This window comes from Triticum urartu, chromosome 4A, assembly GCF_056163025.1.
Source record: "Triticum urartu cultivar PI428250 chromosome 4A, HENAU_Tu73, whole genome shotgun sequence".
Classification (NCBI taxonomy): Eukaryota; Viridiplantae; Streptophyta; class Magnoliopsida; order Poales; family Poaceae; genus Triticum; species Triticum urartu.
This window is the reverse complement of record NC_141876.1, coordinates 279,952,402-280,024,490: the sequence shown is the minus strand read 5'-3', so window position 1 is coordinate 280,024,490 and position 72,089 is coordinate 279,952,402. Positions and strand designations below refer to the sequence as shown.

The 72,089-nt window shown below is 45.8% G+C and overlaps 2 protein-coding genes and 1 long non-coding RNA gene across 3 annotated transcripts; 2 read left to right on the top strand and 1 right to left on the bottom strand.

The window, feature by feature from the left end:
- Nucleotides 1–50,922: 50,922 nt before the first annotated feature.
- LOC147975599 (uncharacterized) lies at nt 50,923–51,926 on the top strand. Its single transcript, XM_087519661.1, has 3 exons — nt 50,923–50,994; nt 51,112–51,602; nt 51,746–51,926. Exons 1-3 carry the CDS (start codon nt 50,935–50,937, stop codon nt 51,753–51,755), a joined length of 561 nt encoding a protein of 186 aa, XP_087375787.1. The 5' UTR covers nt 50,923–50,934; the 3' UTR covers nt 51,756–51,926.
- A 2,338-nt stretch (nt 51,927–54,264) lies between these two features.
- Nucleotides 54,265–57,799, top strand: LOC147975598 (uncharacterized). Its single transcript, XR_015602058.1, has 5 exons — nt 54,265–55,418; nt 55,816–56,124; nt 56,280–56,538; nt 56,934–57,198; nt 57,320–57,799. It is a non-coding gene; the product is annotated as an uncharacterized LOC147975598 (long non-coding RNA).
- A 1,781-nt stretch (nt 57,800–59,580) lies between these two features.
- LOC147975597 (protein FAR1-RELATED SEQUENCE 5-like) lies at nt 59,581–60,584 on the bottom strand. The gene is made up of 3 exons (XM_087520502.1): nt 60,353–60,584; nt 59,902–60,095; nt 59,581–59,808 (listed from the first exon to the last, which is right to left on the bottom strand). Exons 1-3 carry the CDS (start codon nt 60,582–60,584, stop codon nt 59,581–59,583), a joined length of 654 nt encoding a protein of 217 aa, XP_087376628.1.
- Between the last annotated feature and the right edge of the window lie 11,505 nt (nt 60,585–72,089).

Sequence of the window (72,089 nt, the reverse complement as noted above, 5' to 3'; positions counted from 1 at the left end):
AGCGGTTTAAGAGCAGTTTTGAAAACCGTTTTTTCTTCACACAAAAAACGTGAATAGTATTTTCGATCGCATTTCTAAACCGTTTATCGGAATGAGGTATATAATATGGTGTTGGAAAGCTGCTGCAAAACCGCTCCTTCCACATATTGAGAGTTTCCTCTAATTCCATATGGTTAAAGAGTAATTTGAAAAAAAGTAAAATTCCATAAACCGAACAGCTGAGTTCGTACTTTCGATGTCATTTCTAAACGGCTAATCCAATTGAGGCATATAATACGGCGTTGGAAAGCTTATGAAATTGCGTTAATTGTTCATTTTGAAAGTTTTTTCTAATTTTGAAGGGTTTAAGAGTAATTTAGAAACGGTACAAGTCCTACCGAGTTCGTATTTTCAAGCTCATTTTTAACCATGCGTCCGAATGCAGCAAATGATATGGCGTTGGAAAGCTTGAACAAATGCGAAACTTTTTGGTATGTATTGTTTCTCCCGATTCTTTACGGTTTTAAGTCAGTTTCGGAAATGGCGAAAAACGTATTTTCACCGTATTTTCTACAAACTTTATAGGAAAGGCGCAAATAATATACCGTTGAAAAGCTATAAAAAATGCGAAACTTTTTCATGTTGATGGTTTTCTCTAATTCCTAGCCGTTTTCAAGTAATTGCGAAAATGGCGAGATCATTCTTTCTGCCTTTATCGCGAAATAGATTATTCGAAAATGCACCGTGTGAAGAACCTGGACTTCTCGGTGCGTGTACCTGAACTTCACTCTCTTTTTCACGTGATTTTCTTGCCCATAGCTCTCCATCCACCAACCGGAACACTCATCGGAATTGAGCAAAGAATATACCGGTGGAAAGCTGATGTAAACACGCAACTTTCCCGTGTTGATCGTTTTTTCATACTCGTGACGATTTTAAAAGTTTTTTCATCTGAAATTCATTCACATAGTAGTCGAACTTCCTGCTGTTTTCACGTTGAACTTCTGTGATATATTTTCATTTGAAATTTTCCCATTCATTTCGTCCGTGTTACACAAATGATATACCTTTTGTGCAAACCTCTCTCACAATAATTTTTTCAACTTTATCCGATGGACGACTTGAACTTATAACAACAAAACTTTTAGACTTTGCTTTTTTATTCTTTTTTAATACAAAATGCACACCGTGTAGTACGTGAACTTCTCGCAGTTATCAATCTGAACTTCTCTCGGTTACGTGAAAATATCTGAGATTTTTTTATGAATTTTTAATATGATTTTCTTAATCCCTTTTTATGAAATTTTGAAGTGATCTATTTTTAAAAGTTGAACTTCTTTTTTTTTATTATTTGAACTTCTTGTTTTCATTCTTTAATAACGAGGAAATTCTGAGTTTTCTATAATCATTGGACTTCTCGATCTTTTTAATATGGACTTCCTGGTTTTATTTCTTAATCTTTTTTATGAAATTTTGAAGCGCCCTACTTTTAAATGTTGAACTTCTTGTTTTTTATTTTTGAACTTCTTGTTTCCATTCTTTAAGAATGAGGAAAATCTGTGTTTTCTATAATCATCGAACTTCTCCATCTTTTTTAGTTATATCCTTTCATTTTAATTTGAATTTCTTCATTTTATTCTTTAGTAACAAGAAAAAAATATGAGTGTCTTCAAAACTTCAAACTTCTCTGTTATTTTAATTTGAACTTTTTAGTTTTATGCGTAGAAAAAATATGGTTTCTAAATAAGCATCAAACAATTTTCTTAAAATTGAACTTCACGCTTTTATTTTTCCTAAAAACAGAAAGACTTTGAGTTTTTCGTGTACATCGAACTACTCCATTATTTAATTTGAACTTCTTGATTTTATATAGAAAGGAAAACTTAAGTAATTTTTGAAATATCAAACCGCTCTATTTTCGTATTTTGGACTTCTTGCAAGTAAATGAATAATGAACTTCTTGCGCAAGCAATTTTGATTTGAGCTTGAAGGAGCACGTGAACTTCTTGCAGCAAACATTTTAGCATTTTAGTTTTGTTTTCTTCTATTCACATCTGCAATGCAACCGGGGTTGTTTTTTCACATCAAACTTCTACCATGTGTTTTTGTTCATAATTCATCAGTTGTTCGTTTGATTTACACAAATCATGTAGCTTCTGAAACTTGTGGAAAAGAAACAACTTTATTATTTTAATAACGAGGAAAATCTATGTTTTGTAATCATTGAACTTCTTCGTTATTTTTTTTTTGAACTTCTTGATTTTTTGGGTTTTGAACATGTACATACACGGTGAACCTTTCTCACTACAATTTTTTATCTTTTCCTGGCGGAGCACCTGAACTTCTAGCAACAAAAAATTTAGACTTTGTCATTTTTTCTCTTTTTTCTCATATGATACACACACTATGTAGTAGCAGAACTTCCGGTTGTTTTCATGTTGGACTGCACTTTTTTTAATTTGACCTTCTTGATTTTGTAATAAATATTGATCTTCTCCCTTGTTTAAATTTGAACCTCTAGTTTTTCAAAGGGAAAATGCATTTAAGTTTTTTAACTGCTCTATTTTACTTCGAACTTCTTTGGGCTATTCTTTTAGTAACAGGGAAAATCTCAGTTATGTAATATACATTGAAGGGGCTCAATTATTTAAATTTGAACACTGGTTTTATAAACATACTCGAAAAACCTCATTTTTATAAACTTTGTTGAACTAATTGTTGAAAATTTTGACCTCTGTTTTTTATAAACATTAAGTTGCGCTGTTCTTTTATTTTAACCTTCTTGGTTTTGTAATAAATATTGAACTTCTCCGTTATTTAAATTTGAAACTCTAGCTTTTTTCGAAACAGGGAAAATCCACTTTAAAAAATTAAACTTTTCCCTCAATTCTATCTCTAAATTTCAAAACGTTTTGTACCGCATACTTCTCATGATTGTGTTAAATTCCCTTTTTGTTTCTGTTAACCCCATTTTTTTATTCTTGGACTCCCCTATTTTTAGTGGTTGAACTTCATCCTTTTTTGTAATTTATTGTTTTTCCATTAAAAACATATTGAATGCCGTAGTATTCTTTCATGTACCCTCATGTTTTCTATGATATAAATGAAAATTTTAAAAATATAAATTAAATGGGCTTGGTTCTATACATGCATAAGTACAAAGAAATGAACATTAAATCAGGAGAATACCTGATAAAATGTCTCTGTATTTTTTTTCTTGTTTAGTATAAATGTAATATTCTCCTTTTGGGTCATAAACACGAACAGCTGTGGTGCACACAAGTTGGCTACGAAATCTGAAACATTTTTGAGTTCGTGTGTGACAACACGCATGTGCACTCATACATGCATGCACCCTGCACATCAGCACATACTACTAGCACATCGCACACACTCACCACTCACGGGACATACTACTAGCACAACGCACACACTGACCACTCACGCGACACACCAACGGAATGCACGCACCCGACGGCAGCAAGCTACAACATTGCGGATTCGTCGTCGTCTGCGGTCGGATGCCATGGCCATGCCCGACACTCCGGGCAATCTACTCCGCCAGGTCCTGGCCCGGACGCCTCCATTTTTCCTCGTATTTATCCTCGTGTGCAGCGCGTGTGCACACACACACAGAGAAGAATTATAGGGGAGCCACACACTGATGCTGCTGGACACCTGCTATTTCTTTTTCCTTCATTTAACATACACACTGAGCCACATAGTCTGCCAGGATGCACTTCCCTGTCTTTCATACTGCTCGCATGGGATGGAGGGTTCGTAATTCTTGTTTCCCCTGCACATCACTCTTCATGTGGTTCACAAAGTAGTCTTCCTGGTAGATGTCACCGAACTGACTGGTAGAAAAAGGAGGGACACAACAAATACATAAGACAAAATTTGTCACCCTCACCTTCTACTAGGGACTTCTGCTCGCGATGGCCTCGACCTCCCTGGCGCTACGGGGCTGGACTGAGATGGTGTTGGGTCATCATCGAGGAATTGGGACTTGGACGACGCCTGCACCCCAATCCGGACTGCAACGGGCCACATGGAGTACCGAGGATCTGGATTTTTGCAACTCCCTGGCGCTCTGCTGTGGCTGCATGAACACTGCTGCCATCCAGCGGTGCCCCTGTTGTTGCTCCTAGAAATCCGTCTCTAGCATTCCGTCTCTAGCATTCTAGTTAACATCTGAACTCATGTGTCATGACAACGGTGGGGAGATGGATCCGGGCGAAGGGGAGCTGCATCTCATCTAGGGCCACACCCATGGCATGTGCGAGGTCGTGGCAATCCCAGGGATGCTTGTCGCGACGGCGGATGGGGCGGCGGCGTGTGGGGGCTGCCACGAAAGGAAAAGTAATGATGTTAGTAAAGAAAGATAGGATAAATTAAAGCATGTCATTTAGGAAAATAAATGAAAGTTTGCTCTGCATAGTTGCTCTGACAAAATCAATTTATTCATTTTCTAGTACCTACTTTTTGTAATGCAGGTCGAGTTTTCAGTAAAGCTGCGCAATCATCCCAGAAACAAAGCAGTACCTCAATTCTCTGTAGCTCAAATTCCACAAATCACTAGTCCCCTGTATTTCCAGTGCAAGTGAATATGTTGAACTGAGCCATCAAAAACTCTTTTTTTAACCTGAAAGTGGCGAGGGAAATAAGATAAACGGTTGTATATGAAGTGTAGACATAACTGGACTACTACTGGCTAGTAATTGAGCATATGCCCATGAAGAATTAACAGCTGATCAAACAGCCACATGATCTGGTTTCACTCCTCTGAATTCAAGTGCGCAGTAGTTCAAGATGAACATAGACTGAAGCATAATACATCAGTTCTAACTAACAAGAAGTAATTCACCTACTCATTCTATAGTGGTATCCATGAGTGGATGTTTTAACTGCTCTGCTGGCGATGATGTGACCGTTCTATTGGCGATGATGTGACTGTTCGCAGGACTGGATACGCATAATTCTTTTTTAAGAACATATGAAATGAATTATCGAATCAAAATAAAAAAGGGACTCTCTTTTTTATGCAGATGCAGACCCAATTATTTATTTAACATACTATAAAGAACAGAGAAGCATTTATACTAACATTACTGACTTGCAAACAATATTGTAGAAACAAACATCACAGCTACCTGTCGATAGTCCAAGTACACACCTGATGATGAAATCGATTCCAAGCTCCAAATGATGTAGCAGCCTATGTCAAAGCTAGCAGATAAGAATAGCTTCACCCAACAAAAGGGCACAACACAGAGCAACCCTAGTAGTGCAGCGGATTTAGAACGTTCAGATTTACATGGTCTTCATCTAGCAGCAGATTTACATGGAGGAGCAGCAGCAATTCAGACGTTCAAGCAAGAGACGATGGGAAGGTCGATCAGACACGCCAGAGAAGGTCACGTGCGATGGATGCTTAGGCAGGGGTTGCAGAGGCGACAACGGGAGTCCTCCACGGAGGAGCGCGAGCGGCTGGAGGAAGAGGAAGCCGCCACTGGCTGCGTGGGTAAAGACCCGAGGTGGTGCAGGCTCTTGGCGTCGCCAGAGTTGAGGAGCGGCACCGGCGGTGGGATACGGGGCGTCGGCATGCTCCAGCGGAGGGAGAAGCGAGGAGGTGGTCGGGTGAGGCACGGCTTGCTATTCCTGGTGTCGGCGCCCCTATTCTGCTCCTCCCAGCACAGGTGCCTCTGCCCTGTGTTCATCCGTCCCAGGGGGAGCTCGGGCAAGACCGGATCAATGCATAGAGGGGGACATCCAGGTGGTGGTGGGCGGCGGCGAGAGGTCCTAGTGGTCGGCGACGGCAGCGCGGGATACTGGTGGTGGGCGGCGCCGCGGCGCCGCACGTCGCTGGGGCTTTTGGGTGCGGGACAGGGAGGGGTGGTGGCTCGCTGGGGGTGGCGTTAGGCGGGATGCAGGCGGCGGTGCAGATGTGGGCAGGCCGGCGCCGGCGGGGCTTTGGTTGGTGCCGCCGCGCGGGGAGTGGGTTGAGGCTAGTGTGGTCGGGGCTGGATGGATTAGATCGGGGTGAGTTCAGGAAGACCTCCACGCGCCTTATAGAGCGTGCCGTGATCCAAATAACTATTCTAATCCTAGTATTAGAATAGTGTTGTCCTATATATATATATGTTGCTGTTCTAAGAATTATCATGATGCCCTCATGTCCATATTTTATTTTATCGACACCTCTATCTCTAAACATGTGGACATATTTTTCGATACCGGCTTCCGCTTGAGGACAAGCGAGGTCTAGGCTTGGGGGAGTTGGTATGTCCATTTTGCAGCATGCTTTTATATCGACATTTATTGCATGTGGGCTATTATTACACATTATGTCACAATACTTATGCCTATTCTCTCTTATTTTACATGGTTTACATGAAAAGGGAGGATGCCGGTAGCTGGAATTCTTGGCTGGAAAAGGAGCAAATATTAGAGACCTATTCCGCACAACTCCAAAAGTCTTGAAACTCCACAGAAGTCAGTTTCAGAATATATATATATATAATATTGGGCGAAGGAAGCACCAGAGGGGGCCACCCACCATCCACGAGGGTGGGGGCGCGCCCCCTGCCTCGTGGGCCCCCTGGTAGGCCTCCGGTGCCCATCTTTGGATATATGAAGTCTTTTGCCCTGGAAAAAATCATAAGCAAGCTCTCGAGACGAAACTCCGCCGCCACGAGGCGGAACCTTGACGAAACCAATCTAGGGCTCCGGCGGAGCTGTTCTGCCGGGGAAACATCCCTCCAGGAGGGGGAAATCATCACCATCGTCATCACCATCGATCCTCTCATCGGGAGGGGGTCAATCTCCATCAACATCTTCACCAGCACCATCTCATCTCAAACCCTAGTTCATCTCTTGTATCCAATCTTTGTCTCAAAATCTCAGATTGGTGCCTATAGGTTGCTAGTAGTGTTGATTACTCCTTGTAGTTGATGCTAGTTCATTTATTTGGTGGAAGATCATATGTTCAGATCCTTTATGCATATTAATACCCCTCTGATTATGAACACGAATATGATTTGTGAGTAGTTACATTTGTTCCCGAGGACATGGGAGAAGTCTTGCTATAAGTAGTCATGTGAATTTGGTATTCGTTTGATATTTTGATGAGATGTATGTTGTCTTTCCTCTAGTGGTGTCATGTGAACATTGACTACATGACACTTCACCATTGTTTGGGCCTAGGGGAAGGCATTGGGAAGTAATAGGTAGATGATGGGTTGCTAGAGTGACAGAAGCTTAAACCCTAGTTTATGCGTTGCTTCATAAGGGTCTGATTTGGATCCATATGTTTCATGCTATGGTTAGGTTTACCTTAATACTTCTTTTGTAGTTGCTGATGCTTGCAAGAGGGGTGAATCATAAGTGGGATGCTTATCCAAGGAAGGGCAGTACCCAAGCACCGGTCCACCCACATATCAAATTATCAAAGTACCGAACACGAATCATATGAGCGTGATGAAAACTAGCTTGACGAGAATTCCCATGTGTCCTCGGGAGCGTTTTCCTTTATATAAGAGTTTGTCCAGGCTTGTCCTTTACTACAAAAAGGATTGGGCCATCTTGCTGCACCTTATTTACTTTTATTACTTGTTACCCGTTACAAATTACCTTATCACAAAACTATCTGTTACCGCTAATTTCAGTGCTTGCAGAGAATACCTTACTGAAAACTTCTTATCATTTCCTTCTGCTCCTCGTTGGGTTCGACACTCTTACTAATCGAAAGGACTAGATAGATCCCCTATACTTGTGGGTCATCATGACCACCTAGTGAAAATGATACCAAAAGATAGAGCTCGCCGAGATGAAGAAGTAGGCTTTGGATTCACCTCAATCAGAGTTGTGGTTGAAAAGTTGTAGCCAGACGAAGTTTAGGGACCAATCTGTAAAAATAACTTCTACAGAAAGGCCCCTGGCTGGAAAATCAGAAAGCGCATTCCTCAGATTACGTCTTCAGAACAAGGAAAACACATGTTTGGCTAAAGCAGAGGCAGAATACGCTTACTCCACCGGAAAACATACTTTCAGAAGTACGCTTTCACTTATCCACGTCAGCGGGCCCATGGGGTCAACGCGGAGACACTTACAGGTGGGGCCCACCTTATCCTTCTCTCTCTCCTCTTGGCTCCTTCTTCCTCCTATCGACTGGGCACGATCGAGCAGAGGAGGACGCGCACCCCAGCGACTGCCCCGGGCGACTCCAGCTACCTCCAGCGAAGTTCTGGCTACCGAAGTGCTCAGGGGACCGAGGCGCTTCTGCCGGTGGAGTGCATGGACGCCGGAACGATGGGAGGGCTGACTTCATGGGACAGGGCGGGCGGCGGCTACGGGTGCAGGTGAGCTCTTAGCCAGAGACCACAGGAAAGGGGTGGGAGTGCGTGGAGGCTGCGCTAGACCTCATGGGATCCATTGGTGGTGGAAAGAGGTGGAGAAGAGCTCGGAGTGGCGCCAATTTAGGCCGAGGTGATCAGCGGCCATTGGAGGCGGGGGGAACTCCTCGGGCTCAGGGAAGTGGCTAGGGAGGGGCTGGGAGCTAGAGGAGGTCGATGGGATGCTCGGGAGGGGCTCGGGTGGCCATTAAATAGGCGGGAACGATGATGTCGAGCTGACCGTCACCACAGATGTGTGTGCGGTCGAGCTCGGTCGACGGAAGGCGACGAGGAGCAATAGGGAAGGGCTCATGGGGCAAAGAAGGACAAGGGGCACGAGGGAGAAGCAGCCAGAGGTGGAAGGCGATGGTCGGCTACAGTCTGCCGTGGGCACACGGCGACGAGCGCCTGCGAGCGGGCTGCCGGAAGGGGAGACAGGTCCAGGGAGAAAAGGACAGTGAGAGTGAGTTGGGAGACGCGCCCGTGGTTGTTGAGACACCGAGCAGGAGAGGGGCCCGAAGCAAACGATAGCAAGAGCGCGTCCACTGCATGCCAGGGCGATGGTCACCGCGTGAACGCGAGGAGCACCCGTGCTCGAGTTTGCCAAACCGTGTCTGGTGGATAGGGCGTGCTACAGAGAAAGCCGTGAAGCAAAGAAACCGGCACACGGATACAGGATGAGTCAACGCCTGGCAAGAAAACGAACGAACATCAAGGTGTTTGATGCCATCTGCAGAAGATTGGTCGGGAGGATTTGACTGGGGTTTATCACTTACTAAGGTCATTAATATGGCAGGGCTTTAGCTCATACAGAGGGGTTTACCAAGCACTTGTTGTAGAAAGTGCCCTACTGACCATATTTGGAAATGAGCAAGTGGAACTCACATACTAGCTTGGATTGAGCTGAAATTTGGAATAGATGGGTTATATAAGAATATGAAGTCACTATAAAAGTTCCATACCAAATGGATACACCAAAATGGTACTTCCTTCACAATGCTTCAATCTAGACATAAACTTATAAAAATTGCAGAGAGCAAATGGCTAGATGAATTGAGCCCAAATTTTGTGGAAATAGGTTATATGGGAAGGAGAAGGTCCTGAAAAATTTTCTAGCAATAATGGAGCAAGATAAAATATAGTTGCTTCACAAACTGAACATTTGGACAAAAACAAAGAATTATAGGTGAGCTCACATGGATGTATTGCATGATCTCAATTCTTGAGGAGATCTTTGATTTGATGATATGAGGGACCATGCAAAATTTCAACTCATTTGGGTTATCCGAGATAGTACTTCCTTCATAATGAATTCCCTTAGACAGGAACTTTGAAAAATCACTGAGGAATTTAATTTGCTGGAGAGATAAGCCTGTGGCTCTTTCCATTGTGCAAGCAAGATTGGTTGGATTAGCTCACTTTTCCGTGGTTTATATATTCACTTATGCAGCGTTCTTGATTGCCTCAACATCAGGCAAGTTTGGTTAATTTAGTTTATTTTTTTGTACTGTATCAGCACCTAGTTCATTACTCTTGATAGAGAGGGAGGATCTGCCTTTACTAGGCAAATGGAGTTGAATTTTGGCATGAGGCAATGATATTGACATGAAAATATGTACAAAAAGGTTGGGGTCAAATGATCAAAGATAAATAGCACTTGCTTCACAAAGTGCCATCTAGGGCAGAATATGAAAGGAATTAATTGAGCTTGATCTTGGATCATGTCAATGAAGGAACTTGACATATTTGAGCAAGATAGGACCCAGAAAATTTATGAGAATTATTTGGGAATTTTAGGACTGACGGAAATATAGGTTGCTTCAGAACCTAGGGCAAAAAGGATTATTCCTTTAATAGAAAAAGGAATATTCCCAAGGAAAAGAATATTGAGGTTGGTCCAAGATGGAAATGGCATGGCTTGGGGAAGGATACGAGGATGAGAAGCCACTCTGGAAAGGAAGAAGAGGTCAACTTCTCCAGTTCTCAGACCACATAGCCACGGAAAAAGAAATCTCAAGCAAAAATCTCAGAAAATCAAATGAAAAAGAAAAGGCCAAAAATAAGGACATGACAAACCTTCCCCCCTTAAAGAAATCTCGTCCTCGAGATTTGGTTGCTCAGGGAACAAGTATGAATATACTGACTTAAGGAAACCATTTCCAATTCGGGTATCCTTTTTCCATTATTGATTGTTCCCACTTAATTTCATATGGCGAGACTGCCCGGCTCTGGGGTGGTTTGCTTCACTGTATCCACATTCTGACAGATCTTACCTTACGTGTTCAGGCTTATACTACCTCCAATTCTTTTCATATTTGTTGACTTAGCTAAGTGTGATAGGTTGTCATGACTGAGATATTTGTCTGTCTCACAAGCCCAAGAGTGATTTCCGATGGGTGTGTCATGCAGCACTGACAACCTTTCATGAAGTTGTGAACATTTTTTTCCTGGTGGACACCCAATCTTTTACTCCTTGCATTGGGTTTCTCAGCTCAATGTTGATCCTCCGGGTTCAAAATAGTGATGTGAATCATAGTTGTTCCCCTGACAGATTCTTACTTCTCGCGGGAGTTTTCTGAATCATCTCGCTGACTTCACTATCTCGAGTGTCAGATCCGTACCAAATGTTATATTGTCGCCTGTTGTGACCAACATAAAGGGGCACGACCTTATATGATAGTATACGCAGACTTGACTGACGGTGTCTCTGACAGAAGAATTTTGTTCATGATAGGTTACCCTTTGATGATCCTCAGAAGTGAGGAGACATGCCTCAAAACTGTTATTCACCATTCTTATTATTCATTTTGTCCGTATGCCCATGGGATAGTAGGCTGTGTGATGCTTTACCAACCTCACTGAGGTAAACTGTTGAATTGGCCTTTGGTCTGACTTGACAGACTCAGATATTGCTTCTTCGTGTGACCATAGATATTGTCGGGTGCAATACTTCGGTGATCATAACTTATCCTTGGTCATGTATCATGTGATAGGAACTATACAGGTTCACACGTACTTGTATATAAGTCATTTTTGTCGTCAAGCATACAAGCTGGTGACAAGGGTTAATGATATCGCCTTGTCGGGTATGAGGAAACTGGCCTCACTGAGTTTTGTCAAAAATTGCTATCCCATGTTGCTTTTCTCCAAAACTTATCGGTTCTTGCACACCAATTGAGGTGTATAACTGGCTTTCTTTCTCATGCATGACTCGTGGGATTGTCGGATTCTTGACTTCATCATTGTACCAGTGGCTTTCAAGAACCTTGCAGCATGCTCTCTCTCTCTCTCTCTCTCTCTGTATACACGAGAATTTAATTCCCCAGGTGGACTTGTGTTCTGACTGATTCTTGCTTCTGACCAACTGTTGCGGATCTGATTCTTGGGATGCACTACCATATGCTGTCAATTCACAGTGTAATATTTTGCACAATGTCGTACAAAGGAAGATTGGATGGCTTATGCTAGAAACCGTTGAGAGTATCTTGCTGAGGAAGACTGGGTATCGTGCTTCAGAAGCTTCCCCCCTTAAAGATTTGCTGGGGAAGGACTCGGAACCTTATGCTGGAAGCTTTTGCGGTTGCTTACTGAAGAAGACAGAGTATCTTGTATGGGAAGTCATCCATGTACCGTACCAAGGAAGATAGAGGAATCTTGTATTGGAAGCTTCTCTGGTAGCTTGCAAGGAAATACTGGGTTGCATTACACTAGAAGCTTCTCATTGTGATATGCGGGCCGATTACCACATATACATATCATCTTGATATTTCTGCTATTGATTACTTGTATGAAACAGGGTTTGCTGGACTATCATCCTTTCTGAGTATTCAACACATGGCACATTCTTGCTTGCTTCCAGGTATATTGTGTTTCAAAATCATTCTCAACAAAGAATAAACCTTGCATCTAAACCATACCTTTGACCGATGATATACGTTCGATCTTGCACATAATTTTTTTGCTGATTTGATAATTTCTGCTATGAAGAGTGCACACTGAGGTAGACTTGATTATCCGTACTGTTGTGACGAGTGCACACTAATGCAAACTTGATTATCAACATCAAGATCATATATTTTCCCATTTCACTGCTGTCGGCTGAGAATTCCGTTCTGCTTAGCTGAGTTTCCAAATATTTGAACTCCTTGCTGATTCTTTGGGTCCAGTGCCGATTGATGAGCAACATTAATAAGGGGCAAATATGGCAACACCGAAGTCCCAAAGAAAGAAGCAAAAGAAAAGATGAAAACAAAAGCACACAAATCATACAAATAATATTAATAATCAGGAAACATCGCATATTACTGCTACACACAACAATAATATGCATGCACACCTAAGCACACAAATCTCATGGAAACTCTGGTACTACGATCCAATATGCTGTGGCGGTGTGCACGAAAGTGAATTCATGTGTGGAAGGAGTTGGCGTAACCAAGGCTACACCAAGCGCTGGCTGAACACCGGTTACATCTGGATGAATATGGGGGCGAGGACAGACATGGTGATCATGTAGCGAGACACAAAGGTCATGACCACATCATCATCAAGTGTATGTAAGGGAACCGTACACGTCCAAAGAATGGGATGACAGGGTAGGATAGAGGTGGAAAGCTGGGCTTGCTAGTATTGCCCTTTTCTGATGACAAGGATCAGTAAGGGTTGCCAAAGGGACAAGGTGGATGGCACGATTTGGGATAGAGACAAGTCTATCACCGAAACGATAAGGGTTGATGATGGAAGAATATCGACGCGATATCCGAGCATAACACCTGCAAATGGTGTCTGGAACACTCGGTACCAGGGCATCACTCTACTAGGACAGAGGTGACACCAAACACCAAAGAGTGGGTATGCAAAGATGAAGGGTGCAGGTAGTGGATCTAAACCGATACCACATACACACGCAAGATTACTATCAGCGACCAGATAATAATCTATATGCATGCTTTGCGACAAACAAATGCATTAATCAAGTGCAACAAACCAACTAGGCTCTATACTACCGCATTCTAAAGCTCGTGCGGGCTAGGGCATCTTATAGCCAGACCTGCTCTGATACCAAGACTGTGGCACCCCGGCTCAGAGAAACTGGAACGCCCCATATTCTAGCCCAGAAATCGAGCAGAAGTCTTCTGGAATACGACACTACTTAGCATAGAACAAATCACCTCTTTATTACAATCTAAATGGGTACAAGGGATTACATCGGCACGGCAACACTACGCCTGCCACGGTTGCTCTATGCAAGTAGCAGAACAACACGAAGCAGCGGAATAATTCTAGCAGCAGAAAATGACAACAGCGATGAACTCCACTCTACAAGGACTCTATCTGGAACACTCATCCTAGCTCGCAAACAAGGAATCCACGACCAACAAGCAATCAAATCCGGCATGACCTGCAAACTAGCATGACACGCTAGGTTAGTACATTGAATGTACTTGCAAGCTCACAGCAAACAAGAGCAATCAAGACATACAATAGCATGGTAATTACAGGTTAACAAGGATTAACATGATGCTATCAGATCAATCATAGCATGAACAAGATGAACATGATACACCCAGAACAATATGAGCATGGCACGAACATATGAACATGATGATACTAGCATGCAACATGATGACGCTATCATGCACCAACTTACTCTGCTTGGGTTACCTCGTAACCATCACATGCATAAGCTTACCATCATGGACATCACACGATCATCTCAGGATCCAATCAAGCTTGGTATTACAATACCATAGTAATCATTACATGACCACAAGGAGCTTGACCTTTACCCATGATTCTCGCATAACACCCCAAATATCCAACAACTCGATATCACCGATACCACAGTGATCATCTCATGATCACATAAAGATCAACCAACTCTGGTATCAATGATACCTCTATGATCCTCTCTTGAACACAACCAACCTCTTTCTCATCATCTGAGAAGGTAAGCCCATGCATAACCTTCCCTTGTTGGAGGCACCGGCGAGAGGCATGACGGGCGCCAGCGGGCACAGTGTCCTCGTTTCCTCTTGGGTGCTAAAGAGGCAAGCATAGGCGAGGAGACCCGAGGCATCGGGCAAAGGTTTCCATACCAGTGCAACAAGACCAAGACCAGCCGGACAGCAAGACGGATGTCACCGTGGAGCCCAAGACGGTGTCAGCACCAGAGCCTTTGGCAGGCGAAGACCACCTTTAGTTAGGATAACTTGTACTAGTTGTCTCCCTTCAAATTTGGCCGTTGTGGGATCCCTTCCCGCTCAATATTTGGGAAGAGGACCCGGGTCTATATATATAGGACTAGCCACCACCGTAGGGAGGCATCTCATCTTGGACCGGATTCATTCCACCAAAGCCACCACACTCACTAAGCACAAGAGCACCTCTCCTCAAGAGGCTGTTCTTCCCTTGTAACTGTTCATCCTCAGCCCAAGAGGCAATCCACCACACCACACTGGAGTAGGGTATTACACCACATCGGTGGCCCGAACCAGTATAAACTCTTGCGTCTTTTGTTCTTTGGGTTCGTCGAGCTAGGCCGTGAGATCATGATGTGTGCGAGCTAGAGAGGGGGAGAGAACTTCGTGCGCACCCTAGTGTTCGAACCTCAATGATTTTGCCGGAACCCGAAATCCGACAGATAGATTTAACACACACTCTGCTGAGGTTAGTACACTATACCCACACCACGGAACCCATGGCCTCGCCCACCCATTCGTGTGGGCCAATGGTGTTCTGACAAAACTGCTCTACTACCAAGACACTCTCCCAGCCACTCCGACAAACTCCCCTTTGGGCTAAGTCATGGATGGCCTTGATATCAACCAATGACATCCAACAACCACCGTCGTGGCAAAAAACAAATGGTTCCAAACGGGGACAAAAGCGCGCAAACAACTCGGGCACACAAGGCTTATGCCTTCCTACCCGGCCAAGTTAGCGCCCGCGCATAACCTTCCCTCGTTGGAGGCACCGGCGAGAGGCATGACAATAGAACCAGTTAGGACCCCCCATAAGGCAAGTGTGGCTGCACTGGTCAGCTCGATTTGGTGGCACCATGACTCAGCCAACAGTTGTTCAAGTTTGATTATTATCTGGTTAAACTTGAATGCAATAAGCTGAGCCATAATAAAATAACATGATGCAACTATAATGCATGAGCATGATATCAACATGAGCATGGGGTGCAACATACTCATCAAGCATATCAACAATAATAAATCATATCTCCAAATGAGCATGGCACACTGACGAGCATGAATACCACAAGTATAACACTACTCGTAGCATAATATGACCACTAGCATCTGCAATAAATAGCATGCAAGAACATATAAAAAATACTACCAAGTAAGTATATGACCAGCTAGATGCAAAGGAACATGCATATCAACGGTACTCGGTAACAGATATTAAGCATGCAACAGATGAGCATCACTACCACCATCATGTAATACTACTACCAAGCAAGGCATACGAAAGTAATACTAGCAAGAATACATGATAACCAGGTGCATCTGAACATGTCATGAAGATGAACATGAAACAACGAGCATAACTGAACAACGACAATAGTAGCAAGCAAGCAGGCAGATAACGGGCAAACTTTTATTAAATATTCAAGTAGAAACTATGGCTACTGCATGCAATTAGGCAAGTGGTTGTCGTGGCTTGCCTGGGGAGGAAAATACATCGGGGAGAAGTGCGGTGAAGCCACGGAAAGATTTGCCGGAAGTACTTGTCTCTCGAAGGGGGGTGATTAGGGGCAAGGGAAAAATGGTCATTTTCAAAGTGGAACCACCTAGTGAAAATGATACCAAAAGATAGAGCTCGCCGAGACAAAGAAGTAGGCTTTCGATTCACCTCAATCGGAGTTGTGTTTGAAAAGTTATAGCCAGACGAAGTTCAGGGACCACTCTGTAAAAATAACTTCTACAAACAGACCCCTGGATGGAAAATCAGAAGCGCATTCCTCACATTACGTCTTTAGAGCAGGGAAAACGCATTTTTGGCTAAAGCAGAGGCGGAATACACTTACTCGACGGGGAAACTTACTTTCAGAAGTACGCTTTCACTTATCCATGTTAGCGGGCCCGTGGGGTCAACATAGAGACACTTATAGGCGGGGCCCACCTTATCCTTCTCTCTCCTCTTGGCTCCTTCTTCCTCCTCTCGACCGAGCACGATCGAATAGTGGAGGCCACACACCCCGGGCGACTCCGGCCACCTTCGGCGGAGTTCTGGCTACCGGAGTGCTCGGGGGACCGAGGCGTAGTAGCCGGTGTAGTGCACGGATGCCGGGAACGACGGGGGGGGGCAACTTCTTGGGGTAGGGCGGACGGTGGATACGGGCGCTGATGAGCTCTTGGCCAGAGACCACGGGAAAGGGGTGGGAGTGCGTGGAGGTTGCGCTGGACCTCGTGGGATCCATTGGTGGTGGAAAGAGGTGGAGAAGAGCTCGGAGAGGCGCTAATTTAGGCCGAGGTGATCGGCGGCCATTGGAGGCGGGGGAACTCTTCGGGCTCAGGGAAGTGGCTAGGGAGGGGGCTGGGAGCTAGAGGAGGTCGATGGGATGCTCAGGAGGGGCTCGGGTGGCCTTTATATAGGCGGGGACAAGGAGGCCGAGCTAACCATTGCCGCAGACACGTGTGCGGTCGAGCTCGGTCGATGGAAGGTGACTGGGAGCAACAGGGAAGGGCTCACAGGGATACAGGATGAGTCCGCGGCTAGCAAGAAAATGAACGAACAACATGGTGTTTGATACCATCTGCAGAAGATTGGTCGGGAGGATTTGACTGGGGTTTATCACTTACAAAGGTCATTAATATTGCAGGGTTTCAACACATACATAGGGGTTTAACTAGCACTTGCTGTAGAAAGTGCCCTACTGACCAGATTTGGAAATGATGAAGTGGCACTCACATACTAGGTTGGATTGAGCTGAAATTTGGAATAGATGGGTTATATAAGAATATGAAGTGAGTGTAAAAGTTTCATACCAAATGGATACACCAAAATGGTACTTGCTTCACAATGCTTCAATCTGGACAGAAACTTAGAAAATTTACAGAGAGCAAATGGCTAGATGAATTGAGCCCAAATTTTGTGGAGATAGGTTATATGGGAAGGAGAAGGTCCTGTAAATTTTTTAGCAATGATGGAGAAAAATAAAATATACTTGCTTCACAAATTGAAATTTTGGACAGAAACAAAGAATTGAAGGCGAGCTCACATGGATGCATAACATGAGCTTAATTCTTGAGGAGAGCTTTGATATGATGATATGAGGGACCATGCAAAATTTCAACTCATTTGGGTTATCCTAGATAGTACTTCCTTCACAATGAATTCCCTCAAACAGGAACTTTGAAAAATCATTGAGGAAGATTTACTAGGCAAATGGAGTTGAATTTTGGCATGAGGAAACGATATGGACATGAAAAGGTGTCGAAAAGGTTGGGAGTCAAATGAGAAAAGATAAATAACTCTTGCTTCACAAAGTGCCATCTAGGGCAGAATAGGAAAGGAATTAATTGAGCATGATCTTGGATCATGTCAATGAAGGATCTTGACATATTTGAGCAAGATAGGACCCAAACAAATTTTGAGAATTATTTGGGAATTTTAGGAGTTATGGAAATTTAGGTTTCTTCACAACCTAGGGCAAAAAGGATTATTCCTTTAATAGAAAAAGGAATATTCCCAAGGAATATAATATTGAGGTTGGTCCAAGATGGAAATGGAAAGGCTTTGGGAAGGATATGAGGATGACAAGCCACTCTAGAAAGGAAGAAGAGGTCATCTTCTCCAGTTCCCAGACCACATAGCCATGGAAAACGAAATCTCATGCAAAAAATCTCAGAAAATCAAATGAAAAAGAAAGGGCCAAAAATCAGGATGTGACAACGGCGGTTACCCGTTGAGGGTTCGGCTCTCTTCCTCGACCCGCCTATAAAAGGAGGGGCGGGGGAGGAGTGGAGGCATTAACCTTCACATCCCTTCTCCTCCATCCTCTACCTTCTACTGGTTATGCTGAAGAGAAGAGATTGGGGTAGGCCCGAGGCAGTAGCTTGAGGTTGGCGATGTCGAGTGATCGTGCTGATGCTTGGGGAGTGAGTCTGGCCCAGGCCCATATGAGGTGCGGTCACGCCTTTGCTGGGGCCAGGTTCCATCCCCATCTTCCTGTGAACCTTGGGAGGGTGCGCGGGCGGCGCGGCGATAACACCGTAGGTGAAGACTCTAGTGTGCTCATCGCCGGGCCGCCCGAGGCTTCAGTTTTAGTTGGAGGCGGTGCAAGCGACACCACACGAAGGCCTGTAACAGACAAGGGTGCGGTAGCCGACCGTGGCCTATTCTTCCTTCTCTCACGGCGCTCGAGGGGGGTTGCAGAATGGGTTCACTAAAAAGGGCAGACCCAACCTCCCTGGGTATCGTCTGCTCGTCGTGCAGGAGGGCTCTTTGTTCCCACACATGTCTTTTGAATGCATGGTGGCTTATGATATCATGGCCGTCGGGGACAACCATGCTCTTTGTGGGGTTTCCCGGAGAGCATGGTGCCCGACGCGGCTGCCGTGATGGGGTCTTCGGACAGAAGCTATATGGGAGGTAGCGGCAACCCATGACGTGCCAAGAAAGGGTGCGACCGTTCCGACGAGTGGTGTTTGCCGGTGACTCCACCTCCCCGTCTGGGCTTCCTTCAGCACCACCGCCCCCTGCCCTTCGGCTCCTTCCTCCCAGCTAGGGGACGAGACCATCCTGATCCTAAGGAGGCGCCGAATCCCAGCCAGACCTTCCCTCCACCTTCTTCGTCTCTTCATGTAGTTTCGAAGAAGGAGAGGAAAAAGTGAAGGCACCACGGAATTTTATGTTTTTTCAATCTTGAATTTGTAGGCACTTACCAAATTTTAGTTCAAATAATGTAATCTCTTGAATCCATGTTTGTGTCTTGTAAGGTTTGTACTTCTTTGATCAGCATATTAATGAGAAAGATGAACCTTGTAGGGGACTCGTGCATGTATATGTCCATGCAGAGGTGGAATGCCTCTATATTTTTAAATAAATGAGTTTCCCCTGGCAGGCTATCCTGCAGGTACCCTCTTTTTTGTTGTCGGGGAGTTAGGCCTACCGGTCACAAATTGTGATGAGGGAGCAGCCCCCCACCAATCTTTTTTCATCAAAGGCCACTACGACCACCCTGACCGAAGCATCATTCGAGTCAAGGGATGGGAGCACCTAAGTTTCAAAAAGTGGGGTGGATTTCTTATGAACAAGTCTTTGCTTACAGAACATGTATGGATAAGAGGAAGAACTTATTTGTTTGCCTTGCTGGAGATCGCAGTGTAGGCTTCATACTTCCATCTCTTTTAGGAGGCCAAGTCTTCGGCAGGAGCCTGCAGTTTATGCAGATGGAAATGATGTCAAATGCGATCTTAATTATCTACATGAACATGCAATGCTCATGGAATGCTTATGCATGCCTGGAACTTGTCGGGGCTCCCGAGCGCTTCCTTTATTTCTCTATTGCTCAGGGTCTGTGCTTGGCTTTGTACAAGGGGTTACATGCAACTGAGGCAAGGCATGTACAAAAGGGTGGCTGCCGGGTAGGGCCCGACAGTCTTACCTTACGGGTAGAACTTACGGAGATGCTCAATATTCCATGAGTTTTGCAATTGAATGCCAGCTCCGGTCTCCAGACGGACTGCACCAGGTCTGGTGACTCATACTACGGGCCTTCCCACTTTGGCGTCAACTTGTTTGCACCCTTGGCGGACTAAACGCACCTAAGGACAATGTCGCCTTCCTCAAAACACCGGGCATGAACCCTGCGGCTATGATAGTGACGCATGGCTTCCTGGTAGCGTGCAACACGCATAGCAGCCCGGAGATGGTTCTCCTCGAGAAGCACAGCGTCATCACGCAGGTGCTGATCTTGCGCTACATCATCATAGGCAAGCACTTGAGGCGACCCGTAAATGAGTTCTATGGGGATGACTGCTTCTGCCCCATAGACTAGGGAGAAGGAAGTCTGCCCAGTAGCTTGAATTGGTGTCGCTTTGAGGGACCAGAGAACTACCGGCAGCTCATCGATCCACCACCTGTAGCACTTCTCCAGCATACCAAATGTTCTTGTCTTCAGTCCTGAATGGGTATCCAGCTCCGACTCCGACGATCACTCCGAGAGAATTTATCACTCTGACTCCGAGTATACTCAAGATGAAAGTGTTGCCGGTCTAGCACTTGTGTCAACCAACTCCTACGGCATATTTGACTCACGAAATGAAGGGATTGGAAGATGCTTCATGGCTAAAGGCCCAAAGGTATCACACCCCGAGTATGTTGATTTCAATAGTGATGATGATGATTAGCTAGGTGATGATGATTTACTTGTTGACAACTCTAGTTATGAAAACTATGATGAACTTGCTATTAATCATGCTAATCAAGATAAAACGAATGACAATGATAAGAAGGAGATTGAGCATCTAACTAAAGAACTAAACACTCTTAAGTTAGCTCATGAAACTACCTTGGAAGATCATCGAGAACTTTTAAAGACTCATGAGAAACTACGCTTTGAAAAGCTCAATCTTGATCAAGAGCATGAGTTCTTAAAAGTGCTCAATGATGATCTTCGCAAGAAAGGTTCTTCTTACATTGGCAAGCGTTTACTCTTGTCTACTTACATGCCACAAGTTAAATATAGCAACAAGAACAAGAAAGATTCTTCTTCTAGTAGTAACAACAATCATGCTAAACCCATTGATGTTGCTTCTAGTAGTTCCCTTGATTCCACTAATGATTCTCTTAGCCAAGTTACGCTTGAGCAAGAAAATAGCTTATTGAAGGGAATTATAGAGAAAGGTGTTTACAAGAGCCTTGCCGGAAGTAAGCAATTTGAGGAAATTGTACGCAAGCAAGGAAGACACCGGAAGAATCAAGGTGTTGGTTTTGAACGAAAGTTCAATGCCAATGGAGTTGAGTGGGAAGAAGATCAATATCCCAAGACAAAATTCGTTCCTGAACAAGAGAAGTATGATCCTACTTCTTTCCAAGGAACACAAGCTCAAGATGATCTTCCACCACAAGACCACAAGTTAAAAGGCAAGGACAAGCTTCAAGAGGATATTGATGCATTTGAAGAAGCACCTAAGGCCTTGGTCAAGTGGGTTCCCAAGACTACATCAAGTTCCACTTCATCAAGTATGACTGCAACTCCAAGGATTCCCATCAAGATGGTGTGGATCCCTAAGAAGAAGAACTAGAGAGTTCTTGAGGGTGAGTCTGCCAACATACCTCACTCTTATCATCTTGGCAAGGACAAGTGCAAACAACTTCCATATCTTGCACTAGTTCAAGGAGTCACAAACCCTCTTGTTGGTAAGACAAGGGACAAGGTAACCTAATGCTTTCATGGACATCATCCTATGTGACCATCACTCTATGTCTATGGATATCCTTGTTTGTTCCTTGTGGGACTAACCCATGTAGGTATTGAAAGTGCAACCCACTCCAAGGGATTGCTCCGAATGATCTACATCAACATTGAGCATCTACATCTTCAACACCTACATGAAGTCATCATCGACAAAACCCAAGGTTAGTTCATCCCTCATAGGGGGGATATCACATCTAGGGGGAGCTTTACTCTAATCAATTGAGCTAAAGAAACTCTAATGATGTGAGCACAACAATGCTTTATGTAAAGGTGGCAACCCCACTTGTGCTTAAGCGATGAGTATGACCTATGATAAAATGTTCTCATTTGACTCCTGACTCAATATACTCATATATAGATGACCTAGTCATCGCCAAATTGCTTGATAGATGCTAGAGTGATTGTGCATGCTTTGTCACATATTTCATTTGTCATTTTATTGTGTGAGCATGTTGATTGCATATTTCACTCATTCGAGGACATCCATTTCTTGCTTTGATTATTTTGGCCTTTTCTCTTTTGCCAAATGGATGGACAAGAATGCCTAAGAACTCCCTCTAGCTATCTTTGCTTTTCTCATCTTAAACTCTATTCATGCTACATCACAAAGTTTGATCAAGTCAGATTCGAACCACTCTGTGTGAGGAGCACTTCGAGTCCCCGATTCGTCATAGACTTAAACTTCCAAAACCTCTTTGTGCATTTCGTTATGACCGAGTCATCCATTTCGGTCACACCAAGATCACTAAGTCGATCTAGGTTTTCAATATCGGTGCAACCGATTTGAACTTTTCGGTCACACCGAGTTGCAGTAACCGCTTGCGATTCTGCATCACGGTGCCACCGAGTTGTTCCACTCGGTCACACCGACAAGGTCTTGATATATAAACCCACAGGTGAGATTTTGGAAAATTCTTCGAAACCTCTCAGCCCACGCGTATCCTGCTCTGCCGCCTCAGGTCTCCGGATCGTCCTCTCGCCGCCAGCGACCTCCCGCCGCTGGTTTCCATCGCCGTCGACAGATTTCTGCCCCTCCGTTGCCGCCGTAGCGAACTCCGCCGAATTAGGGTACGAGTTCAATCCTTTGTGCTACTCTTTTAACTCCGATTCATAGCACATTACTTTGCCATGTTCATGACCACGTATGCAAGCAATCTGTCCACTGAAAACATCCTCTAGATTAGATTGGATTTGAAAATTTAGGGTTAGGTCTCCTCCGAACTCATCTCGGACCTACCGAATTGTAGAAATCGGTCTCACCGATTTGGCTTAGGCCATTGCAGTTGCACTTTCGGTCTGACTGAAAACTGCAAATCGGTGTGACCGAGTTCTATTCTTTGAGAAACCCTAGCAGTCTCGGTGCCACCGAACTGTGACTCAGTCTGACCGAGTTCACTAGTTTAGGTTCCAAAAGCTGGTTCGGTATCACCAAGTTTACAAATCGGTAGCTCTGAAATACTTTCTGTGAAGAACTAAAACTAAGTTTTTAAGTCATCCTTTTTGCAAAAACTCTGCACTTTGTGATGCTCATCCACTCTACCTCGTCTATATCTATTCACAGGGTCTGTTGTCAGTAAGTTTGCAGAGATGTCTGACCAGAGCGACAGCCAGAACAAGTCAGAGGAACAGGTGCAATTGAGCGAGGGCACTAGTCCCTCTAGCACTTCTGATGATGGCAGCAGGAGCACACCAAGCAACTTGCCCAAAGCAGCCACCAGGTCAAGGAAGAAGAAAACCTCATATTCTGAAGATGAGGATTATGTGGCTGTTGAGGAGGAAGTCAGCTCCAAGAAGAAGGTGCTGAAGAAGGAGTATGGCACAGTTGCATCAACTAAGCCTGGCTTGCACAAGAAGGCCCCTGCCAAGAGGGTGCCAACCTTAAAGGTGAGAGCCTCAACTGCTGAAACCTCCAAGGCAACTGAAGAGGTTGTTGGAGAAGGAAAGAAGAGGAAGGAAAGGGTCAAGAAGACCATTGCCAAAGTGCTTGGTAGATCCTCCATTATGAGAGATCCAGAATAAGAGGAGGAGGAAGAGGATGCTGCACCAGCTCCCAAGTCTCAGAAGCTTATGGGAGATGCAATTAAGTCAGGGGCTGCTCCATCTAAGCCCAAATCTGCTCCCAAGGCTGCTGCTCAGAAACCTCCAAAGCCCAAGAGGAACACCAGGAGTATACCTACTGAGGAGAAGAACAAGGCCCAAGTGCCTGAAGCTGAAGAAGAGGAAGATGATTCTCTTGTTTTGAGGAAGTTGCAGCCCAAAATTCCTGACCACAATGATGCTCATCCAGTTGCTGAGGACATGCACATCAGGAAAGATGCAGGACTGAGATTGCGGAGACAGTCTGATCCCTATGCTGTTAGGAGGAGGACTGCAGTTGACTACAGGTTTCATACAAAGGAACAACAAGACTTCTATGAGACAATTTTGCTTGACAAGAAGCCCATTGTATGTGACATGAAATGGGTCGATTGGGAATACATCCAGGAAAATGAAGATCATTTCCCAGGAGTTCATGACAGCTTTAAGGCATGTGGAGTAGATGAATTCGTTGGACAAAAGCTCACCAAATGGAATTATGAGCTAATCATGCAGTTTTACTCCACTGCCCACTTCTATCCAGATGGGAGGATAGTATGGATGTCTGAGGGTACCAGGTACCAATCCACAGTTGAGGAGTGGGCCAAGCTAATCAATGCCCCCGAAGAACATGAAGATGACTTGGATGTGTATGCCACCAAGAAGAAAGACCACAACTCCATGGCAAACATGTACAAAGAGATCCCAGATAAGGCTTTGGAAACACATAAGCTTGGATCTCTACACTTCTTCTTGTCTGGTTTTCCTACTATTAACTGAATCTTAAGGCACACATTGCTACCCAAATCAGGAGATCACAAGATGATCAGAGGACACTCCATCAACATGCTGCAAATTTTTTATGCCCTCAGAAGTTCAAAGTTATGAGCTTGATTGTAGAAACGATCAAGAGGACTGCTGCTGGTCAAAAGAGAAGTTGTGGGTATGCTCCACATATTCAGGAGCTCATCAATTCTAAGATGGGTACATGAATTTATTTGCTGGACAAGGAGCATCTACCCTTACATCCTGAATTTGAAGACAACACTGTTGTGATGAATGAGGAGGAACCATCATCAGCTCAAGTCCAGGAGAAGAGAGCCAAGGCAAAGGCTGAGAAAGCTGCCAAGATTCCCAGTGTTGAAGAGGCATCTCAAGTTTTCCTGAAGAGCAAGCAAGATCAGTTAGGCTATCTGATTCAAGCTACACTGGGGATTGAGAAGGGCTTGGCCACCCTGACTCAAAATCAGGAGAGCCTGGAGAGGATTGTGGAGAAAAAATTCTATGATCTTGATCTGAAGGTGACCGAGATTCAGACTGCAGTTGAGCATCTTCAGGAGGAAGCAGAGGAAAGGATAGGAAAGGCAACTACTGATGCTTTTTAGCGTGTGCCACGAGGTCCAAGATCTGTTGCAGTGCCAGTTTCAGATGCTAGAGCTACAGTGTCAGCACCAGTAGCTACAGCTCTAGTGCCACCTCCAGCACCCACTCCACCTCCAGTAGCTCCAACTACATCATCGGAAGCCTTCGTCCTTGGAGTTCTCTCTACACCACCTCCCGAAGACCAAGCCTCAGAGACGTATAACACTATGCATTTTTGAACTTTTTGGTAACTTGTTGCCAAAGGGGGAGAAATATGTATAGATCATAGGCTTCGAGAGAGAGTGTCTTAGTGTCTTGCTTTTAATCTCTCTTGCTTTTGGTTGAACTTTTTTATTGTGTTTTTATGTGAGATACTTTATGTCTTTATGTCCTTGTGAGATACTTATGTGATCATGTGGTTGATCATATGCTACCTTAATGCTTGTTGAATGATGCTATCTTTTACATCTCATATATGATCATTCACTTGCTTGGTGATGAGTGCATGCTTTTAATTTCTATCATTTTGAGCACTCCACCAAGATGTATGTGACATGGAAGAGTAACCCATGAACCTAATCGATTGTGCATTTGCATTCAAAAGCAAATTTTAAATAATGCACAAATTTAGGGGGAGCTCTTGCTTATCACATACTTCTCAAAGCGACGATGTATTTCAATCTTATTATCATTAGTCGAAGCTTTGATCTATATGTTGTCATCAATTACCAAAAAGGGGGAGATTGAAAGTGCAACTATCCCTGGGTGGTTTTGGTAATTCCGAACAACATATAGCTCATTGAGCTAATGCTATTTGAAGATAAATATTTCAGGAAAGCTCAATGATTGGCATGGCATGGATTAGAAAGTGGACCCCTCAAAATGCTAAGGACAAAAGATTGGCTCAAGCTCAAATCACAAGACTCTACATTTCACTTTTATGATTCAAGATCACATTGAGTCCATAGGAAAAGCCAATACTATTAAACGGGGTGAGGTGTTGCTTAATGAGTTACTTGCTCAAAATGCTTAGTTATATGCTACAAAAACCGTCAACTACTTTCCCATATCCACGTATGCCCCAAACCAAAAGTCAAACTCGGCCCCACCGAAATCTTCTATCTGGCGCCAACCGAGTTCACTTGACATAGCCACTGCCTGAAACCCTAGTCACTTCGGTGTCACCGATAGGGATCTCGGTCTCACAGAGATGGGATTGCAAACTCTCTGTTTCCCTTCTTAAGGTTTCGGTCTAACTGACAAGAGCGATCGGTCCCACCGAGATTGCAATGCAAACTCTATGTTTCCCTTTCGTAACGTTTCGGTCTAACCGAGATGAGCGAATTGGTCCCACCGAGTTTGCCTGACCAACTCTCTGTTTGTCTATTACCAAAATCGGTCCCACCGAGTTTGTGTAATCGGTCTCTCCGAGATTACGTTATGCCCTAACCCTAATGGAATCGGTCCCACCGAGTTGACATGTCGGTCCCACCGAAATGCCTAACGGTCACATTATGAACCAAATCAGTCTAACCGTGTTTTATGATTTGGTCCCACCGAGTTTGGTGATTTGTGTGTAATGGTTAGATTTTGTGTGGGGGCTATATATACCCCTCCACCCACTCTTCATTTATGGAGAGAGCCATCAGAATATGCCTACACTTCCAACACACATTTTTTGAGAGAGAACCATCTACACCTGTGTTGAGGTCAAGATATTCCATTCCAACCACATAAATCTTGATCTCTAGCCTTTCCCAAGTTGCTTTCCACTCAAATCATCTTTCTACCAAATCCTATCCTATGAGAGAGAGCTGAGTGTTGGGGAGACTATCATTTGAAGCACAAGAGCAAGGAGTTCATCATCAACACACCATCTATTACCTTTTGGAGGTGGTGTCTCCTAGATTGGTTAGGTGTCACTTGGGAGCCTCCGTCAAGATTGTGGAGTTGAACCAAGGAGTTTGTACGGGCAAGGAGATCGCCTACATCGTGAAGATCTACCCTAGTGAGGCAAGTCCTTCATGGGTGATGGCCATGGTGGGATAGACAAGGTTGCTTCTTCGTGGACCCTTCATGGGTGGAGCCCTCCGTGGACTCGCGCAACCGTTACCCTTCGTGGATTGAAGTCTCCATCAACGTGGATGTATGATATCACCACCTATTGGAACCACACCAAAAATCTCCGTGTCTACATTGCATTTGCCCATTCCAAACTCCTCCCTTTACCTTCATATGCAATTGTTTTACATTCCGCTGCTATACTCTTAGAATTGCATGTGTAGGTTTATTACTTGACTTGTGCTAAGTTGCTAAAATCTGCCAAGACTTAATATTGGGAAAAGGTTAGATTTTTATTTGGTCAAGTAGTCTAATCACCCCCCCCTCTAGACATACTTTCGATCCTACAATATGCTTCTTCTTTCCTTTGTTTTCCTTGGCAGGAACTGCTGCTGCTGCGGCCTCTGCCGCAAATGCGTCCCGATACATCTTATCCACACAAATGATTGTGTCATTCTCATCTGACGAAATGGAAATGACTCCCACCGGGCCTGGCATCTTCAAAGTGTTGTAGGCATAGAGGGATGCCACCATGAATTTTGCCAAAGCTGGTCGTCCAAGGATCCCATTGTACGACAGGGGAGGTCGACCACATCAAAGACAACCTTCTCAGTCCGATAGTTCAATTCTCCCCCAAATGTCACTGGCAACGTGATCTTTCCCTTAGGATGACTCCTGCCGGGATTGACTCTTGAAACGTGCTTGTGACCTTTAGCTCTTCCTCTGCTATTTGAAGCTTGCTGATAACATTTGGGGAGATCGGGTTCAACCCGGCCCCATCGTTAACCAACATCTTTGTGACTTTGAGGTTGCGAATTGTTGGAGAGACCAACAACGGCAAACACCCTACCATGGTGGTGCGGTGAGGATGGTCCTCCTCGTCAAAGATGATGGGCGTGTGTGACCATTTGAGCGGCTTCCGAGACTCTGCCGCTGGCTCCACAGCATGACCTAACGCGCCCACCGTTTTAGTTGGCGGTGAGTGGAGTGCAAAGATGCACCCCCGTCAATGCATAGGGCATTAGTGGCCTTCTGGAATTCCTGCTTGCTGGTTTCCTCTTCATCCCCTCCATCACTCTCATCATTGCAACCTTCCTTCTCTCGGCCCCTGGCGGGTTTTCCTTGGTTCCGAAAAGCCTTGCCATGGTGATTTGCTTCACCGCCTCGGCCCTTCCCACCAGTGCCATTCTGACCTTTTTCCTTGTCACGCTTCTCATATTCAGCCCTCTACCTCTTGACGAGTTGCTCTACCTGATGACACTCTTGGAGATTGTGGCCTTTGGTACGATGAATCTTGCAGTACGACCCATCACCTTTCCTAGCCCTCTCGGTAACCGCAGCCTCTTGTCAGTCAGCGCATGCGGCAGCTTCCTTGCCGGGGGCTTCGGCCTTAGCCTTCTTGTTGGTACTAAGCATGCCCGATCCTTCGACGGTCATCACTGCCTTATCTTTGTGCCTCTTGTTGCGCTTCTTGTTCTTCTTCTTTTGACTGGTGGATTCATCGTCACCCTCTGAGTCGATGTCGATGCAATCTTCCTCTCCAGGGAGTTTCCTTCCCAACTCCACCCAAGCGCATTTGTCCACCAAGGTGTAAAGCTCCCTCGCAGTCTTGGGCAACCACACATTCATCTTGGAACATATCATGCGGTTGCGCACATTGGATTGGAAGGCAACTATCACAGCTGCCGGGTGGATATTTGGGATATTTCTATGGACTCTGCTGAATCTGTGCAAGTACTTGCGTAGAGTCTCTCCTTCTTTCTATTGGAGAAGCTACAAGTTGCTGGGCCATGCTTGTTCTTGATCGCCGCCCGTGAAGGCGCCAATGAACTCATGGCATAGGTCAGCCCATGATGAAATGGAGTTCTCCAGCAGGTGCATCAGCCAAGACCTCACATTGGACTTGAGTGCCAAAGGGAAGTAGTTGGCGAACACCTTCTCATCTCTTCCCCCGGTAGCTTGAATAGCGATGGTGTAGATGCTTAAGAACTCTACTGGGTTCAGCCTCCCATCATACTTCTCAGGTATCTCTGGCTTGAACGTGCGAGCAGATGGCCAATGGACTTGTCGCAGCTCATGAGTGAAGGCAGGGCACCCAACCTCGAAAGGCAGGCACCCGCCATCCTCGAGCGCGGGCTCGTTGACGTCAGGGCCAGCGCACCCATTAGTCCGGCGGTGGTCGTCGCGGCGTCGCTCAACAACAACGCGCGCGCCTTCCCTCTGGGGCTCGCCGTTGGCCCTGACGTGATCGAGGGTCGGAAGAGGCCATCACGACATTGTCGGGTTCATTATTCTGCGGCTCCCACGCTAACTGTCATGGTGGGGACTACATTGTGAGGGTGGCCCCCTCCAAACGGACAGCAACATGAGCCGCCATCGTCTTTTGGGTAGGCTGCTGCGAGCCAGCCCGCTATGAGCCCCCAGCCTCGGCGAAGCCAATCAGACACTGAATGGTGGCTCTCCAATCATCCATCTGATCAGCTGCCGGCGGGAACCTCAATAGCAGCTGGGCCTGCGCCATGGCCTCCATAGCAGTGCTCGACATTGGTGATGACGATGTAGACCGCTCTTTCGCCCGGCTTCTAATGGCGACGGCGGCGACCGCGTCGTGTCTTCGCTATTGCGAACCAGTCGCTTGGATGGCATGGTGATGCAGTGGAGGAGCTTGAGGGGCAGCGGCTCCATTGGGCACAGTGGTTGGGTCAGCCCGCTCCAAGGGAGGTGCGCGCCCTGTGGCCATGCCCGTGGCAGGGTGGCCGGAGAGTGGAGATTCGCCCCAGTCCGAGTGCCACCACTATGGTTGTACCCCTTGGTGAGGAGAAGAGGTACAGACGGAATAACCCCTTCATTCGTACCTCATGGAGCATGACCGTTGGGATGTTGCTGATGCCGCTCTTCTCCGGTGCCTCCTGCTCCCGCTTCGGCCGTGGGGGAGGTGGTGGCAACACCGCCGGCGCTGACCACGTCCCCCACAGCACCCACATCCTTGTGCGCCCCCGCATTCCCTGCAGTGTCGGCGGCCGCGGGCGGCGGGGCCTTCGAAGTGGAGGTGAGCTGCGGCACCGGGCTTCTTCTTGGGCGCCATAGTCAATAGAGTCATCGATGATGAAAATGGCGATGAAGATGACGAGCTGCTCACGCCTTCGGGTTCACGCAAGTGACCCCCCCTACCTGGTGGGCCAAAGATGTCGTGGGAAACCACGGCCAACTATGGGACCAAGAGTCCCTTTCTGCTTCGGCGGGGGGATGTCACGTTGTGCAAAGAGCGGAGGAGTGTGGAACAGCACGACAGAGATCACGCGGGCAATCTTTACCCAGGTACAGGCCACCGTGAGGCGTAAACCCCTACTCCTACTTTGGTGGATTGATGGTGGAAAAATAGTGGTGAGCGCAGCACGCTTGCCCGATAGGGTTGCCTCAGGGGAAAACGGCTACGCGTGTATGAGTATGTGAGGGTGCGGATTAGCCACCCAACTAACCAACCTTTCTACGGTTTCCTTGGGCCTCCTTTTATAGATAAAAGGGTCACCACAGTGGCAAATAAGTCATTATGCACTGATTCGGTAGAAAACAGTGATATCATACCTAACTCTACAGGCTGATAGGGTGCATTAAATGCGCCGCTCAACGTCACATCACAGCTCGCCCGGCAGGCCCTGCCGGGCTGTGTTGCCAGCTTCGCGCCTGCTTGCTTGACACACCTTAGGACATGTGTCACTTGGAGGTATTTTTTGTAGAAATTGGATGCCATGTGGCAAATAGCAGCCACTTAGTCACCTTGGAGCTTGACACCGCACCGATCGATGACATGCGTCGTGGTGAGGTGGTGCGGTGGAGTGGTTTGTCTCCATAAGCCCCGGCAGGCTTGCTGGGATGATCCGAAAGCTTGCTTCCGGGGGTATCCCGTCCCTACCAGGCTCACCTGCCCGGCAAGGGAGGTTTTTTCCCTTAGAGATATCTGGCTTCTTTGGCTAGTCCTGATCTTCTAGATCTGCATGTCGGTTCTTCGAAGAGCTGACCCCTTGTGCTCCAATATAATCTTGGAGTTGTGATCTTGTTCTTCTGCGTGTGTATAGTCTGGGCAATAGACCCATGGTTTATTGCACTGACACCCAGGCAGGAACACCTCCACCTTGGTGATATCCTCTAGCGAGGGCGACAACAGCGAAGACTCAGAGCACACGGAGGAGGAAGATGACGTGTAACACCCACGATGCGGCTATAACTCCCACATGTCGAGGCACGAGTTAGAGGCATAACCGCATAGTGGTTTTGTCGCAAGAAGGGTGTTACAAGTTGGTATCAGACCTCCGTCGCCCAGCGCAGGCCGCCGCCGACGCGTGCTCCGGCGCCTCACCACGCCGCTGCGCTCCTCCGCTGTAACGCCCCGAGACCGATGTGCCAGGTGTCTTCCAGTTATTCGCTGTTGTTGCCTTGTCATTGCTTGCGTGTCATGATTTGCATATCATGTCATCATGTGCATTCCATTTGCATACATGTTTGTCTCATGCATCCGAGCATTTTTCTCGTTGTCCGTTTTGCAATCCGGCGCTCCTATGTCACCCGGCGTCCGTTTCTACCTCTTTTCGTGTGCGGGTGTTAAACGTTCTCGGATTGGACCGAGACTTGCGATGCGGCCTTGGTTTACTACCGGTAGACAGCCTGTCAAGTTTCGTGCCATTTGGACTTCGTTTGATACTCCAACGGTTAACCGAGGGACCGAAAAGGCCTCGTGTGTGTTGCAGCCCAACACCCCTCCAAAGTGGCCCAAAAACCCACCTAAACCCCCTCCATCCTCTTAGTCATTCAATCACGATCGCATGGCCGAAAACCACACCTCATTTGGACTCTCCTAGCTCCCTCTACTTATAAATAGGTGTCTCCCTCCGAAATTCTCGCGCAGACAAACCCTAGATCCAACTCCCTCCGCGCCGCCGGACGTTTCTTCCCGCGCCGGACATGTCCGCTCGCCACCGCCACCTCACTCCGGCCAATGGCGAGCCGCCACGTCAGCCGGCCATCGCCCTCGCCCAACCGGACAACGCCACTTGTCGCGCGCCTCCCTCCACCCGCCGAAGCCCGCCGGGGCCCGAGGCAGGCCCGCCCCGGGCCGAATCTGGGCCGAGTCGTCCGCCCGCCGCCGCCTTCGCCCAGCGCCGGTCGCCGCCATCTCCGCCGCCCGCCTGCCGGCTCCACCGCACCAGAGCATCGCCGGACTTCGCCGGTGCTCCCCGCCGCCACGCAGCGCTCCGCCGCGGAGCCTGTTTCCCGCCGCCCGCAGCCATGGCGCGCCGCCTCGTCTCCCGAGCGCCGCCAGGCCAACTTGCCCCGAGCCGCGCCGCCGGCGACCTCCAGCCGCCTCCCGCGCCAGGGCTCGCCGGCCGCCCTCGCCCTTCGTCGCCCCGGTCACCTTCGTCCGCCCGCTCCGCCTCCCGGGCGTCCCCATCGTCGCCGGAGCTCGCGGAGCTCACCGGAGACAACTCCAGCAGGATCCACTCGAGCGGGATCAGATCCACCCATCCCTTCAACCAAACGTCCTCCCCGCGTCCCGATCCGCTCCGTCCCGGATCCCTCCATCCCGCGTTGACTTTCGCGGAGGTAAAAATTTCACTAAGTCCCCGAAGTTTCCGGATTCGTGTGCCCATCTTCATCATGTCGTAACTCTACATCCGTAGCTCCAGTTCGTGCGTGTAGCATATCAAAATGTTCGACTCGACGAGTACATCATTTAATATCATTGCATCATTTTCATTTGAGCTCATCTTGATTGCCGAAATGCTGTTGGAAGAGGGCTATGTGGTGAATTTGTCAGATCTGTTTCATCAAATAGCTATTTGTAATTTTTGCCATGATTAATGTGTGCATGCTATGATCCTGAGCTCTACATGCGTTTTGTTATATGCCATGCCATCTTGCAAAGTAGCGTAATCGGTAATGCTGATTTCAAGGACTTAGAATTTCACTAAGTCCTTGTCCTGATTTTGTCGTTATGCCATATGTTCATGTTGTTTCCTAGTGATCGGTGGCTCTTTTGAGGATGATCAGTAAGGATGATTTGTTAATATTATGGTGCTCATGTCTTTGTTCGCATTTATGGAGAACCCTAGCTTGAGTCAATCGAGCTCTACTTTTGCTATGTCGTGAATCTTGGCAGATTGTTGACATGTTAGAGATTTTGCCGAGGACGTTGCTATTGATCCATGCATGCTATGTTGTCGTTCTTGCCATGTCTAGCTTCTATGCCATGTATTCTTGATGGGTGTATGCTTAGTTTGTCATGCCATGCTCTGTAGTGAGTGCATCGAGCTCGTAAACATGCCTACTCGTTAACTGATTTGCATGCTCCAGTTTTTCACTAAGTCTGAGATCTGTTTATGTTTTTGCCATGTTCACATGCTTGCAATTGTATTTTGTGATCCCTTTTGGCTCAAGGTCACTAAGGGATTTTTGTTAAGTGCTCTGAGTAGCTTCATTCCATGCCTTGCTTTTCCATGTTAAGTTCCTGTAGCATGTAGTTTTCATGCTCTAAAGTGTGCTTCCTGATGATAAATTCCAGACTTGTTATCGTTTGCCCTTTTGCGATGCTTGTTTGAGCTTGCTATTGAGTGAATTAGCCGCAGCTCAGTGTTCATCTTTTGTCAAGCTTCATGAGTGGATCCCTGCCATGTATTTTGTTGCCATGTTTGAGTGTTGTAGCATATTTATCTTGATGCCTTTAGATGGCTACTTGCTGTTTATTGCAGACCGGTGCCATATTTGTTTTGCTTGCCATTTCCAAATTGTGCATCCGATTTCGGTGATCTTTATATTGATTTCGACCGAAATCACCTCCCCTTTCCAGTGGCACTCTTGGATTTCCAAGCTGAGGCCAGGTTCAATCATTCCTTATCAAATCTTGCATATGCATCACATACCGCATCCCACATATCATACCATGTTCATGTGTTGGTTGTTTACTATGTTGTGTGCTTCTTTCCGGTGTTGCTTCTTCGGGTTGGTTCCGTATCGTCACGTTTGTGAGGACCCGTTCGTCTACGTCCGTTTGTCTTCTTCATGGACTCATTCTTCTTCCTTGTGGGATTTCAGGCAAGATGACCATACCCTCGAAATCACTTCTATCTTTGCTTGCTAGTTGCTCGCTCTTTTGCTATGCCTATGCTGCGATACGTACCACTTGCTTATCACGCCTCCCATATTATTGAACCAAGCCTCTAACCCACCTTGTCCTAGCAAACCGTTGTTTGGCTATGTTACCGCTTTGCTCAGCCCCTCTTATAGCGTTGTTAGTTGCAGGTGAAGATTGAAGTTTGTTCCTTGTTGGAACATGGAGATATTGTTCCTTGTTGGAACATGTTTACTTGTTGGGATATCACAATACCTCTTATTTAATTAATGCATCTATATACTTGGTAAAGGGTGGAAGGCTCGGCCTTATGCCTGGTGTTTTGTTCCACTCTTGTCGCCCTAGTTTCCGTCATATCGGTGTTATGTTCCCGGATTTTGCGTTCCTTACGCGGTTGGGTTATAATGGGAACCTCTTGACAGTTCGCCTTGAATAAAACTCCTCTAGCAAGGCCCAACATTGGTTTTACCATTCACCACCTAGCCTTTTCTTTCCCTTGGGTTCTGCAGACTCAAGGGTCATCTTTATTTTAACCCCCCCCCCCGGGTCAGTGCTTCTCTAAGTGTTGGTCCAACTGAGCGATGTCCGGAGCTACCAGGGGCAACTCTGGGCTGGCCCACCCGACGTCTTGCTCATCCGGTGTGCCCTGAGAACGAGATATGTGCAGCTCCTATCAGGATTTGTCGGCACATCTGGGTGGCTTTGCTGGTCTTGTTTTACCATTGTCTAAATGTCTTGTAACCGGGATTCCGAGCCTGATCGGGTCTTCCCGCTAGAAGGAATATCCTTCGTTGACCGTGAGAGCTTGTGATGGGCTAAGTTGGGACACCCTTGCAGGGATTTGAACTTTCGAAAGTCGTGCCCGCGGTTATGGGTAGATGGGAATTTGTTAATGTCCGATTGTAGAAAACCTGAAGTTGATCTTAATTAAAATACATCAACCGCGTGTGTAACCGTGATGATCTTTTTCCGGCGGAGTCCGGGAAGTGAACACGGTGTTGGAGTTATGCTTGACGTAGGTTGTTCTAGGATCACTTCTTGATCATAGTTGTTCGGCCGTGCTTTTGCCTTCTCTTCTCGCTCTCATTTGTGTATATGTTAGCCACCAAATATGCTAGTCGCTTGCTGCGGCTCCACCTCATACCTTTTACCTTACCCATAAGATCAAATAGTCTTGATCGCGAGGGTGTGAGATTGCTAAGTCCCCGTGACTCACAGATACTTCCAAAACCAGTTTGCAGGTGCTAATGTAACCGTGCAGGTCACGCAACCAAGCTCAAGGAGGAGCTCGTTGAAGATCTTGTCCTTTGTGTTGTTTCGTTCTAGTTGATCAGCAGTGGAGCCCAGTTGGGGTCGATCGGGGATCTGTGTAGCTTTTGGGGTAGTCTTCTTTTATTTTTGGTTCCGTAGTCGGACCTTGATTGTATTTGGATGATGTAATGCTTTATTCATGTAATTGTGTGAAGTGGCGATTGTAAGCCAACTATGTATCTCTTTCCCTTATGTATTACATGGGTTGTGTGAAGATTACCTCACTTGCGACATTGCATTCAATGCGGTTATGCCTCTAAGTCGTGCTTCGACACGTGGGAGATATAGCCGCATGAGGGTGTTTCAAGTTGGTATCAGAGCCTTCCCCGCCCTTAGGAGCCCCCTGCTTGATCGAATCGCTGGCATTATTGAGTCTAGAAAAATGTTTTGAGTCATTTAGGAATTATATATATTGGAGAGTTAGGACTTCTTTTTACTCCTCAGTCCCTTCGTCGCTCTAGTAAGGCATCCTGATGTAGAGTTTTGACTCTTCTCTTCTCAAATTTCACTAAAAAAAAATTAGGATCACGCGGGTATCTTGGAATCGTTCCGATGGTTTTGTGACGAGAACATTGTTCTTGGTGCCTCCTGACATTTAGGGGTTGTGGCAGTGTCCCGGGGAGTTGAGCTCCGAGGTGTTGTCGTCACAATTTTATCGTTGCAGTTCTGGAATACCTGAGTTTAGTTTCGCCGACATCGAAAATCTTTTTTATGCAGTTGTTGGTGAGATAACCTCGACGCCACCCAGTACTAGGGCCGGAGTTCGGGAGTATCGCCATAACTAGTATAACGGATGCTTTTTGAAGGTTGAGGTAGATGATTTCCGAAGGTTTCTTGGTTATGTGTTGAAGGATGGATACAGCTGGATGTAGGATTTGCTAGTTTGGGTGAGATATTATGCTTCCCCTGTATCCCCAACACCTGATTGCATAACCGGAAAAATATCGGGAGTTTGATAAGTGGGAATTCAAGTAGCTCTTAGGATATCTTTCTGACAGATGTATGATATGAAATTGGGGTTTGACGTCTAGTGGTCCACCTATCCATGGTCGGTTTTACAGTGCTCTCGTTGTGTCTTAAAGAGTCCTTGGCGATGCCGACTCGGGGACGCTTCGTATGTCATGTGCACTGCCTTGTACATGATGGTGCTGTACGATCGAGCCCATGTAGGCCCTACCACGAAAACTTCGGACGAAATCTCTATCATATGTTTGCTCTGGCTATTTTGCAAGCCAATCCTTTGTTTTGTTTTTGAGTTGTGGTATTCGAGTTGCTTCGAAGTCAAGTGTTGATTCCATACCTTTTCCAAATGGTGTTATCATATTCCTATGTGAATACTAATCCTTCTTGATTATCGAGATTGTCATGACAATCCTTTTCAACCGGTGTGTTTCTCTTCAAGTGGATCCGATCCCTTCAACATTCGCAAGATCAATTATCAGTTCTTCTCAACGGTGTTTGCTTCATCCGTCTTCAAGTTGCCTTTGTTTCCCCACCCGCCCACCCTTGTTTCTTCAAGGACTCAGATTTCTTAATCAAGTATCCTTTTATTGATGTGAAGTCTCTTCTTTCTTTCCTTTCAATGTTCTTACCCGGATTCTTTTCAGAGGAGCTCAAGCATTCATCTTCGTGCAATCCGGAGTGCAATTCCTTCTACCTTATCTTTTCAGGTGGTGTTATGTCATTTTGAAAATTTCTTTCGTGTTTCATGATTCGCAAGTTGTCAGGGATGAGGTATTTTAAATCCATCAATCTCGTCATTGGATTTACCTTGGGTTATATTTCACCTAAAGCTTTCCCTAAGGATTGTTGCTATCTATGGTGCTTATAAAGGACCCAAGTTCTTCTTTATCCTCCCGGTGATATACCTTCTCGTCTCTTTGTTCATATCAATCCAAATCCATTGTTTTCGTTAGTGGCAGAATTTTCACCTCATAATTTGAGATGTTCTCCATAAGCCCACTACAACCTTGTTCTTTCTTGTTAGTTTTCCAACAACTCCGTTCTAGCATTTGTTGTAAGTGTGCTCTCTCAAGATCTTGTTTTCCTTTCGTTCATTTCATTCTTACTTTTGTTCCAGAGTCATTGTGTTGCTGCTCTCTTCAAAACTTCTTCTCGTTCTTGTCAGGATTCTTTTCATGCTTATCCATTTAACCGGAGTGTGGTGCCATTTTTGCTCAAGTTCTTTTCATCCTATCAAGTCTTTCATCTCTTTTCAACCGGAGTGCCGTTTGAAGTTGTTCTCCCTTGTCCCTCTTTTCTAACGGAGTGTTTTCAGCTTTGTCATCTCCGTTGTATTATTTTCTTGAAATGGCTTAACCTTTTACAAGGTTCTTTGGTCTCACTCGTTTGCCAAAGAAGCAACTTAGTTTTACCTCCTCTCTTCCTCTTCCTCTTCCTTTTCCCTTCGGTGCCATTCTAGATCTCGGGATGAGATACTCTCGTAGTGGTGGAGTGTTGTAACGCCCCGAGACCGATGTGCCAGGTGTCTTCCAATTATTCGCTATTGTTTCCTTGTCATTTCTTGTGTGTCATGCTTTGCATATCATGTCATCATGTGCATTCCATTTGCATACATGTTCGTCTCATGCATCCGAGCATTTTTCCCGTTGTCCGTTTTGCAATCCGGCGCTCCTATGTCACCCGGCGTCCGTTTCTACCTCTTTTCGTGTGCGGGTGTTAAACGTTCTCGGATTGGACTGAGACTTGTCATGCGGCCTTGGTTTACTACCGATAGACCGCCTGTCAAGTATCGTGCCATTTGGACTTCGTTTGATACTCCAACGGTTAACCGAGGGACCGAAAAGGCCTCGTGTGTGTTGCAGCCCAACACCCCTCCAAATTGGCCCAAAAACCCACCTAAACCCCCTCCATCCTCTCGGTTGTTCGATCACGATCGTGTGGCCGAAAACCACACCTCATTTGGACTCTCCTAGCTCCCTCTACTTATAAATAGGTGTCTCCCTCCGAAATTCTCGCGCAGACAAACCCTAGATCCAACTCCCTCCGTGCCGCCGGACGTTTCTTCCCGCGCCGGACATGTCCGCTCGCCACCGCCACCTCACTCCGGCCAATGGCGAGCCGCCACGTCAGCCGGCCGCCGCCCTCGCCCAACCGGATAGAGCCACTTATCGCGCGCCTCCCTCCACCCGCCGGGGCCCGAGGGAGGCCCGCCCCGGGCCGGATCTGGGCCGAGTCGTCCGCCTGCCACTGCCTTCGCCCAGCGTCGATCGCCGCCGATCTCCGCCGCCCGCCTGCCGGCTCCACTGCACCGGAGCATCGCCGGACTTCGCCAGTGCTCCCCGCCGCCACGCAGCGCTCCGTCGCGGAGCCTGTTTCCCGCCGCTCGCAGCCATGGCGCGCCGCCTTGTCTCCCGAGCGCCGCCAGGCCACCTTGCCCCGAGCCGCGCCACCGACGACCTCCAGCCACCTCCCGCGCCAGGGCTCGCCGGCCGCCCTCGCCCTTCGTCGCCCCGGTCACCTTCGTCCGCCCGCGCCGCCTCCCCGGCGTCCCCATCGTCGCTGGAGCTCGCGGAGCTCACCGGAGACAACTCCGGTCGGATCCACTCGAGCGGGATCAGATCCACCCATCCCTTCAACTAAAGGGCCTCCCCGTGTCCCGATCCGCTCCGTCCCGGATCCCTCCGTCCCGCGTTGACTTTCACGGAGGTAAAAATTTCACTAAGTCCTCGAAGTTTCCGGATTCATGTGCCCATCGTCATCATGTCGTAACTCTGCATCCGTAGCTCCAATTCATGCGTGTAGCATATCAGAATGTTCGTCTCGACGAGTACATCATTGCATCTCATTGCATCATTTTCATTTGAGCTCATCTTGATGCCCGAAATGCTGTTGGAAGAGGGCTATGTGGTGAATTTGTCAGATCTGTTTCATCAAATAGCTATTTGTCATTTTTGCCATGATTAATGTGTGCCTGCTATGATCCTGAGCTCTACATGTGTTTTGTTATATGTCATGCCATCTTTACAGAGGTGCTTACCATGTATTTTTGTGATATGTGTGGTGACTAGCACAAGATTGCAAAGTAGCGTAATCGGTAATGCTGATTTCAGGGACTTAGAATTTCACTAAGTCCTTGTCCTGATTTTGTCGTTATGCCATATGTTCATGTTGCTTCCTAGTGATCCGTGGATCTTTTGAGGATGATCAGTAAGGATGATTTGTTAATATTATGGTGCTCATGTATTTGTTTGCATTTATGGAGAACCCTAGCTTGAGATAATCGAGCTCTACTTTTGCTATGTCGTGAATCTTGGCAGATTGTTGACATGTTAGAGATTTTGCCGAGGACGTTGCTATTGATCCATGCATGCTATGTTGTCGTTCTTGCCATGTCTAGCTTCTATGCCATGTATTCTTGATGGGTGTATGTTTAGTTTGTCATGCCATGCTCTGTAGTGAGTGCATCGAGCTCGTAAACATGCCTACTCGTTAACTGATTTGCATGCTCCAGTTTTTCACTAAGTCTGAGATCTGTTTATGTTTTTGCCATGTTCACATGCTTGCAATTGTATTTTGTGATCCCTTTTGGCTCAAGGTCACTAAGGGATTTTTGTTAAGTGCTCTGAGTAGCTTCATTCCATGCCTTGCTTTTCCATGTTAAGTTCCTGTAGCATGTAGTTTTCATGCTCTAAAGTGTGCTTCCTGATGATAAATTCCAGACTTGTTATCGTTTGCCCTTTTGCGATCCTTGTTTGAGCTTGCTATTGAGTGAATTAGCCGCAGCTCAGTGTTCATCTTTTGTCAAGCTTCATGAGTGGATCCCTGCCATGTATTTTGTTGCCATGTTTGAGTGTTGTAGCATATTTATCTTGATGCCTTTAGATGGCTACTTGCTGTTTATCGCAGACCGGTGCCATATTTGTTTTGCTTGCCATTTCCAAATTGTGCATCCGATTCCGGTGATCTTTATATCGATTTCGACTGAAATCACCTCCCCTTTCCAGTGGCACTCTTGGATTTCCAAGCTGAGGCCAGTTTCAATCATTCCTTATCAAATCTTGCATATGCATCACATACCGCATCCCGCATATCATACCATGTTCATGTGTTGGTTGTTTACTATGTTGTGTGCTTCTTTCCGGTGTTGCTTCTTCGGGTTGGTTCCGTATTGTCGCGTTTGTGAGGACCCGTTCGTCTACGTCCATTTGTCTTCTTCATGGACTCGTTCTTCTTCCTTGCGGGATTTCAGGCAAGATGACCATACCCTCGAAATCACTTCTATCTTTGCTTGCTAGTTGCTCGCTCTTTTGCTATGCCTATGCTGCGATACGTACCACTTGCTTATCACGCCTCCCATATTATTGAACCAAGCCTCTAACCCACCTTGTCCTAGCAAACCGTTGTTTGGCTATGTTACCGCTTTGCTTAGCCCCTCTTATAGCGTTGTTAGTTGCAAGTGAAGATTGAAGTTTGTTCCTTGTTAGAACATGGAGATGTTGTTCCTTGTTGGAACATGTTTACTTGTTGGGATATCACAATACCTATTATTTAATTAATGCATCTATATACTTGGTAAAGGGTGGAAGGCTCGGCCTTATGCCTGGTGTTTTGTTCCACTCTTGTCGCCCTAGTTTCCGTCATATCGGTGTTATGTTCCCAGATTTTGCGGTCCTTACGCGGTTGGGTTATAATGGGAACCCCTTGACAGTTCGCCTTGAATAAAACTCCTCCAGCAAGGCCCAACATTGGTTTTACCATTCGCCACCTAGCCTTTTCTTTCCCTTGGGTTCTGCAGACTCAAGGGTCATCTTTATTTTAACCCCCCCCCCCCGGGCCAGTGCTTCTCTAAGTGTTGGTCCAACTGAGCGATGTCCGGAACTACCAGGGGCAACTCTGGGCTGGCCCACCCGACGTCTTGCTCGTCCGGTGTGCCCTGAGAACGAGATATGTGCAGCTCCTATCGGGATTTGTCGGCACATCTGGGTGGCTTTGCTGGTCTTGTTTTACCATTGTCGAAATGTCTTGTAATCGGGATTCCGAGCCTGATCAGGTCTTCTCGCTAGAAGGAATATCCTTCATTGACCGTGAGAGCTTGTGATGGGCTAAGTTGGGACACCCCTGCAGGGATTTGAACTTTCGAAAGCCGTGCCCGCGGTTATGGGCAGATGGGAATTTGTTAATGTCCGGTTGTAGAAAACCTGAAGTTGATCTTAATTAAAATACATCAACCGCGTGTGTAACCGTGATCTTAATTAAAATACACGGTGTTGGAGTTATGCTTGACGTAGGTTGTTCTAGGATCACTTCTTGATCATAGTTTTTCGACCGTGCTTTTGCCTTCTCTTCTCGCTCTCATTTGTGTATATGTTAGCCACCAAATATGCTAGTCGCTTGCTGCAGCTCCACCTCATACCTTTTACCTTACCCATAAGCTTAAATAGTCTTGATCACGAGGGCATGAGATTGCTGAGTCCCCGTGACTCACAGATACTTCCAAAACCAGTTTGCAGGTGCTAATGTAACCGTGCAGGTCACGCAACCAAGCTCAAGGAGGAGCTCGTTGAAGATCTTGTCCTTTGTGTTGTTTCATTCTAGTTGATCAGTAGTGGAGCCCAGTTGGGGTCAATCAGGGATCTGTGTAGCTTTCGGGGTAGTCTTCTTTTATTTTTGGCTCCGTAGTCAGGCCTTGATTGTATCTGGATGGTGTAATGCTTTATTCATGTAATTGTGTGAAGTGGCGATTGTAAGCCAACTATGTATCTCTTTCCCTTATGTATTACATGGGTTGTGTGAAGATTACCTCACTTGCGACATTGCTTTCAATGCGGTTATGCCTCTAAGTCGTGCTTCGACACGTGGGAGATATAGCCGCATCGAGGGTGTTTCATCCGCCGCCGCCTCGTCACCGGTTGCCGCGCCTCCCCTGCGTCGTCGTCTCCACCTCGCCGACCATCGGATCCGGTGCCCCGCGACTCCGGCAAGCACCCTCAAGCTCTGACCGCCACCGTCTCCTCCTGTTCCGGCGAGTTCTTCCGGCGATCCTCGGAGTCCGTGCCAACCCTAGATCTACAAAGGTTGACTTCGTTTTTCCACTAAGTCCTGAAATCCTAACATTATGATGCCATGATCAACATGCTATATATCCATGTCCGTGACTCTGATTTGTGCATATGATATATCAAAATGTTCGTCTCGTGATGCTTTTCATGTTAGTTGCATTTGCATGCATGTTACTGTCCATATTGATGCCCAAATCATCGTTGCAAAATTGCTATATGATGTTGTCTGCTGGAATTTAGCAGAACTTGATGATTTGTCATTTTCGTTGCATTTTGTGTGTGCATCCTATGAGCATGATGTCTACATGTTTTATGAGGTCCATAATACCATATTTACAGAGGTGCAAGTCTTGTATTTTTGTAATCTATGTGGTGACTAGCACAAGCATGCAAAGTATGCTCCATAATGTTGCTGTTTTCAGACAGTGATTTTGCCAAGTCTGTTTCCTGTTACATTTTGATGCCATGTAAGCTTGTTACTACCATGAGATCCATGCACATTTTGAGGTAGTTAAGTAAGGGCGTTTGGAAGATGTGGTATTGTTCTATCCATTCATGCCTCTGGTTGTAATTATGGAGCACTCTAGCATGTCGTTTCTTGCTCTACTTTTGCTAAATATTGTTCCTGGAAGATTGTTAACATGATATTCAATATTGCCATGTGTTTTGCTAGTGATCCATGCATCCTATGAACTCGATCTTTCCATGCTTAACTTCTTGAATATGTCTACTTAATGTTGATTACCTTGTTATAGCATGAAATGCTTTGTGTTGAGTGGTTTTAGCTTGCAAAGTTGCTATCATGAATCTGTTCCTGCCATGCTCTATTTTTCTTCTAAGTCTGAAACTGTTCATATAACTTGCCATGTTTGCATGGGTGTCACATCATTTTCCAGGTATCTTTGGGTAAAGGTCAGTAAGGGAGTTTTGTTCTATGTCTTTAGTAACAGCATGCCATATCTTTGTTTGCCATGATATGTTCCTGTAGCATGTTGTTTTCTAGCTCTAAACATTGCTTCCTAATGCTGTTTTGACATGTTTAGTATTTTCTCTAAGTCTGTGAGGCTGATATCATTTGCATTTTTGCCATGCTATGTTGAGCTTGTTCTAGTGAGAACTATAAGGAGCTTAGTGTTCATGATTTGTAGAGCTTCATGTTTACTCTGATTCCATGTGCTTTTTTGCTATGTTGGAGTGTTGTAGCATAGTTTCTTGTTGCATTCTAAGTGCTATGATATTGTTAATCACAGATTTGCATCATTCTTGTATTGCTTGTCATTTGCAAACCGTGCAACCGTTTCCGGTGATCCTTATATCGATTTTGACCGAAATCACCCCATATTTCCAGCGGCATACTTGGGTTGCCAAGTTGATGCCTTGATCATCCTTTCCCTTCTGGAGCACGCATATGCATTGCACATCATATCTTGCATTCCATGCCATGTCATGCATCATGTTGCTTGTGCATTGCACCATGATTGATTGTTGTTCTGTTGCTTATGTTCTTGCTTTGGGTAGAGCCGAGAGACGAATACGCGAACGAGGAACCTGTTGAGTATGATAACAAGGAGCAAGCTTTTGACAACTTTGAGAACATTGCAGGCAAGATGACCATTACCCTTGATATCAGTTCTATCTTTGCTTGCTAGTTGTTCATTCTATCACTATGTCGCACTACCTACTACTTGTTTATCATGCCTCCCATATTGCCATGTCAAGCCTCTAACACACCTTCCTAGCAAACCGTTGTTTGGCTAAGTTACCGCTTTTGCTCAGCCCCTCTTATAGCGTTGCTAGTTGTAGGTGCCTTTGCAGGTCGTTCCATGTTGGAACATGGTTATGTTGGGATATCACAATATCTCTTGTTTTAATTAATGCATCTATATACTTGGTAAAGGGTGGAAGGCTCGGCCTTATGCCTGGTGTTTTGTTCCACTCTTGTCGCCTTAGTTTCCGTCATACCGGTGTTATATTCCTTGATTTTGCGTTCCTTGCGCGGTTGGGGTTATGGGACCCCCTTGACAGTTCACTTTGAATAAAACTCCTCCAGCAAGGCCCAATCTTGGTTTTACATTTACCTAACAACCATTAACTTTCCCTTGGGTTCTGCAATCCCAGGGTCATCTTTATTTTAACCCCCCGGGCCAGTGCTCCTCTGAGTGTTGGTCCGAACTGAGTAGACCGCAGGGCCACCTCGGGGAAACTTGAGGGTTGGTTTTACTCATAGGATGTCTCATCCAGTGTGCCCTGAGATCGAGATATGTGTACCTCCTATCGGGATTTGTCGGCACAGTCGGGCGGTCTTGCTGGTCTTGTATTACCATTGTCGAAATGTCTTGTAACTGGGATTCCGAGACTGATCGGGTCTTTTCGGGAGAAGCACTACAACACAACACTGATATAAGGACAGAAAAACTGCCGGGAGAACATGCTTATAAGGGCAGACAATCTGTCGGGATAGCATTTCTCTCGGCAAATAGAACCGCCACGAGAACGGCTGGTGGGGATTCCTTGTCCCGACAGATAAACTTCTCCCAGCAGTTTCTCTGCCCTGGCCCTTATATTTGCCGGTAGTTTGTTTTCTCCCGGCAGATTGGTCAAGGCACATGAAACTACAATTGCCGACAGTTTAGCTCCCTGCACATGCATGTTTTCCCGACAGTTATGATGCCAGCACTTCGATTTCACTAGCAAACTATTGTAGGCATCCCTGATGTAATATCCATTCATTATGTTAAGCAATCAGGACACCTCACACAATTTATACATGCACGTCAAAGTAACATATAGGTCTCATCGGAAACCTTAAACTTCATTCCATAAACATAAGAACATATATAAGTAGATTGTGCCAAAATAGGAGAGCATAAATGTTTCTAGATAGATATGCCACACAACCAAAATGAAGTAGTTCCACAAAGGGAGACGTGTATATGTTTCTAAATGTCTCACGCAACCAAAATGGCCATGTAGTGGCCTATGTGCTAAAACGACCACCAAAATGAGCAGAACTTCCCAATGTCTCTAGGTTCAACAAACAAGGCGCATTACATTATCACTCCACCAACTTAATAGTAGATCTTGCAAACCTTCAACAGCTTGTAGATCATCCAAATCTCCATCAAGTATTGCATCTTTGGGAAACCTGCAACAGACCGGAAACTCAAAATGGAGCTCTCATAGCAAAATAAACCTTTCGTAAGTTGTAACATACATGAACACGCAACTAGTACTAGAGAATAAAAATGCAATTTTTATATCACATAAGGACAAGTGTTCTAATGCCTTATTTGTTTGCCTTGTTGTTGGGCGTTGGCTGTAGCAGCACACGCTATGAAATTATCCAGTACAGGGAGTTTGAATGAACGTTGATGTTGTAGATCATTCATTGGAGATGAAAAGGATTTGAATCGGGCTAACGTACACAACTCATTCCATTCTAGTTATAGTAACAAAATAGTACAAAGTTATAATTTGATATTCTTGTCATTCCAAACTTGTTTATAGTAACCTAAAGGTTGAGGTTATGACATGCCCTGAAGACAAGCAACCAACTTGTAAGGCCTACAAATAAGCCACCAACAATAAAGGCCATTTCATCCAAATAATGTGCTTGTAACAGGATAAAATGTTTGTCACGGTCACCTTTCGCAAAACTACTACTCGACTAAAATGGTTGCAGAGACCTCTAGCTTGATTTGATGCGCCTTAGATGGTTCCTTCTCCCTCTGGATGATATGGCTGCAGAAGAAAGCAAAGTTAAAAGGATTGGTTCATTCTGTAAAATTGTGACAAGGACACCATCAAGTTTACACTCATATTTTCTTCACTAATCTCCGGTAGACCTAGAGTTCAAGTTTGTCCAACACAAGGTAGAGACATCATTTTAGTAACCCTGCAAGAGAAATAAGCAAACAGTGTCCACGCAAAACAATTAGTGTCCCTGTACAAAAAAGTAGGACCCAATCAGTGACAGCAGAGGGCCGAATCTTTTTCAGCACACAAATATGTGAACTTAGTTGTCTTCATGTCTATCAAGGGCTTGCTTAAGGAGCCTGAGATCTGCTATCCTAAGTGAAGTCACAATATCTGCATACTGGAAGGTTAAATTACCACTTGTACAAATCAAAATGGTTACGGGGAAATCTTTAGGTGGGCTATTTCATTTTTCCTCTGTATTCCCATTTCGCCTAACTTTGTTGTTTAGTAAAATGGATACAGATTAAAATGGACTAAAATGGTGCAGATTCCTGTATATAGGTTGTGAATCAGATCACAATTGTAACTATCTTTATATTTGAATTTTAAACTATAACATAATAATCTAGAGCATATAGTTGCGAATGAGGTATAAAAATGTGTTTAGTTGTGGAATCAGACCCATTTTGTTGCGACATTTTTGTATTTTATTTGTATTTAGTAAAAGATGGACAAATTGATACCTAATACATTCAGAAACAATTCAAGTCAGTAACATTAACAAAAAAAGGAAGCCCGGTGGATGTAGCTCCTGCTTTCGCAGGGTCCGGGGAAGGGTCCGACCACTTTGAGTTCATGTGAGTTGATAATAAAATAAGGAGGAATCCATGTGACAAAACTGTAGTTAGGCATACCTCAAAATATATTGGAAGAATAAGTGCACAAACACAGCTAGGAGCTTTGCATTGAGAAATCATGTAGCTGCTCGATCTCATAAATGCTCCTCTTAAAATTATACTTGATTTCGCCAATGTCCTTTAGCACACTGAATGTCTTATATTCATCAGAAACAATTATGTATTACTATGGCATTGGGAATGGAAATAGGAAGAGCGACAAACACAGGAAGAGAAATCAATTCAAAACATTCAGAAATGGAGGCTAAGCTAAAGTCGACCGGCAAGAGCAACATACTGAAAACTGCAGTAACTAAGATCATATAATAACTTGAGATAAAGTTTCTCACTCATATTAACAATCTGCATGAGATTACTTTATTACATAAGTTGACTCAGAGATATCTTGTATTGGTTCTAGTGCAGAATATTGTTTTGACAAAGTCAATGAAGTTAAAGGCATATAGAAATCTAAATATTATGATGTGCACAGTGGAACACATAATTCTACCATTTTGGTGAAAACAGATTTAACCGGCAATATGTTGACTATTATCAATGTACAGAATCGACTAGTATTGGACATTTTGGTGTAACTCAAATGCTCCATTAAGCTCGCATAAATTTGGTTAACAACACTTTTAAAGTGTGATTAAAAATCTATGAAAGAAAGACTATAAACACTATCGGACATGATATTGAGAAATCTGGGAAGTCGCTACAACTCTAGCATCAAATATATAGGAAATATTCAAAGTCTAGCCCTCATACACTTTGCTTAATGTTGGAAGGCATAATGATTTGATATGACATGCAGATACTCATAGTCTTAGCCTTTATTTATGAGAAATAAAATAAGAGATGCATACCACCCCTACAGAACACATAAAACTGCTTCGCCGGTCTTAGAGCAATGTGAAGTAGAAGTAATCAATTAACTGATACTTGAAATGAACAAAGTGTATTATCTACAATACTTGTAATCTTCAGTACACCATCCAACCAAACCTATTTATTGTTTGCTAACCAGAGGCAGAGCTTTGTTGGGGCCAAACAGGGCCATGTGCACCCAGGTCCTTAGCACTTTTAATTTTACCTATGCACCAAAGCACAACCCACTAAGAATAGGATTGATCCATGTAGCTGGCACGAGCATGTAGCAGGAAGCTATTTCTCATGGCCGCAGCAGGAAGCAACACACTAGGCCTAGCACCAGCCACTCGCCGGCATCCCGCGCAGATCGGGCATCGCACAACCAGGGGCCAGCCGGAACGCCCCCCCCCCCAAACTCCACTCCCTTGTCACCTCCGACTCACCATAAGGGAAATCACTCCATCTAATTTCCCTGCAACTACAATTCAGCAAGATATCACAGGTAATCTAATTTGTTTTCCCAAATTCCGAGTTCAACGAAGGAGTTAGATACAGATTATCCATATACTTATTTTGTCCATCATATTGTCCTGGATAGATAGCCTGGTTGTTCCACTCAATTGAGGACATGAATTAGATGCAAATAGTACTGCACTATACATCTATATTTTCCCGCAATTGCTTCATTAGATAGATAGCCTGAGTGTTCACCCAATTCTTATGAACATTTTGAATATCATAACATATATTTTGTAGACATAAGCAATTATAAGAAAGCTCACTCACAATTTTTGAATCGAAAACACTAACGCACGCACGTGTGGGCATTACCCAACTCGCCCACACGCCTCGATCGTCGTCCAGTGCCTTTTGCACGAATCTTGGCACAAAAAGGCTGATTTTGTGTGCCATGTAGGACAAGTCGTGTGTGCGGTGTGTAAGGGAGTTCGTCTGCATGCCTGTTTTCTCTCTGAGGTCAATGGTTGCCAGCCGGGGCATGTCATGGAACTGCCGTCGCGCCCGCACGCCAAGCCCGATTGCGGTGGCCGTCTCCCATGTCTCGCCACTTCGCCCCCCACCTCACGGTTCATTTACTACCCTCCCCTTTCATTACTCCCCAAACCCACCATCCAGACCAGTTGCATTCGATTGAGGAGAAACCGAGAGGAGAAGGCGATGGCGGCGGCGGAAGAGTCGACCGCATTCGCGGCCGTTGGTGGGGCTCGCCGGACCGGAGCATCGTCACCGGAGAGCCGCAGATTGAAGGTAATGCTCCATCCCACACTCACATTTCCTGCCCCCGACTTCTGCCCCCTCTCTCTATGGTCAATTTCCACTCGAGTTTCCTCGAGATTCCGGTGGGTTCGCGGTGCTCTGGCATCCCCGTCGGTGGTGGAGTCCCATGCTTGCCGTTTTAGGGTGGCATTGCGCAGTTTCGTCGCCGCCGCGGTGGCAGTTATGCCGGTGTGGCTCGGTCTGTCCGCAACCACATCCGGGTTTTGCCTTGTGATTGAGCAGGCGATTTTTTTAGATGTTAGTTATGTTTTGCCTCGAAATGCTATGGCCATCAGTTTAGGGAGTTTTTGTTGTTAAATTTCAAGGTATGATAGTTGCGAATGAACCCTAGATCTAGTTAGGTGCATTTTCAAAGTGTAGGATAATGGCAGCCATGGCATTTTCAACCACTATCTTCACTTATGGCAACTGATTTCCTGATCAACCGTGTCAGTTGCCACAATTATGCTTTCCGTGTGGAAACTAATTTTGCGAACACACTATGGTTGTTGCCATGCCATAGGTAGGACAATGGCACATTCACTGTACTATAGACTCAGTTTGCGTTTTGCCATGCTGACTTGTGATATCTTAACATATTTGACTATATTACATGACAACTCATTTTTTATATGAAGCCAGGGTGTGAATTGCCCCACTACATGTTGTGTAGTGGAAATTGTCTGCCCTTTTTGAAGTATCTTGCATTAACATGGCAACTGGAACCTAGTACATTGCTTGTGCATACATGGCAACTCATTTTTATATGAGGCCAGGGTGTGAGTTGTGTAGTGGAAGTTGTCTGCCCTTTTTGAAGTATCTTGCATTAACATGGCAACTGGAACCTAGTACATTGCTTGTGCGTACATGGAAACTCATTTTTATATGAGGCCAGGGTGTGAGTTGCCACATTATATGTCTACCATATTTGGAGTGCCTTGTGGTGACATGGCAACTTGAACCTAGTAGATGTGATCTGTACATTTTTACGAAGCCAATGTGTTAGTTGCCACATTTCATGTTGACAATCATAGGGGGGTGGTGGGGAGGTGGGGGTGAGTGTTCCTATGATCTGCCTCATTTGCCACTTACAATTGAGCCAATATGGCATGTAGATTCTGCTAGCTGGCAACTGCTTCCTTCAGAAGCTCATACACATCATGTTGACATGCTTCCGTAACTACTTTTCCATTTTGATTTATTTTTCTGCCTTTTTGTGCATGTTCAGCACATGGCAATTACTTCCCTCTTCAGATGCTTAACCTTTGGGGCAACCATTAGAGTTTTCATTTTTCATTCATCATAGATATCAAGTGAATATTTACTTTATGCATTTCTTTCTATATCTCTCAGCTATGTTTCATTTCACCCTAATGTGTGTTTTGTTCTTACCTTAGCACAATGGCTCGCGGCGACCATCAAGACGATGACAATGGAGTTACCGCAACAGAATCGCGCAACTGGTCAGAAAAAAGATGGCGATGAGGTCACTTTCCACCTGCATATGTTTTCAATGTCACATTGAGTTTGCAATCTTCCGTTAGAAAGTAAATTTTCACGATATTGAAACATGGCAACAAATGACCTTTTTTCTTTTATGCAGAAGAAGAAACATTATCGCAATAGGGCTTCGCAAGAACACCTAACTATATTGACCGAGGGATTTACTGATGAGCAGAAGGGAGCTGCTGATGAGATGGGGACGCATGCTCTGATGGATATTCGGTGCAAGAACCTAGTGAACCCTGTATGCGACTGGCTTGGTGAGATTTATGATCCTGCCTCCAGGGAATTCGTGATTCCGGGACGTGGAAGACTGCCTTTGGATGAGGAATTCGCGTTCTGCACTTGGGGTGTGCCCCGTGGAGAAATCAAAGTCCTATATGAGGTGAACAATAAGATCGAGGAAGCCTTGTTCGCCCATTTGTTTCCTGGGATGGCATCCATGCCGAATACGACTGTGCTGGCAACTTCGCTGGAGGGCATGAAAACCCATGGCGAGGTTTTTAAGATGAAGCTCCTCATGTACCTAATCTTAGTTGTTTTGCGCCTACCACATCTCTTCGCCCAAGCAACAAGTGCTTCCCCATCCTGGTGAATGCTCTCTCTCTACTTCTTTCTTTCTTTTAATCTTTTGATTTTGATGTCATCTCGACGCCAGTCACTGCCAATTTTTTGATTCTTTTTCATTTGAATGCTGATGCGGCAACTTTTTGTCCTGAAATTGTATTGTGCAGGCAAAGCTGAAAGACGTGAAGAACATAAATTGGTGTAAATTCATTGCGGACTTCCTACATGATGCATTCTCAAACAAGATGTACCAGAAGGGCTGTCGCTTGCACTTGATGGTACTATTTTCATACTCTTTGGCAAATACACTTACCATGGTTGAATGCTTCCCCAAATCAACACGGCAGCTGTTGATAAGTGTGAACTTTACAAGATCATGTATGGCAACCCTTTGTTTTTCATTGTTTATGTGAATTTTTCACATATGAAAGTGACTTCTGTTTGATCCATGGCATCTGTGGGTGCTGCCTACAAGGCAATAGCATTTTTAAACAATACAAAAAAGTGTTCATTTCATATATCCACTCTCTGTTTATACAATCTGCATGGCAACCATGATGTTGAGCTTGTGGCAACTACCAGCATAACAAGATGGCAACTGCCAGCACAGCATGATGGCAACTAATAGAGATAGATGGCAAATCTTTTCCCTCCATTTTCCCCTTCAACTTGATGATTGAAGGACTCGACATTAGCTTCTTTTTCAACATAGCATGATGGCAACTCACATATTTTTTTCTTTTTCAATTGTGTATACCAGCTCATGTACGTTGATCATCTTGATCTGTCCACCGTCGACTTTACTAGGATAGGAGGCCCGCCGCCTCCACATAAGTTTGTTGTCTCTGCGTGGACGTACGATGCTGTCAAGGCTGTGCTTGCCGCAGACAAGATAACTGATATGAAATATGGGAAGCTGCAGGTTAGTTCTGCCTCCTTTCTTGCACGGAATTCTTCAATTTCGATGATGCATAACATATGAAAACATTCCCATACGGCAAGCATCTGTGGCTAATAAGAGATAAATACCTTGTTAGCCATGGATGTATGCGCATGGCACCCATGTCTGACCCCACACGGCAACTCCGCCATCTGTGTCGAAACTTCTTATGTTAGTCACTTCTCCCTTATTTTCTCTCTTACATCTTAGTTGTTTTTGCTGTTTTTCAGCTGGTGGCCAAGCATGCTATAGACTACAACGTGTTTGGCGGGCCCCAAAACTTTGGTAATGGATGCATGTGCATTCAGCCCCATCTTTTCCTGCTGAGGTAATCAAGGATGTTTGTTTTGTTTTTTGAAATTGTTTTTCTCGTTCATTTTTTGATATATCTCTATGGTTGTTTTGGTTTATTTGTTCCTATGCACGTGACTCTAATATGTTTGGTTTACTGCTACTTTTTGTTTTGTGCTCAGGCGAGGGCACCTGTTGAGCATCTAGTTGGGCAGTTTGCTTCTGGCATGACCAACTTGCTCAGAAAGTTGGTTGAGGGGTGGACTGCACTTAATGGATTTGACAGTGACGTGGTTGCGAGGCAGTTCACACCATTTGTTACAGAACGGACTCATCGGCCAACTGGTTGCCGTGGCCGGTACGAGTACAACAGCTCCTAGGAGCTCCCCGACACGCAAGATGAATTGGATGGAGATGCCGGTCTCGACAAGGACAACGACAATGACATGGAGAATGTGCAACATGAAACCGACGACAATGAACATGTTGAAGTTCGTGTAGGTGGTAAGAAGGACAAGGCTGCACCAAATGTCCCCCCCCACCAGAGAAAGTCATTGAACATTCAGTTGCAAAAGACACGGGGGTGTCGCCTTCAAAGAGGGGCAGGGCTCCAGATGATGTTGGGCAGGGCTCTGTTGGCAAGAGGTCTAGGACTGATCCCGTAGCTTCTAGGAGGAGGTTTGACATCTTTTTTTGTGTTTTGTTGGTCCCTCCTTTTTAACAGACCGACTCTTTTTTCATTGTTTTCTAAGCACGGCATGATTTTTGCGTCTCACGCTTGGTACCCTTTTTTGCCATTTTTTCTACGTGCAGTGAGGCTACAGCTGGTGGACGAGCAGGTAAGAAGAAACAAGCACCAATGCCAACCCGTGCTTCTGCCCGATTGAATAAGGGTGCTCCCGCTGCTGGTGACACCACTTCCACTAGGTCGTCTCCTCGTGCGTCAACGTCCAACACCGGGGATCCTGTTGTGTTGAAAGACTTGAGGAAGTCAATCAAGAAGTAGGTTCTCCCTGTTTATTCATTGTCATAGTGCTATTTTTTTGCTTTATGCATTCTAGATCTTACAGAACTATTTTAGTTGATACATTTATTCGGCAACTACCGTCTACTTTTCAATGTAGCTGTCCAGCTTGCCACATGGGCTACTACATTAGTTCCACATGGCAACTCCTGTTTTCTCAGGATCTTACTTTTTGCTGCATGGCAACTCCTACTTGTTTTGCATGGAAACTGCTAACTATGCCACATGGAAATTCCTATTCCACTCATATGACAACTAGCAGCTTTCCAATGGCTTCCACCACCTACATTTGTCATGTGTGCTCATCCATACCTTGTTCTCAAATGGCAGCTCTAGCACATCACACATTTTTTCCATTTTTTAAGATGACTACCATGGCAACTATTTTTGTTCAATTTTTTACTCTTCCATGTGCTTTCTTGCAGGGTGAAGAAGACTACTACACGCATGACCAAATAGAACCCTAGAGACCCACTCAAACGCATTCATCCAAGTGGTCGACAAGTGGCAACTCAGATGATCATGAGGCTCTAGTCGACAAAAATGTTGTTGCACCGTCAACTGTTCCCACTAGCTCTGATGCAAGAGGCCGACCATCTCCGCCGGTTGCAGATGTGCAGGCTACAACAATAGGCATCCGTACATCTGGGAGTGATGAGTCAATATCTGCCAGGACTACTGAGATATTGCCCACTTTGCTGGCAATGAGGGATACTGCTGCGACCAATGCCACCCGATCAGCAAGTGTTGAAGTGGACGCTCCCCAAATCAACCTAAGTAAGGAAGATTCCTGCTCATCTGATACGGATTCCAAGCGTGTGGCTGCTGGTACTTCTGCACCCACAAAAGAAGGGGCTGCAGCCACAATTCAGAATGAGATGCCATCCACATGCGAGACTCATGGCACAACAGCTCCAGCTTTTGGTAGTCCAAAGGTTGCTACGGCGACCGTCGCGGGAGCTGGTCTTCCACCTAGGCGTCATAGCCCCCGCAAGCATCCTGCAGCCATACCCAATGCACCAGATGTAGCTAGGAGGAGCAGAGATGACTCTGGTTATGTGCGTGCTTCCACACTGTTCCCACCTCCTACCAAAAGCAATGTTATGGAGAAAACAGAAGTCCAGAGTTCAACTGACGCAGGTGGCAGCCGGGCATGACTGACAGAGGTGAATGTCCGGAGCAGAGTGTGCCTTTCAGTGGCGTGGAGAACCCCAACATTGGTGTCCCGTACAGCCCAAACAAGAAGATTGGCAAGAAAGTTGCGATTGAGACCGCTGAGAGCACGCCCCGCCCTACAAACAAGCCTGATGATAATGCAGTAGACGAGACAGAAATGTTTGTTGATCTATCAACCCTGGATTTTGCTAAGCAATTTGTTTGCGATCCTCCTGGTAGGGTGGAGAGGCACCAAATGGCCTTCACCCCACTGAGCTATAGCCTTGGCATCGATCGCACTCAAGATGAACCAGTGGTGCAAGATGCTGTGCCTGTTGCCTTTGCTTTCCGGTAGGCATGGCCCCAATGATGGCGCAGCCAATGGCTGATGGCAGGAAGGCTGTGAAGTTTGCAGAGCTGATAGTGCAAGGTACATTTTTTTTGTTTATCATTTGTTTCTACATTTTTTTAGTCTGACGTTTGTCACAAGCTTTTTTGGTTTCTTACTGGTGATGGCAAATCTCATTAGATGCACATGGCAACTGGAGTTGCCGCAACATGGCACCTACATTTGTTGCCATGTTGCAATTCCATTCTCCAAGCACATGGCAACTGGATTTGTTGCAACATGGCAACATCAGTTCAATCTACTTGGCAACTACAGTTGTTGCCACATGGCAACTACATTGCAATACACATGGCAACTGGAGTTGTCTCCACATGGCAACTCACTTTTTTGTACCTACATTTTCATATTTTGCATTCTTTTTTCACAATAAACTTGTTGTTGTTTCCAAGTATCATAACCCGATGTTTGATCCTTGCAGCCACCCCTGAGGAGATTTTGCCATCACTTGATGAAGCTTACCATAGGATTCAGGAGGAAGCATTGAAGAGGAGGTCCTCATGGGGTCAGGGGCAATCAAGTTCTAACGTGCCTGTTGCATCGGTATCCAATGATACCGTTAGAAGTGCCACCCCTGGATCTGTGAGGCAGCATAGGGTAGTTCACGCACCACCGGCGGATGACTATGAGCCTGAAGTCAAGGCCACAAAGGAGCAGAACCACCTGTATGATATTGTCAAGCATTTTGGAAAAGCGAGGTCCAAGGGAAGCACATGAAGGAGCTGAAAGCGTAACGTCCACACCACACAACCCCTCACTTACTTTTCTCTTATTTTTTCCTTTTGCTATTCCAGCCATTCTTTGTTTACGTTTTATTTTTAATTTATTTTAGTAGACATGATTCTTTCATGTTATATCATTTTCATATAGCTCATGTTTGGACAGAACCAAAATCATACAATGTGATGCGACGTATGTCGACTTGGGTGATCTTGACGAGTCTATGAGGCCACTTGGTAAAATGTCGAAGAATGTAGTTGCGTGTGGGATTGACTTCATCAACAGGCATATGGATATTTCTCCCGACAAGACGATCATGCAGTACAGTGTGACCTGCAAAATATGGGATGGTGACTTCCACCATAAAATCCCGAGGAAGCATTTTGCTGCGCATGGTGAATTCAAGATCACACTGAAGAAATGTGTGAGTGTTTCCTCCTTGTTTGCACATATTTTTTGTCCCATGCTATGTTTTTTCAGTAGCTATGCTTCACATGTGGGCTACATACTATTTCTGTGACAGATGTTTCATGTGGCAACAGCTGCCATGTAAAATAAGTTTGATTGCTTTTTTAATGCAACTTATGTGGCAATTTCAATTAAAATAGTTGGCAACTTGTTCATACATGGATGGAAACTTATTTTAATTACACATGGCAAATAAACATTCTTTGCGGACGCATTTATGGACACTCACTGCTTTTTCATTCATGTACCCCTTACTGCATCCGGCAATATCTTTTCAAATCATTGTTCCTACTACATCATTTTGTTGTTTTTGATTTCAACTCTGCTTTTTTCTCTTTATTTTACTTGTAGGTACTGTTCCCCATGTTCCAAGATCTTGCACCATAGGAACCACATGACACGTGTGGTCACCACTGCGCGATTTGCCTTGACCTGAAGAACCAACATTTTGAGGTGCTTGATTCAATGCGTTCGGAAGCTGATGCAGACCTTACAACACATGCTGAATTCTTCACCAACAACCTCAAAGAGACATGGAACCGTCACTACGAAACTTCAAGGGTCCAGATCGGTCTTTTCCAATCGAGTATGTCGCGACTACGAAGCAAGGAAACCGGTAATTACTATATTTTTTCATGTGTCCTCCACACCAATCCCTAAACCTTTTTGTCATCTCTGCATTGAAGTTTATGATTTTTTCTGTTCTCTTGAGTTGACCTGATTCTTTTCTTTCATAGGCATGATTGTGGCTTTCACATGTTGGAATACCTTGCAAAGTGGGAAGGCCGACGGGTCCCTGTCCTCACAGCTGCAATGGTCGTTGAGCTCTGCAAAATATACACATGGAATTGGTTGATGAATGAAGATTTCAACATGCAGGCCAACGCACGAGAGTTCATAGAGGAAGATGTCAAAAAAGCCAACAAGAAGTACAAGTGATCACGTGGTTCTCCATACCGCATGCCTACCTTACATTCTGTGGCTGAGGAATGTAAGGTATCAACTTGTTCTTTTTAAAACTATGTCCGTGCACTATGTTATGACTGCATCCCCCCGTAGCCTAGTATATAGTGGTGGCATGTGAGTGACATTGAATATTTGTAATATATGTGTGGATGTGAACCTACTTAGGTGTGACAGCAGCTACTTTTATGTTTGAGTATTGTTATGTGTTTGTGGTTGGTAGCATGATTCGGGTGTTTTGAATGTGTCTATGATGCCTAAAAACATGGCAAATATAGTTGATCAGACACGGTTAGTGAAAGTAATCATTCTGTTTTTTGGCTTTTGGGTTTTTTGCATTACTAACTGTACCGGTTAGCATGGTAGTTCATAAGCAATTATTACCTTGTGTTTTTTGCATGTGATTGTTTCAACTAGTTTTTTCATAGTATGCGTACAATACGGTATGCGTGGAATAAAATGTGTTGACTAAACGGAAATCTACGCGATGGCAGATTCAATAGAAATAACATGGCAGATAAAGTAGAAATAACATGGCAGATTCTGTATAATTAACATGGCAAATTTAGTACCACCCATGGGGCTATTGCAGTCACTGATTCAGGTCATTTTCTGTCAAGTTCTGATGTTGATCAACAGTCATTCTCCCATTTTTTAAAAATCTAGACCATCTACCTTACAAAAATGTCACCAACACCCAAGTAACTATCCCTCCAGAGTTGCTCATGGATTGCCCGTCCCTTTCTTTGTTTTCTTGTTTTTTTTCTTGAATCTCCAACCCCGATTTGTATCTGACCTCTTTTGGACGCCATTTTGTGATGGAACAGGGCGGGTTCCTGACCTGGGTTTGCGTGCTTGCTGTTCCAGACCCTACCTGACCTCTTTTGGACGCCATTTTGTGATGGAACAAGGCGGGTTCCTGACCTGGGTTTGCGTGCTTGCTGTTCCAGACCCTACCTCCGAGTTTTCAGATGATGGACCCGTGGATGAAGGCACACTTGAGGTGCGGGGGAACCTGTGTAAGGCTTCTTCAGCCTTCCTCTTTTTGATCTCATCAAGTTCTCTTTTTAGGGCCTTCCTGTGTTTTTCTACCACCCTCGCTGTCTCATCACTCTTGCATGCTTCATCTATTAGTTCAGCATAGTTTTTGGACAACACAACGTGCCTCACAGCTTCCATGGTTGCCTCTGGCCTCTCATCATGCACAACCAAAACTGCATTTGATGTTTGTAGCCCCAACGCATAGTCAGCATCCCAAGTCCATCACCGACGTATGAAATGGCGGGGCAATCGCGTTACCGCGACCATGTCCATTACTTTCAGTATGTGACAGCACACAATGTTGTCCCGTTCGAATTTGCAGCATTGTCAGTAGTATCCGCCTTCGTTTATCGAGGCCTTCACGAAGTAGTTCCTTCCATTGTCCGGGTCTTCAGGTTCTGAATCCGACATGCCCAAGAGAGAACACACCTTGAACGTATGTACATCCATCTGGTAAGTTGTGTACATGCTGGCATGCTTTATTTCCTCCTGGAATCTGCATGTTTTTGTTAAACTCTTATATGATGTTTCTGTAGCACCTTATGTTGATGTAGGTCGTAACATACCAAACGTATCTAACATCAATGATGGCATGGAAATGCTGATTTTTTTCCCACATCTATTCTTGTGTTGTTTGTTTCCACATGGAAACTGCATGATATTTCACATGGCAACTGCATAACATTTAGCATGGCAAATGCAGTTCATTTAACATGACATATGCAGTTCATTTAACATGGCAAAGGCAGTTTTGGGTCACAAGTCAACTGTACATCATTTCAGACGGCAACTACAGTTCATTAAACATGGCAACTATAGTTCAACCCACATGGCAACTATAGTTGATTTCACATGTCAACTACATAACATGTTTACAATGTATTCACTGGCTATTTTTAAAAGATCAGCAAGTCAAAAAAAGTTGGCAACTGCATTGCATTCTACATGTCACCTACTAACTTCATGCTTGTGCAGATTAGAACGGTAAAATTATTCACTTGTTAAAAATCTTGTTCGTATATATCTTGCTCATCTGCCTTTCCATCGATAAATATGTTAGCAATTTAGGCTGCTTGAGCGCGGTCTTTGCTTCTTGTTGTAGCTCAGATCCCAGTATATTTTGTTGCAAAGGGGTGTATTGATTGGCAAACTGCAGCAATGAGTTGCCAGGGCTCATGTACCGCTTCAAAACAGCATTGAACCCCTCGCTGCGCTGCGTAGTCTGCAGAAATGGGAAAAAGCATTGCGTGAAGTAGGGCGGCACACAGTACATTCGCTTCTCCCACAGGCTAGCAAGTGTCTAGTTGTCTTGGACTTGATATGTTTCAATCATAGCTGTCCAGCTCCGTTTAAACTCCTCCATTGTCAAGCTGTGGTCCACACACAACTCGAATGCCTTGTGCAGCTCTGGACGGTCAGCAAAGAATGGTCCTAGCATCTCCTCAGCCTTCTTGATAATATGCCACCTGCAGTGCCTGTGCACTGCCAATGGAAAGACCTCCTCTATGCCTGCACGCATGCTAAACTCCTAGTTTGTTATTATGTTCATTGGAGCAAGTCCACCCATGCACTCCAAGAAAGTTTTGAATAGCCAAGTGTAACCATCTGTATCTTTGTTCTGAACGAGCCCGCAACGGAACTGCAATGACCATTGTGGTTATTTATTCCTATGAATGGAGCGCAGGGCATCTTGTACATATTTGTGAGATATGTCGCATCGAACGAAATGCAATCATGGAAATGTTTGTAGGCTCTTCTTGCAGCACCATCCACCCAATACATGTTTCTAACACGGTCCTCATCGTCCAATCTTATCCTGTAGAAGAAATCAGCATCCGCTTTTGCATTCTCTTGGAAGTAGGCTATCGTGTCTTCTATGTCAGCCAACCCGCTCTCTCTATGGTACTTTGCCTTTAGATTTGTGACGTCTGCCAGTATGTAGGGCATGCTACTCAATCTACCATCTCCATTGTGGATCAAGGACAGTATCTGGACCATTCTTGATGGGCCGACGTAACAATCATGTAGCAGCTTTATGAATTTCTTCTCGAGGGGGTGAATCCTCTGTGGGTGCTCAGAAGCGGGCGGCCTGCTCCTCATGAAGGGCCTTTAGCTCGGCCTCCGCCGTGCGGCAGCACTCTGTGTCGGACACTGCATCGGTCAGCGCCATGTCACGGGCCATCATGGCCACACCGGCCTCCCTCCTGCCCTCCGTGATGGCAGCCTCGGCTTGGCCCCAGGCCGTCCTGACGGACGAGTCAGCCTAGAGCCACCCCGAGATCAGCTCCAGGCACCCCGTCACCATGCGCCGGTTGGTGCCCTGAAGATCAGTCTGGAGCCGGCCCAACACGACGAAGGCCTCCTCCAAAGAGCCGGGCATGGTGGAGGAGCCATGACCCGCTAGCATGAATACTTGGGGAGGAGGTGGCACCGGCACCTGGAATGGCGCTGCTACAGCAACAAGGGCGGCAGGGGCTCTGGAGCCCTCAAACCCCCCGCGGGCATGCTAGGGACCGGCGCCCCCGGAGTCTGCTGAGCCGTGCAAGTGGTCCCCTCCTGAGGCCTCGCTCTCGAGCTTTGAGGGGACTGTTCCATCATAGGAGAGCACGAGGTGGCCTCTTCCGTTCGTGTTGGGGTCATCGCGGCCACGGCAGGTCGCGCGGCCTCGGAGACCCTGGCCTCCTCCTTCCTCCTCTTCACCACCGGCTTCAGCCTGGGTACCAGGAGGAGAACGTCGTGATCATGACATCAAAGACGGGAAGCAAGAGTAAGGTAAAATACTTACTCGTCATCAGTGATGTACGCTTGCCTCTTGGCCATGAGCGCGGCACCCTGAGCTTCTTCAGCACGGGCCTCGCCGCACCCTCAGGATCGGCCGGGCGCATGGCGGCTGGCTTTGGTATGGGGGGAACAAGCAGCAAGGTAGGTTCGTCACCTCGGGGAAGCAACGCCGCCTCGCCCTTCTTCGGGGTCCCTCGCCCCAACCTGTGCAGAGGCGTGCCCCTGACCTCCTGACGACCCCGGTGGAGCGCGGGGAATCCTCGACCAAATATGCGCCAGTGTTGTCATCATCGAAGAGGCCACGGAGGAGCTCGCTCTGCCGCGGAGGAGAGGTCTCCCCCACCTCCTCCATGGTCACCTCCGAGTCTTTTGGATTTCGGGCTCCGCAAACCCTGGATAGATTCGAACTCTGGGGTGCGTGCGAATAACTCAACCTCCCCAGTCTGCCAACCCGTCGATCCCAGGGCCTAGCTCGATGAACTTAAAGGAAAGAGGACACATCAGTTTACCCAAGTTCGGGCTACCTTGCGGTGTAAAACCCTACTCCTGCTTTGTGGTGGATTATCCTCGAGGTGGGCTGAGGATGAACTAGTACAGTGGAAGAACGACCTCAGGAGGTGTGTTCTTGAGCTGGTGGGGGAGAGGGTGGTCTGAATGATCCGCCCCGTCCTACGTTGGTGCCTAGGCCCTATTTATAGTGGCCTTGGTCCTCTTCCCAAATGAAGGCGGGAAGGGATCCCGCAATGGCCAAATTCGAAGGGAGACAACTAGTACATCTTATCTTGTCAAAAGTAGTCTTTGCGTGCAAAGCCTCTGGTCGTGACACCGTGGTGGGCTCGGCGATGACCTCCGTCCTACTATCCTGGCGGTCTTGGTCTTGTTGCATGGGAATGGAAACCTTTGGCTGACTCCTCTGGACTCTGCGTCTGCGCTTGCCTCTTTAGCACCAAAGAGGAAACTGCTGTCCTACGCCCGTTGGCGCTCACCTGGCCTTGGTCGTCACGGCTCACGTCATCTGAACCTCACAAGGTGAGACTTGCATATAAATCTCCGCTCCTCAGGAGCCAGCCTGAGGAGGTGATACGTCTCCAACGTATCTATAATTCTTTATTGTTCCATGCTATTATATTATCTGTTTTGGATGATAACGGGCTTTATTTTACACTTTTATATTATTTTTGGGACTAACCGATTAACCGGAGGCCCAGCCCAAATTGTTGTTTTTTGCCTATTTCAGTGTTTCGCAGAAAAGGAATATCAAACGGAGTCCAAACGTTATGAAACCTTCGGAAGCATGATTTTTGGAACAAACGTGATCCAAGGGACTTGGAGTGGATGTCAAGAAACAATTGAGGAGGCCACGAGGCAGGGGGCACGCCTACCCCCCTGGGCGCGCCCTCCACCCTCGTGGGCCCTTGGTTGCTCCACCGGCCTGTATTGTATTGTTGCCATCGAGGATAAAAAGATGGGGTTTATATCATATTGCATGAGTTTATCCCTCTACATCATGTCATCTTGCTTAATGCGTTACTCTGTTCTTATGAACTTAATACTCTAGATGCATGCTGGATAGTAGTCGATGTGTGGAGTAATAGTAGTAGATGCACGCAGGAGTCGGTCTACTTGTCACGGACGTGATGCCTATATACATGATCTTACCTTGATATTCTCAAAATTATTCACTTTTCTATCAATTGCTCGACAGTAATTTGTTCACCCACCGTAATACTTATGCTATCTTGAGAGAAGCCACTAGTGAAACCTATGGCCCCCGGGTCTATTCTCCATCATACAAGTTTCCATCTATTTTATTTTGCAATCTTCACTTTCAATCTATATCATAAAAATACCAAAAGTATTTATCTTATTATTATTATCTCTATCAGATCTCACTCTTGCAAGTGGTCGTGATGGGATTGACAACCCCTTTATCGCGTTGGTTGCGAGGTTCTTATTTGTTTGTGTAGGTATGAGGTGACTTGCGCGTGGTCTCCTACTGTATTGATACCTTGGTTCTCAAAAACTGAGGGAAATACTTACGCTATTTTGCTGCATCACCCTTTCCTCTTCAAGGGAAAACCAACGCAGTGCTCAAGAGGTAGCACGAAGAATTTCTGGCACCGTTGCCGAGGAGATCTACGCCAAGTCAAGACATACCAAGTACCCATCACAACTCTTATCCTTCGCATTACATTATTTGCCATTTTCCTCTCGTTTTCCTTTCCCCCACTTCACCCTTGCCGTTTTATCCGCCCTCTTTCCGTTTCACCCTCTCTTTCCCGTTCACCTCTTTTTCCTTCCTGCCTTCTTTGTGCTCGTTCTTTTTGCAATTTGTTGCCATCATGTCTAAAACTGGGGAGGTTGTCATTGATAAGGATAATAATATCGAAAACTTTGATGCTATTGATGATCCTCTTGAAAACCCTATTATTTTGCACACTAAAAACTTTCGTATTGGTAGCGGTAATATTATTGGGAAGGGAGTTATTCAAGATTTCTTTACTTGTGCCAGTGCTTTGCCCACCATGAGTGGATCTATCCTTCATAAAACTAGTAGTCTCACATATGCTATATCTTTGCTCATAGTTGAACTTGAAAGACAATTTTTACATATGCATCCTTCCATACAAAGGATTTTCCTAGAATTTTCTAATATTGAGCATTCTTCTGTTAAGCGAGCAGCAACCATCTTATTAGCTCATGAGTTTAGATTTATAATAAAAGAAGCCAATAATTTTTTTGCACATTATAGGGTGGATGTTGGCCGTCCTCCCATAGAAGCAATCATTTTCTATCAAGAAGACATTATGCGTTTACAATCTTTAGATCATGTTGCTTTTAATGAAAACCTGAGAAAAAAGGTTCCTACTGATGCTCATGTTAATAGGATCTTTGAACTTAATGATAATTTTTCCATCCAGAACAATGGGCTATGTTTTTCCCTTGAACAAAGGCTCATGACTTTTTGCCAAAATAATGCTTATAATGATGAATTGATTGTGCAATATGAGGGGCCAAAGGAGGAACCAACACCTCCCGAGCTTGATCTTGGCGACTGTTGTCCCATTAAATTTAGCCCTTTTGATTACTTTTGCTTGCCACAAAGAAATCTTGCTGCTGAACGTAGGGAGTATGAGATGAGCTTTCGCGATTTACCTTATCATTATAATGGCAATACCTAGATCTATCCTCGCTTTTATGCCTAGCTAGGGGCGTTAAAGATAGCGCTTGTTGGGAGGAAACCCAATTTTATTTTTGTTCCTCGCTTTTTGTTCCTGTTTAGTAATAAATAATTTATCTAGCCTCTGTTTTGGTTTTGTTTTTTGTGTTTAATTAGTGTTTGTGCCAAGTAGAACCGTAGGGAAGACTTGGGGAAAGTCTTTTTAATCTTTCTGTAAAAAATAGAAACTTTAGCGCTCACGAGAATTGCTTCCATTTTTTATTGGAGAATGATATTTAGTTAATTCATTTTGCAGATGATTAATAGATAAATTCCTCACGTCCAGAAATTTATTTTGGAATTTTTGGTGTTCCATAAGTTTGCGTTAGTTACATATTACTACAGACTGTTCTGTTTTTGACAGATTCTGTTTTTCGTGTGTTGTTTGCTTATTTTAATGAATCTATGGCTAGTAATAGAGTTTCTAAACCATAGAGAAGTTGGAACACAGTAGGTTTAACACCAATATAAATAAAGAATGAGTTCATTACAGTACCTTGAAGTGGTGTTTTGTTTTGTTTCGCTAACGGAGCTCACGAGATTTTCTGTTAAGTTTTGTGTTGTGAAGTTTTCAAGTTTTGGGTAAAGATTTGATGGATTATGGAACAAGGAGTGGCAAGAGCCTAAGATTGGGGATGCCCAAGGCACCCCAAGGTAAATCCAAGGACACCAAAAAGCCTAAGCTTGGGGATGCCCCGGAAGGCATCCCCTCTTTTGTCTTTGTTCATCGGTAACTTTACTTGGAGCTATATTTTTATTCACCACATGATATATGTTTTGCTTGGAGCGTCTTGTATGATTTGAGTCTTTGCTTTTTAGTTTACCACAATCATCCTTTCTGTACACACATTTTGATAGAGAGACACATGAATTGGAATTTGTTAGAATACTCTATGTGCTTCACTTATATCTTTTGAGCTATATAGTTTTTGCTCTAGTGCTTCACTTATATCTTTTAGAGCACGGTGGTGGTTTTATTTTATATAAATAATTGATCTATCATGCTTCACTTATATTATTTTGAGAGTTCTTTAGAACAACATGGCAATTTGCTTTTAGGAATAATAAAAACTTTCACATAAGTGCATTGAATACCAAGAGAAGTTTGATACTTGATGATTGTTTTGAGATATGGAGATAGTGATATCAAAGTTGTGCTAGTTGAGTAGTTGTGAATTTGAGGAATACTTGTGTTGAAGTTTGCAAGTCCCATAGCATGCACGTATGGTAAACGTTGTGTAACAAATTTGAAACATGAGGTGTTATTTGATTGTCTTCCTTATGAGTGGCGGTCAGGGACAAGCGATAGTCTTTTCCTACCAATCTATCCCCCTATGAGCATGCGCTAATACTTGGTTTTTGATGACTTGTAGATTTTTGCAATAAGTATGTGAGTTCTTTATGACTAATGTTGAGTACATGGATTATACGCACTCTCACCCTTCCATCATTGCTAGCCTCTTCGGTACCGTGCATTGCCCTTTATCACCTTGAGAGTTGGTGCAAACTTCGCGGGTGCATCCAAACCCCGTGATATGATACGCTCTATCAAACATAAACCTCCTTATATCTTCCTCAAAACAGCCACCATACCTACCTATTATGACATTTCCATAGCCATTCCGATATATATTGCCATGCAACTTTCCACCATTCTGTTTATTATGACACGGATCATCATTGTCATATTGCCTTGCATGATCATGTAGTTGACATCGTATTTGTGGCAAAGCCACCGTTCATAATTCTTTCATACATGTCACTCATGAGTCATTGCGCATCCCGGTACACCGCCAGAGGCATTCATATAGAGTCATATCTTGTTCTAGTATCGAGTTGTAATCATTGAGTTGTAAATAAATAGAAGTGTGATGATCATCATTAATAGAGCATTGTCCCAAAAGAAAAAAAAGAAGAAAGGCCAAATAAAAAAAGGGAGAAGACCCCAAAAAAATAAAAATAAAATAAAAAGGGGCAATGCTACTATCCTTTTTCCACACTTGTGCTTCAAAGTAGCACCATGATCTTTACGATAGAGAGTCTCTTGTTTTGTCATTTTCATATACTAGTGGGAATTTTTCATTATAGAACTTGGCTTGCATATTCCAACAATGGGCCTCCTTAAGTGCCCTAGGTCTTCGTGAGCAAGCAAGTTGGATGCACACCCATTTAGATTCTTCTGTTGAGATTTCATACATTTATAGCTCTAGTGCATCTATTGCATGGCAATCCCTACTCCTTGCATTGACATCAATTGATGGGCATCTCCCTAGCCCATTAATTAGCCACGTCAATGTGAGACTTTCTCCTTTTTTGTCTTCTCCACATAACCCCCTTCATTATATTCTATTCCACCCATAGTGCTATATCCATGGCTCATGCTCATGTATTGCGTGAAAGTTCAAAAAAGTTTGAGATTACTAAAGTATGAAACAATTGCTTGGCTTGTCATCGGGGTTGTGCATGATGAGAGCATTCTTGTGTGACGAAAATGGAGCATGACCAAACTATATGATTTTGTAGGGATGAACTTTCTTTGGCCATGTTATTTTGAGAAGACATGATTGCTTAGATAGTATGCTTGGAGTGTTATTATTTTTATGTCAATATTAAACTTTATCTTGAATCTTTCGGATCTGAACATTCATGCCACAATAAAGAAAATTACATTGAGAAATATGTTAGGAAGCATTCCACATCAAAAATTCTTGTTTTATCATTTACCTACTCGAGGACGAGCAGGAATTAAGCTTGGGGATGCTTGATACGTCTCCAACGTATCTATAATTTTTGATTGTTCCATGCTATTATATTATCTGTTTTGGATGATAACGGGCTTTATTTTACACTTTTATATTATTTTTGGGACTAACCTATTAACCGGAGGCCCGGCCCAAATTGCTGTTTTTGCCTATTTCAGTGTTTCGCAGAAAATGAATATCAAACGGAGTCCAAACGGAATGAAACCTTCGGAAATGTGATTTTTGGAACAAACGTGATCCAGGGGACTTGGAGCGGACGTCAAGAAACAATCGAGGAGGCCACGAGGTAGGGGCGCACCCTCCACCCTCGTGGGCCCCTCGTTGCTCCACCGACCTACTTCTTCCTCCTATATATATTCATATACCCTGCAAACGTCCAGGAGCACCACGAAACCCTATTTCCACCGCCACAACCTTCTGTACCCAAGAGATCCCATCTTGGGGCCTTTTCCGGACCTCCGCCGGAGGGGGCATTGATCGCGGAGGGCCTCTACATCAACTCCATGGCCCCTCCGATGATGTGTGAGTAGTTTACCTCAGACCTTCGGGTCCATAGCTAGTAGCTAGATGGCTTCTTCTCTCTATTTGGATCTTGGATCTCAATACAGAGTTCTGCTCGATTCTCTTGGAGATCTATTCGATGTAATCTTCTTTTGCAGTGTGTTTGTCGAGATCCAATGAATTGTGGGTTTATGATCAAGTTTATCTATGAATAATATTTGAATCTTCTCTGGATTCTTTTATGTATGATTGGTTTATCTTTGCAAGTCTCTTCGAATTATCAGTTTGGTTTGGCCTACTAGATTGATCTTTCTTGCAATGGGAGAAGTGCTTAGCATTGGGTTCAATCTTGCGGTGCTCGATCCCAGTGACAGAAAGGGAAACGACACATATTGTATTGTTGCCATCGAGGATAAAAATATGGGGTTTATATCATATTGCATGAGTTTATCCCTCTACATCATGTCATCTTGCTTAAGGTGTTACTCTGTTCTTATGAACTTAATACTCTAGATGCATGCTGGATAGCGGTCGATGTGTGGAGTAATAGTAGTAGATGCAGGCAGGAGTCGGTCTACTTGTCTCAGACATGATGCCTATATGCATGATCATGCCTAGATATTTTCATAATTATTCGCTTTTCTATCAATTGCTCGGCATTAATTTGTTCACCCACCGTAATACTTATGCTATCTTGAGAGAAGCCACTAGTGAAACCTATGGCCCCCGGGTCTATTCTCCATCGTACAAGTTTCCATCTATTTTATTTTGCAATCTTTACTTTCAATCTATATCACAAAAATACCAAAAATATTTATCTTATTATTATTATCTCTATCAGATCTCACTCTTGCAAGTGGTCGTGAAGGGATTGACCACCCCTTTATCGCGTTGGTTGCGAGGTTCTTATTTGTTTGTGTAGGTACGAGGCGACTCGCGCGTGGTCTCCTATTGGATTGATACCTTGGTTCTCAAAAAATGAGGGAAATACTTACGCTACTTTGCTGCATCACCCTTTCCTCTTCAAGGGAAAAACCAACGCAATGCTCAAGAGGTAGCAGGAGGCCCCTCCTTCTGGAGGTCTTGGTGTCGTCCGCCTCACGATGCTTGGCCCCTCGCGAAGGGCCTTGAGTTGTTGATGCTGAAGGTGGGCCGTGCTAGGCCGTCGATGGAGCCACGCCGTGGGCCGCGGGCAGGCAAATTTGGGTACCCCGTTCCTAGAACACCGACACTAGCCCCCGGGCCCAAGGCGCGCTCGGGCTTGGCTTCGAGGCGAAGCCGAAGGGCAAGGGCGAAGTGTTGCGGGCCCTAAGCACCTGTGGCCTCAGTCGACACGTGGCGCTTGATGGGACGTGGGTGTATCCGCGTCCCCACGCTGCCTCGGCAACCGTTCGACTTGACAAGAGCCTGCTGTATGCAGAGAAAGATCATCATTGCGTGGGATTGTGGAGGCCGACGGTTGGCCTCCCTCCGGCTATAAATGAGGGGAGGGGCAGAGCCCGTCCCCTGCTCATCTCCATCTTCTTGCTGCTCGCTCTCCCTTCTTCTTGGTCTCGCCGTCTCGTTGTAACATCCATGGCGCTGGCGAGAAGGTTCTCCGCCACCAAAAAGGGGAAGGCTCCCAAGGAGGGGCCAGGATCCCCGCCACCCAAGAGAGGCCGTGGTCGCCCCCGAAAATATGTTGCGACCCCGACGGTGACTCCTCGAGGGCGCGGGCGCACCTCTTCGAGGGCTGGCGTTACCTTGGGCAACCGCGGTGGTGCCTCCTCTCGTGGTGAGAGCCATCAAGGACGGAGCAGCCCCCGTGATGAGGGGAGCCATGCTGTGGTTTCCCGGCCTCCTCGGCCGCGCTTACACTCTGCGGACGCGTTCCCGGAGTATGTCGTGTGGTCGCAGAGGCCCACCGGCACCTGGCTCCCGCTCTCCTGCTCCTTCGTGGTTGAACTGCCGACCACGAGGCTTGACGGCCTCTAGCTGTAGGCTGACGGCTACTGCAACAGGGCCTCGTGGGCTGGGGTCGAGGTCACCGCCGCAGGCAATGTGTCCTTGACCCGTGGTTGGCAGGCGTTTGCCCGTGCATGGGGCCTGAGTGGGAGGTGCACCCTCCACTTCAGGTACGGCGGCCTTGTGACCCTCTATGTGAGGGTATTCAGGGAAGATGACTGCCGTATGGGGTGCTGCCCGGAAAACGGTAGCGACAACGACGAGCTTTCCCTTGGCGATGGACGCGATGATGACGAGGGTGAGCTTGCCCTTGGCGACAGCTGCGCTACCCCCAGCAATGACGGCTCCTCCTTCGGCGAGAGTACCAGCAGTGGCGGCTATGACCGACCACCCTACCGCCGGGCTCGGATCGGGGAAGGTGACGAGCCATCTCGTGGCCATGCTTCGGTGAAGCGGGAGGAAGACTCGGACTAAGCTCGGGCACCGTTGGAGCCTGGCCTCGAGAGCTGCTGCAGCCGTGCAGCCATCTTTTGTTTAACCTTTCCTTTGTCCTGCATTTTAAAAAAGTAGAGGGCCCCGCTGGGGTGTCTAATGAACCATGGCACTTATGCCACTATGCTATGTTTATTATTTTGATATTGTGCCATGATACCCATGTTCCGAGCAGGTGCGGTTAGGGTAACTTTGCTCGATATGCTTGCAGTAGTCTTCCGCCTCGTGAGGGCGCACCTTTCTAGCAGTGTTTTGCGAAGTTTCCTTCCTGACGACTCAGGAGCCGTCGGGCCTCAGGAGACATTGTACAGCTGCACAGTTATTTAGAAAGCTTAACAGGGCGTCTCGTCCTTCCTCGCGTGAGCCCCCGACTGTGGGTTGGTTGCAGCTAGTACACCGCGTCGCACTGCCCGGTGGCACGGACCTAAGAGGGTGCGCACGTCCAGGAGCCCAATTGAGAGCGTCTCGCGAGGATTAAGGATGCCGAAGGTCTGGGGCAAGGAGGCTTCAGCGAGGTGTGTTTGCGGTGCGGGCGAGCCCAAGCTTACACACCTGCTTAGCCCCCACGCACGGGATGTGCGAGGAGGAGCGACAGGCAACTGCCGCTCTTCCTGGGACAAGACTGGAGAAGCGAGCGAAGTAAGAGGAGAAAGTTCGAACTATGGCGAACGAAAAACACGAAAACCCCAAATTTCATTCAAGAAGTTGCTAACCAGCTATAGAAAGCAAGCAAAAGAATAGTCGTCCAGCACCTAGACTAGTCTTCTCACCAGCGTGGAGCTAAGTGCTGCCACTAGGACGTGGGTGGGAGCCCTCGTGAAGCTCGCGGGCGGCACTCAGGAGACTCCGGGGTGCGTACATACCCAACTCATTATTACGTGATAGTGTCACGAGCGGAGACCTTCACATGCACGGGGCCTTGCTTCATGGGTAGAACTTCCGGAGGTGCTGGATGTTCCAGGCGTTCTGGATGGGGATCCCGTCCTACGTCTCCAGGCGCGCCCCGCCAGTCCTGGAGACACGGGCGATCCTGAACGGGCCCTCCCACATGGGTGAGAGCTTATGCAACCCCTCCCTGGAGAGCACCCGCCTTAGGACGAGATCACCCACCTCAAGCGTCCTAGAGCAGACGCTGCGGCAGTGGAACCGCCGCAGCGTCTACTAGTACCTTGCTGCTCGGAGCGAGGCTTGGCGACGGCGTTCCTCCCCCAGCACGAGGTCCATACCCCGTGAGGCATCCTGGCATTCCTCGTCAAATGCCAGTGATGCCTGACCTCATGAGGGAGAACCGCTTCAGCTCCGTACACGAGGAAGAATGGAGTTTCACCCGTCTGCTTAGTCGCGGTGGTGCGGATGGACCATAGCACGGACTGGAGCTCGTCGAGCCAGCCCCTATCGCAGGCCACGAGCTTCTTCTTGAAGGTTCTTGCCTTGAGGCCTCTCAGGACGTCCGCATTGGTGCACTCGTCACTGGCCATTGCTCCTGGGGTGTGCCACCGAGGCGTAGCATATCTGCGTTCCAAGGTTAGCACAATATATTTTGAAAAGGTTGCTGGTGAACTGCGAGCCGATGTGAGTGATGATGCGATTAGGAACTCCGAACCGGCTCACGAGGCCCTTGATGAACTTGACTGCTGAGCCGGCTGGGATGGTGCGGACAGCCTCCACTTCTGCCCACTTGGTGAACTTGTTGATGGCGATGTAGAGGTAGCGGTAGCCTCCGGGTGTTCGAGGAAATGGGCCCAGGATGTCCAACCCCCAGACCGCGAGCGGCCAAGAGAGCGGGATAGTCTGGAGGCCTTG

Coding starts and splice junctions, on each gene's coding strand:
- LOC147975599 (XM_087519661.1), top strand. CDS start 50,935: ATGACAATGGAGTTACCGCAACAGAATCGCGCAACTGGTCAGAAAAAA. Junction 50,995..51,111: donor AGAAAAAAGATGGCGATGAG/GTCACTTTCCAC, acceptor TCTTTTATGCAG/AAGAAGAAACATTATCGCAA.
- LOC147975597 (XM_087520502.1), bottom strand. CDS start 60,584: ATGGTCCAGATACTGTCCTTGATCCACAATGGAGATGGTAGATTGAGT. Junction 60,096..60,352: donor AAACATGTATTGGGTGGATG/GTGCTGCAAGAA, acceptor GCATGCGTGCAG/GCATAGAGGAGGTCTTTCCA. Junction 59,809..59,901: donor CTATGATTGAAACATATCAA/GTCCAAGACAAC, acceptor CCATTTCTGCAG/ACTACGCAGCGCAGCGAGGG.